This window comes from Cibotium barometz, chromosome 1, assembly GCF_041138505.1.
Source record: "Cibotium barometz isolate CiBa-2024 chromosome 1, ASM4113850v1, whole genome shotgun sequence".
NCBI lineage: Eukaryota > Viridiplantae > Streptophyta > Polypodiopsida > Cyatheales > Cibotiaceae > Cibotium > Cibotium barometz.
The window spans coordinates 37,609,595-37,681,683 of NC_141046.1; the positions used below are offsets into that span (position 1 = coordinate 37,609,595).

The following is a 72,089-nucleotide window of genomic DNA, read 5'->3' on the forward strand; positions in this document are numbered from 1 at the left end:
TAAGTGGGGTTATTTCTACTTTAGGGAGATCTTTTGCCTCATTTGGCATCAAAATTAAGGTAGTTTTCTAACTAAAAAATTACTTGACAATGTTGAAGTAGACCAAGTCTTTGATCTTCTTTGTCGAGATCATATTTTCCATTAGGCATGTAAGTCTACGTCAAAAAGTAGGCTCTAGGTTTATATGAATGAGGAGGTTACAAGGGACCCAATCTTCATATGTCCCTTCGAATTGCACAACAAAAGGTTTGATGTGCTAGTTCATGTAGCTCATATATGGGTCTAAGTCCCATGCATGCCATGAGATAGTGTTGAAGAAATTAACTTCATGTCTGAAGATGTAATAAAACTCTTTTCTTCCTTTCCACTCAGTTCACGCTAAACTGAGTGAATTTATCAAAAGGAGAGCTATCCATGGCTAAGAGTAGTCCGAAGGTAAATAGAAAGTGTGGAGTGATTAGAGAATTCTACAAAGTGTCAATAAGAACACGTGAAAATGAGCCAGGCTCACCTATTTATCAAGCAAAGAACATGTGTAAATAAGACTATAATTACAATGCTAGAGAAAATCAAGCTCACTAAAATAATTAAAAGAATCACTAAACTTTCTACTTGCTACTCAAAAAGTTGCATTCTCTAACTCACACGCACCCATCAAAAATAAATGATCTTGAACATTGAATAAACTCCAACAAGTATTCACTGAAACTAGCTCTACGGCCCCATCTAGCATGTTCACTTCGAGATCTATGGGTGTCCCAAGGGTTTACCTTCAAATCTAATGATATCCAAGTGCTATCTTTCTTCATCCACCAACGTCGGTACTAGAAGCGCATGTATAATGTAGAGTGCATTATCAAATATCGAAACCATGATACTTGATTAAACCACCCTACAAGAGTACACATCACCCTTGTGTATGCCATCCCAGCCTTCTTAAAAGATAGATTTCAAGAAGTGCTCCTTGACCTTTTTACAAGTGAACATGAAGGGGCTTCGATCTAGGTTCAGAAGTTGAAAAATATGAACAAAAACATGAATTGGCACAATCCAAGATAGACCAACAGACCTCAAAGCTTTTGAGAATTTAAGGGAGTTGTGGATATCAGACATCATCTTGGATTGCAAGAGTTCTATAGAGCGCTTATCATGGATAGACCATTCTAAAGAACCCAAAGAAGGACCACAAGCTAATTCTAGACTACCATATTCATTGACAATAGTAGGAATAGCATACCAAGTTTGATGGAAAAATATATGTTTACAAAAACCATAGGTAAAATTATCAAATAATATTAGATTCAACAATACTAATATCAACATGAAAAAACATTGAAGGCATACAATTACAATACTAATATCAACATGAAAAAACATTGAAGGCATACAATTATAAGGGAACATAGGATTCCTAATGTTGGGACCAAGTTTTAAGTCATGAGCAATGAAGACGTTGCACGGTAGCCACTAGACCATTCTCCCTTGTTTCTTTAAACCCAAGTAGATTTTCTTTCCTAGCTTGAGGCCACGTGTATACCCAAGATTCCTTCTTGAATGTTGAAGGCATACAATTATAAGGGAACATAGGATTCCTAATGTTGGAACCAAGTTTTTTAAGTCACGAGCAATGAAGACATGTTGCACGATAGCCACTAGACTGTTCTCCCTTATTTCTTTAAACCCAAGTAGATTTCCTTTCCAACGATCCTCTACTACACCACGATGGTGAACTTGATGTGGACCTATAGCCCGAGGATACATGTATACACAAGAGTCCTTCTTGAATGTTGATGCTTGCCAGTGACCATTATCATCTTTGACATTGTGAAGAAGAACTGAACTAATAGAGTCTCTAGGGATCACATTGGATCTACAAATGAACTAGATAGAAATAAATCAAACGAGATTCTAAGAAATTGAATCTTCTATCCATTTCAAAGAATACTAGAGATTGGAGATAAATATTTGGAGAATAATGAAGAAAATTGTTGAGAAAATATGAAAAATGGAAAAAGTTGGAGGATTTGTATGGGTAAAGAGGCTTCGAAATACTTTTTTGACCATATATTTGTGCAAGAGGGACTTTGGAGAGGAAGGGGACATTTTTTAGGTGGGTTAAAACTTTTACATTTTGGGGGGTCACCTTTTGCACGAGCCCAAATGTTGGGTCCCTCTACTCTCTTTTTTTTTGGGGGGGGGGGGGTGGAGGGTCCCAAATAGGAGGGGGGGGTAAAAGTGGAAGAGTAGGGAGACAAGCCTAAGGAGTGGGGGACCAGACCAAAAGTTCCTCCGATGAGGTTTGAGTAGACTTTTCAAAATGTGCACCACCTCTCTCCTATTGGTCCACCTCAAATCTTTTTTCATTTGAGATGCAATTAATAATTAATCAAATATTCCTTTTCATAGTCCATTTCACCCCTAATGGTGCATCAAATGAGGGAGTCTTACTATCATCTAGTTGTGGTAGTTCTAACATATTATCCTCAAATTCCATGTCCACCTTACAGCATGCATCTAGAGAAACCCGCCTGGATAAAAGAAAATAATCATGCATTTTAGGATCTCGTACTCCCTTTTCGAAACCGTCCTCCTAGATAAAAGCTAATAATCATGCATTTTAGGATCTCATACTCCCTTTTGGAAACACAATTAATCGTTCATCTGTCAAAACCCCCCCTAAAGTTTATCGAGAGTTTTAATGCTTGAGTCAAGAGACATAATCTCTTAGTGATTCGTGCTCTTTCTGCTTGATGTTGTAGAGCTGATGGATGCCACTTATCACCACTTCTTGAAAATCTTGGTACTAAAACATTCTTAAGACAAGTGAACGTAACTTTATCCTCAAGCTCTAAAAACATGTACCGTTGATGTGCTTTCCCTCCTAGTGTTAGAGAAAATGAATGGATCTTTGTAATATCCCCGATGGGTCCACAAGTAGACTGAAACATTTCCACATGTTGGATGGGATCTCCATCTCTATCAAAGCTTTGCATAAGCTTGGTTATATGATACAGCTTCATGGGATTATGTCTGGGGGCATGGGCGGTTCCCAATTCCCTTGCTACCCCCTACCTATTTCAAATGCCATTCTTAACAAAGCATGTGGGGTAGCTATGGCTAACTCCAGACTCGATTCCCACGTAGGTGTCACTAGGAACATGATTTTCCTTCCTCTTCTCCTTCCCGCACATTGACTCCTCATGGTCTACTATACCTTTGGCCTCGAGGAAAGAGGAGCTTCCATGTCCCTTGTGTCCTCATTGGGGATTCTCTCTTGACCTTGCATTAGCACTAACTGCATGTAGGTAAGGAAGTCAAGATAAGACATCATGTTATTAATGTCTTCTCTTATGTACATTTTTTCTTTGGCCTCCTTAGCCTTCTCAATGCTGTTTGTTTTCCATCCCTCCTTGGAGTTTTCATGAATAGGTTCTAATGGAGGCATTCCCTTGCCATCTTTAGCAACATCTTGGGCTTCTGTCCCAGTGTCTCCTCTAGCTTGCGTTTGTGATATCATTTCAAGGGATTGCACTCTCCCAAAGGTTATTTGTCGAGTACCCTTCACACATCAAATTCTTGTTTCTTGTGATTTAGGGATTGCACCTTTGTTATGTCTTCCCTTAGCTTTGCTTTTACATCCAACTCCTTTGGAGTGGGAAAGAAGGTTTGCCACTCCTAGAGGAACCTTCCATGTCTCTCTGAAATCTAGGAGTGTAAGTTATTTGCTCGCTTTGTCTCACAAAGGCTTCCCTCTTCATAATTTCTTGTAAGGGGGGTGTTGTTTATGTACCTGCCCTTCCTGTTGTTTCGAGGTTCTTTGACCTCTACTCATTGCCTTGACGTCTGCTAACCAATTGAGTGTGATTCCTCGCTACTAGTGTTGTTCGAATTCAGTCCTCCCTAGGCAATCACACTCTGATGTGTGCCAACTAAGAAATATGATCATCCAATTAGCTATGGTAGAAGGATCCTTGGTAGTTAGATGCACTATCTTCTAGAGTAACAAGTTCCTCCTCCAACTATTTTCCCTAATCTCAAGTGCATATAACGCACAAGCCAAATCCAATCTCTAGACCTAAATTTTACCCTTTGTTAGGCTTTGGTTGCCTAGAATTCAAGTTAATCATGGCAAAAATAACTATGGGTCTTTCACATGTAATTTTTTTCTTGACCTTCACTTGAGGTGATATTTTGCACCAACAGTCAAATTACCATGTATGAGTAAGAATTGAATGATCTAGTCTTAAAGATGTGACTATCTCTATTCTCTCATTATGTGACTAACTCGGCCTAGATTTGCACGTCCAATCATTAGAGAAGTTTACATTTCAAGTGTAAATTCACTCATAAGGCTTCCTCATGTTCAATAGCTATCCTCACCAATCTTAACCTCAATGTTATTTTGAATGTGATTATTTTCAAATTATATCACACATGACTAACTCTGGTTTTTCATGTGCAAAATCTTTGCAAATAAAGAGAAGAGACAAAGGATCATCTTTCTAACTTTAGTATGGCAATAATCCCTTTAATCACTCTTGTAATTTAGGAGTTTTTCACGAAGTGTGATTATCTCAACTGGCATGACAAAATCGTTTTTGGTGCTTGATTTAATTTTGGGATTCCAAATCTTGATTTTTCCTACTCAAAAGGTGCAGTTTAGTCCTTCTCAGCTAGGTTTAAACAATGATATATCACAACAAGATCTAAACTACAATATTTTTTATGGTTTTTATGAAATAACAAAAAAGCTAACACGCTCTTTTTTCACGTGGAGACACGGCTATGTTAATATCAACAAAAATCAAAAGAAAATTAATTGGTTTTCTTTTCTCCAAGTTACCCAAGTACTCAAAACTCTATCACACGACCAAAAACTACAAAAAACAACACATTTACCACCCTTTTCTTCTCACAAAAGAAACTTTAACCACTCTTTTCGTCACACTTCACCAAAAACTTTTAAAAAATGAATCTAAATATGCACGGAAGGAGTTGAGTGCTCAAAGAAGCGTTAAAACTCAAAAGTAATGAGACATACTTTTCTTATTCATCAATGCACGGGCAACTTCTGCAATATTCATGTTCTTTCTTTACCCCATTTTGCTGTGCGGGGTGTTCCTAATTGTAAACTGCCTCTTTATCCCATGCTCTCTCAATATAGTCTCTAAATTAATCGAAAAAATATTATCCCCCACCATCTGACCTTAGGTGTTGTATGTGCATGCCTTTCTGAATGATCAATGCACGAAGAACTCCAAGGTCTCGAGGCAGTCACGGTTCACACACGATTAGGCTGGAGTGAGATGGGCAACGCCAAGTGGAGCTTTCCTCGGCCCATTGGTCTGGGGAGACGAAGGCGCATTTTTGGGCCAGCTACTTGTGATTGTGACTTAACTCTACCACCAACTAACCGCTCCACCCTCACGCCTGAACACAGCCATAGCTTTAATGCACAAAGAGCGGGTACATCCAAGAATGAATATGGCTATACAAGAGAGACTAGCGATGATTTCTGGTGCACATTCATAGACAGAAAGGTGGATGTCTTGCCCTCCGGACCAACCAGCCCGACAGGGTGCTTGCCCCATGCGCATGTGCATAGGATCGTTCACTGTTCAGCCACCACCCTCCATGCTAGTATGCACTCTCAACCCTGCTGTCACCGCTATCTGATGCGCTCCTATCAGATACTTTAGGCAAAGGTTTGCTGCAGCCACCAATCACTGCTAGCCCAATGCTCGGATGCCCACATATACATAACAAAAAATCGCATGTAACATCACCAAAAGTTCCATCCGAAACTTTCATGCCTGACAACACTTATGCTCGCACTGCTGAGGGTGTTTCTTTTTTCTTGTTAAGATGTGGCATAGCTTTTCTTTGGGCTTCTGGCCAAGATAGAATACACTGGCGGCCCACCACCTGGGCCAAAAGATAACCGGCGGACTCAGCATCCAACCCATGGCCCTACCCTGACCAATTCAGGTCCAGCTAATGAGTGGCTGCCCCATGCACAAAAGAACGTGCAAGAGACCAGCACCTACAGTGCGCTATCGGCTCCGTGCACCTGCAGGTAGAGATGTGCTTCAGCTCCTCCCAGTGCCTGCAGCACTTAACAACAATCTCAGCCGAGTGCTCAAGGCAGCAACAAGCAGAGGGCTGTAGTCATCAACCCCCTGCCCGGCCTTAGCCTACACATCTGCCTTAAGCCGAGTGCTCAAAGCAGCAACAAGCAGAGGGCTGTAGTCATCAACCCCCCTGCCCGGCCTTAGCCTACACATCCGCCACACACGGCAAAAGAGCACAGCAAGCTTGACAATGACAGATTCCACACTACCAGCATGAATATAACGTCACTTCCAAAGAGAGAGAAACACATGCTGTGAGCATGAAATATATGAGGCACGAACAGGCTCTTGTTCACCAAGAGCAACAGTCTACAGTCCCTTACTCCCAAGTAGCTCCCACAAGACAAACTCAGGCACACGAACCAACCAGTGGAATTGACAAATGGCATTAATGACCCCCAAAATGGACAAGTTGACAACTCATTGGCATCTTTACATTAAATGCTCATCAGCCACTAATGATTCCTTCAAGAAGCAACAAATGATCGATCCAGCACATACTATCAGCTAGATCATATTAGACAAGTACAGCAAACCTAGTGATAATAATTACAGAAGAGTCTGCACTAGCGGGAATGGGAACTGCATCAAAGAGCTAAATGAGACTTACTGAGCCTCTGTGGGGATTAGGGGAAGGGATGTCCACTTGGACGACGGGCTAGGGCGTGAGTTGCAACAACGTCATGGAGGCTGGCAGGATAGGTGCGCCTTCTGCAATATCAAGATTTGGTGCAGGCATTCGCACTTTGATTGCAATGGAGAGGGTGGGTGATACAGAGGAAGAGCTTAGCTCCATAACTAAATCACTTATTACCTTTAGAGCCCCAGAGCCCACTGTCCAAGGTTAAGACCTCGTTTGGGTTTTGATCTCAAGGGACGACTCCCCGTCTGAGATGTCAACTTATGAGCTGATAACTAAGTCACTTATTACCTTTAGAGCCCCCCCATATAAGGCCACCCATAGGTATAAGTCTCCTTTATATTGTCAGTCACATTAAAACCTGTAAGGCCATAACAATGAACCAAATTTTTGAAACCTTAATTGTGAAAACAGTTGGCACCAAAAATAGTGATAGAGAAAGCAATTTAATAATCTTTTGTGCAGGTCCATTTTCAATATCTTGAGAACAAAGTAAAGTAAGCCATAGCATTACATACAAACATACAGAGCATTAAGCTCGTCGTCTTTTGATACAATTTATTTATTTTTTTAACAAACTGAGGCAAAAGGAGTGGAATTTCCAGATTTTCCTCTAAAAGCTGTACAAGCGCTTTACTTGTCAAAAATAATGAGAACCGATCGGAGCTCAAAAACAGCATGGCTGCATGGAAACCCGATTATGTACGGAAGGTGCCTATACCTTGAAGGTGGGCTACATAAAAAGCAGATGGAATTTTCAAAATTTTCCTTAAATAATTCGTCTACATACAGGACATGAACCATGTCTTACAAGCCACTTATCTACACACGACATATGAAACACATGCTGGCACACTGGTAAGCTTCTAGCAGTTTCTCCTTGCAGCAGTTCCTGCACATAGAAAGTAAAAACTATCAGCTGCACTTTGCATCGGTTTGGTGTGAAAGCCCTGTATTGAAAATTTTTATCAATACCATACAAATGGGAAGCATAGCAAATTTTCAATACTTCTGAGTGCTTGGACAAATTGTTAATTTTGAAATGTGTGTGCCGGTTACTATGGGTGCATTTGCATAAGTACGTGTGCATGCCTGTCGAACAGAGTGGGGGTGTGGGGATCTGTGTCTCTGCACATATACAGGGGTGTGGGTGTGTATGCACGCATGCCACACATGTGGGGGTGCACACGTATGCATGTGCATGGGTGTGCATGCCCATGCAAGCACATGCATGCATGATGTGTGTAGTTTCTGGAAACTTTTTGAGTTCCAAATCAATTAAAAAATGTATAAGGCCAGCTAACCTGTAAACAGATGGTACAGCAAATAATGTCTCCAAAAGAGTCCACCTTGTTATCTTTTGTGACTATGTAACGTGGTAGCTTCTCAAGACATGCCTCAGAAGCACCTTTAACCACATCTTCCCCAGTTCCAAAAATCTCATACAAGTCTTCGTAGCTCATCTCAGCAATATTAACCTGCCAGAAAGGTAACAGAAGGTTTTAGTAAACAAAGTAAGACGGCTTAAGATTTCAGCACGCCTTCATTAATACAGGTGCCCATATTAAGCCCCACAGTCAAAGGGCACACAAGCATGTGTATAGAAGCATTCACTCGCATAATGAAAAGGCGGCATGGCAAGAAGCATCTTGTAGCATGGTGGTAAAGTGGTGTGTGGTCACCTTACAAGTCACAGGTTCAAATCTCGTTTGCCTCACCTGCTTGTGAGAAATCGTTAGTAGCTTGTGAACATGTGTTCACAAGGGGACAAATTTTGCCTTGTCAATGTTTGAATACATAGAACCTCCCAACCTGGTCCATGTAAAAACCAGTGGTGGAGCATAGAGACTCTGGTAACAACTGACAGCACCTTGAGATTTGCTAGTGCTGAAGACAATGTGGAGAGATGGTGATTGTCACGAGGCAACATCAAGACCTAAGATATGAAAGCTCACATACCAAATGTTCAAGATTAGAACAAGAACGCCAGACTGAGGTGGTAAATTGCATGTTATCATTCAAGCCTAGAACAAGGCCACATTTGTGACAAGCCCAAAGGGACCCAGCAACAAGCTCTGGAAAAGGCCCAAGCAGCCACACACTGGGATCACAAGGAGTCTCTGTTAATTGTGCATTAAGGACAATCTGCAATGACTGCAAGCCAAACTTCTCTGTTAATTTGTGTCATGCTCCTCTACCCATGCCTGAAGCCTCTCATGCTCCTCCTCCACGTTCTCCGCCCCGATGATGGCATCCTGAGTGGCCTGCTCGGCTATGTAAAGGGAATGCCTAAGTTGTCGGTTGGTGTCAGTGTAGGTGGCCATTATCCCTGATGGGAAAGAGCAATAATTTTGCAGAACTGAAACAAGGCCCCATCTCAATCAACTGTAGACAATGATCCCACAGACTTGTTGCTTTTGTCTTCAAGCTCTTTTCCTCTTGCCTAGTACAAATGGAGCTTGTACAAACCATCCACTAGAAAACATTTACGTAGCGTTTCTGCACAACTCAGGACACTCTAAACTCTAATACTAACTTGCAAAAGAAAAGGGGGAGAGAGTGCTCATGACACCGATTAGGGAACCCACTAAAGGCCCCAACCGGAAGGTGTATTTTCTTGTATAGCTGTAGATTCAAAGTTGAAGTACAATGGTCAATTACTGGTCTGCACTAGACTTGTGTTTTCCTCTATGGGCTGAAACACGGACAGCTCTTGCTAACTCCCCAGTTGTTGCCCTGCCTGACTGCCAGTGGCCGCTCTGCAAGAAGGTTGCTACATTTTAGTGCTGCACCAGCTGCCTGGTGAACTGGGGAACACATGAGAAAAATGCACTAGTGTAGAAGATCCAGCTGGAGCTCCCCCCCATACACGCCTGCTCCTGCCTTCAGCTTGCTTCTGCACGCCCCCCCTTTTTCTGTGCGCAGCTCTTCCTCCTTCGACACGCTGCCCTCCGCCTCCCATGTGGCGCTTCCCGCCTGAGGCCTCCGTCTTCTCATTTAGCGCCGCCCTGCCCTCCATTCCCTTTGTGGCGCCTCCTGCATGTGCTCTCCCCCTCCGCCATCCCTTCACACAGCCCTGCTTCCTGGCCGCCTCCTCGCCTTCCGTAGCACCGCCTCCTCCCATCTACCGGCAAATGAAGCATTGGTCTGGGAGGCTGAAGTACTCAACTCTTTGCCGAATAGGATCTCCCCGGAGGCAAGGAAGAGATATGGCATGAGGAACTGATCTAGAGAGGCTATGCAGATACGAAGGGATGGAATCCCGGCCATCTAAGCTAGAACCGAAGAGATTTACTCCTGCACATCTGTCCCATCCAGAGATATTCTAACAACTTTCGGGCAATCTCATCCTGCTCATCCTGTAAGGTGCTATACTCACAGACTGGGCGTCAAGAATCAAATCAATCTTATGATCTACCGACCTACTGGGTGGCAAACCTTAATGCGATTCAACAACAAAGACATCGGCAAAATCCAACTTAGTGTCCGCTAAAGCCTGTGTCTCCCAAGCATCTAACTTAACTATATTCAAACTACAATTAACATTAGATGAAAGGGAATAAAGAACACACTGATACACCTAATAATCTGAGTTTCCAACAATATTATGAAGTTCTGCTAAATTTACAAAAGTAGAGGGTGGGACCGCAAAATCACTCGAGACAAATTGGAAGACCCTCCATAACAAAGGACAAAGCATGACTCTTCCAATCGACATAAACATCATAGCTATAAAACCATTCCTTTCCTAGAATAGCATCTATCCTATCTAGATCCGTAATCAAGAAATCTAGGGCCTCTGTATAATCTTGGATGGAGATTGGCATATAAGAAACCCGCTAGTCCCAAATCTGTCTATGCCCCACCATGTAAGTCCAACGGAGCGTGCAGTGACAGATGCAACCATGTGTACGAGAGATAAAGATAGAGAAAGAGATGGGAATAGGCAGTACACCATGCTGAGCGGGGAAAAGGCCCCACCCCCTCTTCAGGAATTTATTTCAAGAACAATCCACGGGCTTTTCCAAGCCAGGACCAATACAACAAATGAATACAATATCAAACAAGGTGCCGATGTCGAGGTCAAGTCAATGTCAAGGCACAAGATAATTGATGCCGATCTCACCACGAGGATGACCCACAAGAGACTTACCCCGGGCTAGTATCAAAATCCCTTGTTTGATGTTCCCAAATATCCACAAAAGCTCTTTGTACTCAATCCGCATCAGTTATTTCTCGTATGTGGGTGCGGTCTTCTCGTATATCTCTTCAACTCTCATAGGCCATGGCATGGCCCTCTTGGTTCAAGACTGCTCCAATGCAATCTCTTGAAGCATCACACTCTACCATGAATGGCTTTGACAAATCTGGAATAATAAATACCGGTCCTTTGCTAGCATAAAAACTTTAGTGCTTCAAAGGATTCTTTTTCAGCTTTGGCCCACCGAAATCCCACGGCTTTCTTTGTCAAATCATGTAGTGGACTTGCTACCACCGCAAACCACTTGATGAACTTCCTATAATAAGAGCATAAGCCAAGGAAACTTTGAACTGCATGCACACTAGTCAACTTTAGCCATTCCACAATAGCCTTGACCTTTTCTAGGTCCATCCTAACTCCTTCCTTGGACACTATATGGCCCAAGTAGTGAATCTCTGACAAAAAGAACTCTCTCTTCTTGCCATTTGTAGGCATATGCTCACTTATAGTAGTGCTATGTGTGAACATGGCTTAACTAACCAAGGGCACTTTTTCCCATGTGGTTTTTCCCCTTGGACATCAAGTGTGAAAGGACACTCTAACATATAATATTTTGTACTTCTATATTATATGGATGTGGCACACATGCAAGGGTTGACTTGCATTTTGTGGATACCACACTTTTAGCTCTCTCTCTCTCTCTCTCTCTCTCTCTCTCTCATTTCTGTGTGTGAGTTTCTCTACCCTGCACCTAACCCTAATGTGCAAGTTTGTGTGTGTGAGTGTGTGAGTCCAACACCCAACAATTGGTATCAGAGCTGGGAGCTAGGAGCTGCTGGCCCTGAAATTCTACTGCTGGAAGAAAACCCGGCGAAATTCCGACCATTTCTGAGCTCTGGGGCGTTCACTGGTTTTCGCCGCCCAGCTCCACCGCTTTCGCTCCTCTGCTCGCCGCTGCCGCCCAACCGCGCCAGTGCTTCTACTGCGCAGGGAGCCGCCAGCGCCCAGCCCAGCCCAGCCCAGCCCAGCCGGCGGTAGTGCGCAAGCGGCCACCTCCGCCCTTGACTCGGCGGCGCTACTGCTCCCGTCGCCACCGCCGCCCCTCCCAATCAGCGCCTCTGCTGGTCCGCCACCGCCCAGAGCCGGCATCCGCCTGCCTCGTCGGTTGCGTGCGCTCTCTTGGACACCTGCAGCTCCAGCAACCTCTGCACGCCTCCACCTGGCTGCCACGTACATGCACCCGCCTGCAGCTCCAAGTGGTACCTGAGCCCCGTATGCAACTCTGTGCTCCTCCTCGACAACATCTGCACGCCTGGCTGCAGGCCCCTCAACTGTGTGCTCACCGCCTAACATCATTTACACTCTGCAACTACGAGGTATTACTAGTACACATTTTTTGTCAAACCCAAATACAAAATTTGCAGCCATTTCAGTGCAGGTCATATGCAAATTTTGCAGACACTTCTGTGCAAGTCAGATTCAAAGGAAAATTACAGGTGCAATTTGGGGGATTTCTCAATTTGAGGTAAAATTGAAAATTGCAATTTGGGGGTTTTCAAAATTGAGGTCAAAATCAGCAAATTGAACCTCTTTCATTTGCAAAAATTTGGGGCTTTTGTGAAAATTGGCCAATTAGATGCACAAAAGTGATTGGAGTGCATAAAAATTGGGGATTTTCAGATTGGAGCATGTAATTGGGCATTACAGCTGCGATTTGTCGCGTATGTATACACATTGTGTGTAATTGGACAATTTGGTGCAGGTTTACACTTGCTTTGGTTTGCAGGCATACATTTGCACAGGACATTTGGTTGCCTGCCTAAAGGCAAGCATGTAATTGGAACAAAGTGGGTGTACAAAGTCAAAAGAAAGTCTGATGGTACTATTGACAGGTACAAAGCAAGACTTGTAGCTAAAGGCTACTCCCAGAAAAAGGGAATAGATTATGAAGAGACTTTTGCTCCTACTTCGAGAATGACCACAATAAGATCAGTGATTGCATTGGCTGCACATAAAGGATGGAAAGTGCATCAATTGGACATCAAAACTGCATTCTTAAATGGGGATTTACAAGAGGAGGTATATGTAAATCAGCCCATTGGTTTTTTAGTTCCTGGTGAGGAACATAAAGTATACAGGTTACACAAAGCATTGTATGGGTTAAAGCAAGCTCCAAGAGCTTGGTATGATAAGATACATGCTCATCTAACCAGCCAAGGTTATCATACCAAGCTCCAAGAGCTTGGTATGATAAGATACATGCTCATCTAACCAGCCAAGGTTATGAGAATAGTCCGGCAGAAAGCACATTGTATGTGAAGAAAACCGATGCCGATATTCTCATAGTCATCTTGTATGTAGATGACATGCTCATTACAGGTACTAGCAAAGCACAAATTTCAGATTTCAAAGCTGATTTGAAAGCTGAATTTGATATGTCAGATTTGGGACCTTTACACTACTATCTCGGCATTCAGTTTATGCATACAGATGATGGCATTGTTATGCAGCAAACTAGGTACATAAAAAGTTTGCTAAAAAGGTTTCACATGGATGAATGTAAGCCCATTTCTACTCCGATAGAACCAGGTGTACGGCTTACTATGCATGATATTGGAGAGCCTTTTGAGGCCGGCATTTACAACCAGGTAGTAGGATGCCTCATTTACTTGTGTAACACGAGGCCAGACATATCTTTTGGGGTGTCTTTGTTGAGCAAATTCATGCACAGCCCAGGCACAAAGCATTGGCAAGCAGTCAAACGCATTTTTCGTTATCTTAAGGGTACCCTGGATCTTGGTTTGTTCTATCCCAGGGGAGGCAGCTTGCAACTTTATGCATACAGTGATTCAGATTGGGCTGGTGATTATGATACCAGGCAATCCACCAGTGGGAATTGTTTTTTTCTTGGCAGTTCATGCATATCTTGGTTGAGTAAAAAGCAACCCACTGTTGCTACATCTACTTGTGAGGCTGAGTACAAGGCAGTCTTTACAGCTACAGTAGATTGTGTATGGTTGAGGAGACTATTGGCTGATCTTCGTGAGTGTCAGAAGACACCCACCACCATTCTCACTGATAGCCAAAGTGTTATGGCCGTGGCACGAAATCCAGTATTTCATGCACGTACTAAGCACATTGAGATTCATTATCACTATGTCAGAGAGAGGCTACATGCAGGGGAGATCAGTTTATCTTACTGCCCTACACAGGATAATGTTGCAGATCTATTCACAAAGGCTTTACCTCGAGAAAAGTTTGAAGCTTTCCGCAAAGCTTTGGGCTTACTCTCATACAGAGAGTGATCTGCTACCTTGTACAGGTTCACACTTCCACTACAGGGGGGATTTGTAGGCATATGCTCACTTATAGTAGTGCTATGTGTGAACAGGGCTTAACCAAGGGCACTTTTTCCCATGTGGTTTTTCCCCTTGGACATCAAGTGTGAAAGGACACTAACATATAATATTTTGTACTTCTATATTATATGGATGTGGCACACATGCAAGGGTTGACTTGCATTTTGTGGATACCACACTTTTAGCTCTCTCTCTCTCTCTCTCATTTCTGTGTGTGAGCTTCTCTACCCTGCACCTAACCCGAATGTGCAGGTTTGTGTGTGTGTGTGTGTGAGTCCAACACCCAACAACTCACATACAACTTGTGCTTCCGCAATTCCTGAAATACCATATCCAAGTGCTTTCGATGCTCTTCTTCATTCTTTGAATGAAAATAGCTATAAATTTTCTCTGTGCTTGAAATATTCTTTCCATCATTCGGTTGAAGGTAGCCGAGGCATTGGTAAGACCAAAAGGCATCACCAAAAGTGATCTTGTTAAGAGCCCTGTAATCAATACACATACGCCAAGAACCATCCTTTTTCTGAACCAATAAGAACAGGGAGCAAAAAGGTGATGAGCTAGGTCGAATCAAACCCTTTTCCAAAAGCTCGGTTACTTGCTTTATAATCTCCTCTTGTTGAGCATGACTCACTCGATAGGGAGGTCTGCTAAGAGGTGAGCTTCCTGGCATGATGTCAATCTTATGATCTTCGGTCTTTTTCGAGATAGCTCTCCTGGAAGAGTATCTACAAAACAATTCTCATACTTCTTTAGGAAATCTTTCCTTTCATGATCAAGAGTTGAGAGTGACTCATCACCCTTTGATTCCTTTGGATCTCTTCCATATATCAAGTACGAGGAAATAAATTGCTTTATTGCTTTAGGAACTTGTACATGACTAATGAGTGGAATGGAATTCCCCTCAACTCCTACATCAAAAGTTACGTTCTTGCCTTTAAAAGGAAACCTAATTTTATTTCCAGAATCCAGCCCAACCGATGGCCGAGTCTATCTTCTTATGCCAAGGCATACCCAAAATTACATCACAATGTCCAACTTTGCCAACAATAAAGTTCTGATCCACAGTCTCCAATTTGTAAGTGGAGCTTTCCCAAAATAGAAGTCACCTTGACTGACATTCCTTCAAAAGCGACACCTGTTGGAATAGAAGTTTCGAACCTATCCGGAGGGAGGTTCATAGCTTCTACCACTCGTGGATGAATGTAGTGGTGGGTAGCACCACTATCAAAGTGGGTAAGTACTGGTTGGTTTGCCACTTTGCTCCAAGCTTTGAAGAGTTTCCTCTTCTCTGGTGGTGTATGTCACCCGCCTGTATTTGTGAGAAATCCCCAATCCAAAACCCTAATCAGCTTACAGGGAATTTTGTATCAAGAATTTTGAAGTTAATAAAACTTGGACATGTTGTCTGACCTAGCATGGCAGACTTCATGATTGGACATGTGTTCTTTTCCAAGGAACCATGATTGGACATGCTTCTATTCCGAAATAGGAGAGCATAATATTGCATGCATGAATGGACATGCTTCCATCCCGAAGTGCGGAAGTATGATTGGACATGCTTCATAAGCATGATGGACTATGCACTCTTACCATTATGGGAGAGCGTATAGATGGATACAAGTGTATGGAACGGATGGTACTCACCTTAGGTACATGCACAATAAGCTGAAGATCTTACATTGGATGCTGATTTTGAGAATGCTTGAACATTTAGGCATTCATCTTAAAGCATCGAACTTCTACATAATATTGGTTGCTGATCTAGCGACTTGCATTTTGCAGGAGGTTAAGTATGTTTCTTACTTAAACTACTTTCAATTTTGATAGTTTTACAAGATATGTACCTTTTAAGTTGGAGGTCAATTTTTTTTTTTAATTAAGAAAAAATTATTTTCTTTTTTTGAGGTAATGTGGAGGCCATCTCAGCAACTGTCGCTTCAATTGCACATGCAAATTCGTTTTAGAACTCGAGTTATAAGCATCTCTTTCTATTTTCCAAAGAGGGAAAGAGAACTAACTCTTTCTATTTGTTAACAAAGGAAAGTTTCCCATGCAACCTAACATGTGTAGTGTTTTTCTATTTTGAACTAAGAAAGAACTTGTGCATTTTTGAGAGCAGGAAGACAAGAAGACTAGCTTGAAGACTAGCTTCTTCTCTACCAAGTGTAGAGAACCATTTTTCAAGAAAAAGGCTATCATGTGAAGACGGAGGTACTACTCAAGAAGAGGCTTTGAAGAGTTGAAGAGCTTGCTGATTTTCTTCATCAAAGGACTTCTCTTGTGAGCATCCTTGCCACAAGAGAAGATAACCGGTTGTGTGATCCATTGGTAGGCCATTGGGGTGGCACACAGACGGGTGAGTTTCTCCAACACTTGTGTGCGTGTGGTAGGCCACCACATACAAACTAGGAGATTCCAAAGGCTTTGTTTTCTATCTTGTTTGATGGCGGTACCATGCTGATTCAAATCAGCCCATACACTTGTAAAATTCTAGAGGAATAATTCATATTCCTGTTAAGGGACCCGGCCGTTCCGGGTCTATGCTGTGTCGTCTCTCTCTCTCTCATTTATTCTTCCATCTATTTGGCTCAAGTATTGTTGGCTGAAAATTCACGAGTTTTACTTCAATTTTCAGCCATGGTTAAAAGTGGATTAATGTGATTTAGCAGTAATAAGCTTGTTACGCAACCTCAACGAGTTTCAGTGGTATTAGAGCAGTGTTATCTTCCCTACCTTGTTGGTGATTGAAGACAATCCTTGGGAACAAGCCTTTTGCTGCTAAAGAAGAAGATGTCAACCCACAGAGAAAGATCAAGATCGCTGGCTCATCCTAGTGAGTCAATGGAAGTCTCTTCTTCAAGAAGAAGAGGTGGTGGTGCTGACAAGGAAACAAGGCAAAGTGGTGATTCTCCATGAACTTCAAGATCCTTTGGCCAAAATGAAGAAATACTGCGTAACTCTCATGCCTATGGTGAGGAGGCGCTCCATCGCCGAATCAAAGAAATGGAGGACCTGCTGACCGATCCAGATGTGCAAACGGTGGTGTCAAAGAAGGTCATCAACCATTCCAAGGTATCTCATTTTGAACATTATGTGAAGAAATCAGATTTAGGTGATCCTATGTTGTTTGTAAAGGAATACCTCTATGAGAAGAGAATCATTGGTCCCGATCCATCTGGGCAAACTATTTTCTTGGAGCCCTACATCATAGCTTCCTCTAATATATCACCAACAGAGTCACCCATGATGGTGAAAAAGGCAGCTATTCAAGATACCAAGGAGAACCGCATGTGTGTGGATTACCGAGCCCTAAACAAGGTCACTGTGAAGAATAGATACCCTATTCCAAGAATCGATGATATCTTGGATACACTCAGCGGAGCTTCAATCTTCAACCACATTGATCTGAAAAGTGGGTATCATCAAGTTCGGATTGCACCGGAGGACATCTCAAAGACTGCATTCCGCACCACCTTTGGTCTCTATGAGTTCTTGGTCATGCCTTTTGGTCTGACTAATGCTCCGGCGACCTTCAACCGAACGATAAATTTTGTGGAAGTTTCTTTAATGACATTATTGTCTTTTCACAAAATGAAGAGGAACACAAGAAGCATTTAGCTATAGTATTTCAAGAACTCAGAACACATAAGTTGTATATAAATCCAAAGAAGAGTGAGTTCTTTTTGCAAGAAATCAAGTTCTTAGGACACATTCTCCGAGCAGGTGTGCGAATGATGGATCCAGCCAAAGTCAAGGCCATTGTGGAGTGGCCAACTCCAAAGGATGTCCATGAAGTGAGAAGCTTTCTTGGACTTTGCTCCTACTACCGGCAGTATGTGCACTACTTTGCACACATTGCTACACCATTGCATGACTTGTGCAAAAAGAGGACTATTTTCAAGTGGACTCAAAGAGAGGAGGGTGCCTTCAAAAGATTGAAAGAAGAGGCCAACAAAAATATTGTTTTGCATCTGCCAGATTTAAATGAAGATTTTGTAATACATTGCAATGCTTCCGATGTAGGCATTGGTGTTGTCTTAATGCTGGAAGGAATACCGGTTGCCTATGAAAGCCGGAAGTTGCATGAAGCTGAAAAGAACTACACCTATCAAAGGGAATTGCTTGCGGTGGTTCATGCTTTGACCATCTGGAAGCATTATCTCTTGGGTACTACTTTTGTGGTCAAGACTGATCACCAAAGTCGAAAGTACTTTCTTACCCAGAAGAAGCTGTCACCTATGCAGATGAGATGGGCAAATTTCTTGTCCATGTTTCACTTCACAGTGGAGAGCATGAAGGGTAAAAACTTGGTTGTTGATGCTTTATCCAAGAGACTTGAAGTTGGTGCCATCACTATTGGCTACCACACTGACTTCACAGTAATGCGTGATTTATCATTTATATGCTATAGATGCAGATTTTTCTCAGATATGGCACTGCTTACAAGAAGGAAACATTAGGATGCCTTTCTTCCTAAGGGAAGGTTTCTTAATGATGAAGGATCAGCTATGCATAGTGAAAGATTTAAGGAAAAGAGTTATGGAGGAATGCCATGCCCCTCCATTTGCTGGTCATAGGGAAATTCTCCCTACCACACAGATGATAGAAAGATATTTCTATTGGCCTTCTATGAGGAAGGACATTGAGGCATTTGTTCGTGAATGTATCACATGCATGTATCACATGCCAAAAGGTGAAGTTTGATCGAGGTAAGTCGCAAGGCCTACTACAATCCTTGCCTATTCCAAGCAAACCATGGGAAAGCATTGCCATGGACTTCATTACAGGATTGCCAAAAACTCCCAAAGGTTATGATGCCATATGGGCAATTGTGGATAGGTTTAATAAAATGGCTCACTTCATTCCAGTAAATAAAGCAATTGGAGCCGAATAGATGGCCATTACTTATTTGGCTCAAATCTTCAAATATCATGGGCTTCCAAAGTCCATAGTGGGAGACAGAGATCCGAGGACTACCAGTTTATTCTGGAGAGCCCTCTGTGAGAATGTGGGAACTAACCTTGATTTTTCTTCTTCTTATCACCCCCAAACAGATGGAAACTCGCTGAGGTTGCGTAACAAGCTTATCACTACTAAATCACATTAATCCACTTTTAACCATGGCTGAAAATTTAAGTAAAACTTGTGAACTTTCAGCCAACATACTTGAGCCAAATATATGGAAGAATAAATGAGAGAGAGAGAGAGAGAGAGAGAGAGAGAGATGACACAGCATAGATCCGGAATGGCCGGGCCCCTTCACAGGAATATGAATTATTCCTCCAGAATTTTACAGTGTACGGGCTGATTTGAATCAGCATGGTACCGCCATCAAACAAGATAGAAAACAAAGCCTTTGCAATCTCCTAGTTTGTATGTGGTGACCTACCACACACACACACGTGTTGGAGAAACTCACCCGTCTGTGTGCCACCCCAATGGCCTACCAATGGGTCACACAACCGGTTATCTTCTCTTGTGGCAAGGATGCTCACAAGAATGAAGTCCTTTGATAAGGAAAATCAACAAGCTCTTCTTCAACTCTTCAAAGCCTCTTCTTGAGTAGCACCTCCGTCTACACATGTTAGGTTGCATGGGAAACTTTTACACATGTTTTAGTTTGCATGGGAAACTTTTACGCATGTTTAGTTTTGCATGGGAAACTTTCCTTTGTCAACAAATAAAAAGAGTTAGTTCTCTTTTCCTCTTTGGAAAATAGAAAGAGATGCTTATAACTCAAGTTCTAAAACGAATTTGCATGTGCAATTAAAGAGACAGTTGCTAAGATGGCCTGGGTGAGTCGTCACGTCATCTCCAAAAAAAAATTAAAAATTAAAAATTTTGATGTGACGTGGCTGAAAGTTCACAAGTATTGTTGGGTGAAAGTTCACAAGTTTTACTTCAATTTTCAGCCATGGTTAAAAGTGGATTAATGTGATTTAGCAGTGATAAGCTTGTTACACAACCTCAGCGAGTTTTAGTGGTATCAGAGTGGTCGAAAACCCCCCAGGCAATTTTTTTTTTGTATTTTATTTTATTTTTTTAATTAGGTGACGTGGCGACTCGCCCAGGCCATCTCCGCAACTGTCTCTTCAGTTGCACATGCAAATTCGTTTTAGAACTTGAGTTATAAGCAGTGTTGCATAGAAACGCGTTTCGTACAAGATTGAAACGTACGAAACGTTTTGTCCTGTACGAAATGCGTTTTTATTCATCATGCATATTTTAAAAACCTACAACCCGTCGCATCGAATCGTTTCATACGGTGTACCCTTTCTGTTCGCTTTTCCCAGTGGCGGCCGCTTGTACGTTTTCGTTGTTTTGTGTGCCAGCTTACCATCGCCCGTGTCAGCGACTCAACCCGCCTGCTCCTTGGTGTCCTTAGACCTTGTGGAGGTCTTCTGAAACCGATCCCGTCAACTGGGAAAGACTCCGTTGGACACCCACACGCTTAATAGCACAACTTTAAAACCACAAATTTGAAATGGACAACTTAAAACAACTTGAAATTTAAATGAAATGAAATGGAAAGATGGACACCAGCACTGGGGCCGGAACGGGCCGACCCCCCCCCCCTCAATATATGATATATTTATTGGGAGCATTTAATGAATACAATGCTCCATGGGTTCCAAGAACCAGATGATGTCCATGTACATATGAAAACAATACCAAACAAATAGGCTCGAAGTCAAATTTCGATGTAGAGCTCGAAGCAGTACGACCACTAGTGTGGTCCAATCTCTACGGTCCTGTGCTTTCACTGGACTCCGCGGAGAGCGCCTCACTGGTGTTCCGAGACCACGCACAAACAGGCGCTCTCGTACTAACGCCTGGCTCTCCCAATCTCAGCACCTTTGGACCAAGGTTCTCCAATAGAGCTTGGACAACCCGGCACCGAACGGGTGTTGGCCGAGCGGGATGAATCCCTTATCAGATTTAAACATAAAATACTTCACTTAAATCTTAAATTCACTTACTTGTAGATGGTTGATAGAAAACCAATACTCGTGGTATGATGAAGCCACCCTTGTTGAAGAAACAGTTGCCTCGTGGTGAACCACCAAAACAAGTATCACCGCAAAAGACACAGCCGCCTGCTATGAGAGAAAAAGCATCCACTTGCAAGGGAGGAGATGCCTGGCTGCAGTGTGGAGGAGCTCAAGCAAAGTCGCCTGAGGGTAGTGTTCTACTGGTTGGAACACAAGCGCACAGCCATAGCCGCTTGTAGGGGCATGCGTAGCTTGGAGAGGTGCAGCCGGTAGTGGATGGGCAACCTGCAGGTACTGTCGCCTGGGGAAGTAGCCGCCTGTAGGAAGGGAAAAACAGCAGCAGCACGCTGCAGTTATGAGCAGCCGTACAGCTCTTTATGGCAGCCGCCTCTGGCCGGTACAGCAGCTCAACCTATCGGAGGTGACAGCCGGTAGAGGATGGGTAGTCTGCAGGTAACTTCAGCGTAGAGGTGAGGACAGCGCAGCCTGCTGGAATTCAGCCGCCTGTGGGAGCAGCTGCAGCACTTCAGAGTCGCCTGGAAGGGTTAGGCGCAGCAGTACATCAGCCGCCTGGTAGGGGAGGGAGAAGCAGTCGCTTGTATGGGTGGTGAAGCAGCCGCCTGGTGATGCAGACGATAGAACAGCCAGCGAAGGTGATCGCCGGGTGATGAACAAACGCAAGATAGAAGCGATGGGTGTCCACGCTTGAAGGAGGGAGCTTTTTTTTAATAAAATTAAAGTGGAGTTTACTCCACGCTTGCATGTGGGTGGGGAGTTTGGGTAGGTGACCATGCCCACCCCCACACTCACTTAAGTGGGGCTCCCCACCTTGGCCCCTAAGTGGGTGCCCAAAGGGGGTGCCCACATTGAAGTGAATGTGAACACCTAACCTTATAAAATAAAAGGTTAGAATATGAAACATTAAAACAATATGTGCGACATACTTACCACCTGTTCACATGCACCAAAACTCGTCAGAATACAGAGCAGACTTCACGACTCACTGGCAGGCGTCCCCGCTCAGTAAGTAACACGTCAAGCAGGCAAACACACAAATACATGTCATGCGAAAACAGTTTCAAACATGCAAAATATGTGTGCATGTGCAAATAGTAACATGGACATATCTCCCGTTCATGGAACAAGTACAAAATATCTGTCGGCACAAAACTAGCACGACATAAAAACATAAAAACCTGGTCTTCCTATGAGGTAAGACACAGTTCCAAGCACGAGTCTCCCTATGGTGTGACAGTCCCATAGGCAAAACACGGCACGAATACTGGTTCTTCCATGGCGTGACAATCCCATGGGTCGAACACAGTCCAGGTCATACACGGGTGGCACTGGTCTGGCTCCCGTCCATACGACACCATCCTGCTAACACACGGGTGGCACCAGTCTGGCTCCCGTCCATGTCAGCAAAATACTGGTCTCTTCACACGAGACACCGGCCTGGCCTCAAGTGAACGAGACGCAAAAACTGGAGATGGACCAAATGGTGGGCCAATTGGTGACATCCCCCCGGGCTTCTAAAGAGTTGACCTCAACTGAAAAGCCTCAAGATATGCCTGCAACAATTGTGGGTAATCAACAAAATAGTCCTCATTTACCCACTTGGCATCAATAGGCAAATAATTCTTAAACTTCACAAGGTATCTCCTGGAAAGCTTTCCAGCAGGAAGCTTTCGCTCCTTGTGAAAAACGATCTGTTCTGGCTGGAGGATCTCCTCAAGCTCTTCAATCTCTGGCGGATCTTCTGTGACAAGCTCATCAGGATCTGGCCCCACATATTTTCGAAATAGACTCACATGAAAAGCATTGTGAATCTTCCAATGACTAGGTAAAGCAAGCCTGTAGGACACTTCATTGATTTTGTGAATCACCTTGAAGGGTCCATAATAGCGAGGAGAAAGCTTAGGATATGATCCTTCTTGTCCTGGCCTCTTCCGAAGCCTAGCCTTCTCAAATTTCAGCAATATCCAATCACCTTCTTTGACTTCCATGTTCCTTCTATGCTTGTCAGCAGCCATTTTATGCTTATCCTGAGATCTTGCAATGGCTGTCCGCACCTGACCAAAGGCAACATCCAAGTCACGAAAATATTCATCAGCTGCAAAAATCTCATCCTTAGTACGAAGGATGGGTGGCAAGACTACTCTGCCATAAATAATCTCAAACGGAGCCTTTGCTGTGGAAGCATGGATCGTATTGTTGTAGGCAAACTCAACAAGTGGAAGATACTTCTCCCATGCAGTCTTTTGATTTGCCACATAACATTTCAATAAATCCAACACGGCTGCACTTTGGCCATCCGTTTGGGGATGATAAGCTGATGAAAACTCAAGCTTAGTACCCATATTATCAAATAAAGCCCTCCAAAAGAGGCTGGTAGTCCTGGGATCTCTATCCCCAACAATGGATTTAGGCATACCATGATGCTTGAAAATATTTGCAAGAAAAAGCTTTACCATATGATCAGCTTTGATGGTTTTCTTGACGGGCAAGAAGTGAGCTTGCTTGCTAAACCTGTCCACAATAGTCCAAATAGCATCATTCCCATGCTGGGATCTAGGCAAATCCATAATAAAATCTCCCAAGGTTGCGAGGGAATAGGCAATGGCTGAAGCAAACCTGGAGGCTTTTGCCTGTCAAATTTCACCTTTTGGCAAGTAATACATGCACGCACATAAGCCTCAATGTCTTTACGCATGCTCGGCCAAAAGAAATACCTCTGAATCATGCGAGTAGTAGGCATAATACCTCTATGACCAGCATAAGGTGGAGCGTGACATTCGTCCATAACCTTTGGACGCAAATCCTTTACCACACATAGGCAATTATCCTTCATGAGATAACCCTCGTTGATAACATAAGAGGCATGTGAATGACCAGCCATCAAATCAGTCCATATATGGCAAAAATCAGCATCCCAATGATACAAATCTCTCATAGCAGATAGGTCTCCATGAGAGGCCACTGAGACTGCAGCAACATAAGGCCTCCTAGATAGTGCATCGGCCACCACATTTTTCTTTCCTGGAGTATACACAATCTGAAAATGAAACATGGAAAGAAAGTTTGCCATTCTCATCTGCTTCTCTGAAAGCTTGGTTTGAGATAGAAAGTATCTCAAGCTTTGATGATCTGTCTTGACTACAAATTCAGCCCCAAGAAGGTAATGTTTCCAAATCTTTAAGGCGTGAATTACAGCCAAGAGCTCTTTCTCATAGATATCCATATGAAGCTCAACATCATGCAAACGACGGCTCTCGTATGCAACTGCATGCCCTTCCTGATTTAGGACAGCTCCTATGCAATCACCACAAGCATCACATTCAACCACGAATGACTTGTGTAAGTCAGGAACAATCAATACTGGACCACATATGATCGCATGCTTGAGCTGCAAGAAAGCATCCTGTTCCTTTGAAGTCCATTTGAAAGGAGTTTTCTTCTTCGTGAGATCATGTAGAGGAGTGGCAATCATAGCAAAATGCCTTATGAAACGCCTGTAATACGAACATAATCCCAGAAAACTACGTACTTGATGTACGTTTTGCAATTCGGGCCAATTCCGAATGGTCTCTATCTTTGCAGGATCCATTGTAACTCCATATTTGGATACAATATGACCCAGATAATGAATTTCTGAAAGGAAAAACTCACTTTTCTTGGCATTGACGAAAAGTTTATGCTTCCGCAACTCTTCGAACACTGTGACCAAATGAGTTCTGTGTTCCTGCTCATTATTGGAGAAAACCAAGATATCATCAAAGAAGACTCCTGTAAACTTGCGATGGGGTCCGAATATCCTATCCATCATACGATTAAAAGTAGCAGGAGCATTGGTGAGACCAAAAGGCATTACCAAGAATTCATATAATCCAAAGGCTGTCCTGAATGCAGTCTTATGGACATCTTGTGGCACCACGCGTATCTGGTGATATCCACTCTTCAAATCAAGTCTGCTAAAACAAGCTGAGCCATCAAGCTTATCCAAGATATCATCAATACGTGGAATTGGGAATCTGTTTTTGATGGTAAGCTTGTTCAAAGCTCTATAGTCTACACACATACGGAATGATCCGTCCTTCTTTTGAACAAGAAGCACAGGAGAGCAGTAAGGTGAAGAACTGGGCTGAACCAAACCTTTCCCTAAAAGCTCGTTTACCTGCTTCATGATTTCTTCTTGTTGTGCAGCACTCACTCAGTATGCGGGTTTGTTAGGTGGAGAACTACCTGGCACAAGATCTATGCGGTGATCTTCGGGCCTTTGGGGAGGTAATTCACCTGGCAACGAGTCAGCAAAACAGTCGTTGAATGCATTAAGAAAATTCAGCCTATCATTAGACATAGCATCCACATTTTGATGATTTGGCACAAGACTATCACGCACAAAAACCAAGTACGCTGAAAGACTCTTTTTCATTGCTTTATTAATTTGGATGTGTGATACAAATGGGATGGAATCCCCTTCTTTGCCAGCATCAATAAAATGCATGCGGCCTTTATGCATAAAAGAAATCATATTGGACTTGTAATCTTTGCGGGGCTCAAGCCTATGGTGCCACGGCTTGCCCAACAATACATCACATCCATTCAGTGGAACAACTAGAAAATGCTCATTATCAAGGTAGCCCTGGATATGGATGCGCAACTTCCCTATCAAAGGGGTAACCTGCACCTCTTTGCCAATAAATGCAGCTTCAGCTTCAATCTGAGGTCCCATGTTTTCAACCTCAATACCCAATGCAGCTACCATTTGCATAGAGATGAAATTGTCAGTTGCACAGTCATCAAACATGAAGAGTGCGGGCTGATCCTTGATTTGCCCCCAAGCCTTGCAAACCATTCGCTCTTTTGCATCATGACCTGTATTTCCTTGCACATCCGGAACTGCATGTACATTAGCTTTGGTGTGCTTGTCCTCGTGCTTTGATTTGCGATCTGGGCATTGTCGGAACATGTGGTCTTTGCTACCACAAGAAAAGCATTTTCCATCCTTGGCATATTGCTCTCTTTGCTCCGAGGTTAAGCCGAATTTGTTCTTCCTTGGGCCTTGTTCTTTAGATGTGTTATTTTCAGCTTTACCACCCTTGTAAGGCTCCTGGAAGTTATTTTTAGGTGGCTGTCCACCCTTTTGCTGATTTGGGACAACCTTGTCTTTTCCCTTGGAAGCTCCTTGATCCTGCTTAATCTTCAGCACCAATTGCTCCGTGGCAAGAGCAGAAGCTGTGAGCTGTTGCAACGTATGTTTCGGGTGTAATTCAATACCCAATCGATATGCTGGTTGTAGTCCAGAACGAAACTTCCTCTTTCTTTCATCTTCAGTGATTTGCATGAAGGGAGTCACTTCCAACAACACTTTCCAGAATTTGTTAACATACTGTTGCACACTTTCATTGTCTCTTTGTTCTAGCCTGTCCCACTTTTGAGTGAGAGTTTGCTCTGCATTGGGTGGCAAGAACTGAGCATAAAATCTATCATTGAATTCCTTCCAAGTGGAGATGGGATCCTTGGTGATCTTTTCAGTGATCCACCAAAGAGCAGCAGTCCCTTTCAAAAACATGCTAGCATGGCGCACCTTTGACTTTTCTGTGAAGTCCTCGTCGCTAAAAGCAATGTCGAACTGTGCCACAAATGCTAACACCTTAGAAGCATCATGTTCACCATGAAAGACATCAAATTTGACAGATTTGTCACCTGCTTTGAATTCCTTGAGCTTCCTGGCATGAGGCTCATGGTCTTCTCTTTTTCTTTTCCCCTTACCCAACGGGGTAGCCCTATCTGCATGGGCTCCATGGGCCGTCATAGAAGTTTCATGGGGCACGGTGGCATGTGCTCCACGAACTCGAAACTCAGATGCATGTGACTTACCTGCATATGGCATGGTCTCTCCATGAGACAACTCAGAAGGCAAAATTTTTCTAGAAGTAGACGTGTCACCATGAGATACATGTCTTGCATGCATGTGACTTTCATGCCCTCCATGAGCACTGGCATACATATATCTATCAGGTTTTGTGCCTTGTGGAGAGGATGCATGTCGAGAGGTGACAGTCACCTCTTCCTTTTGCATAAAAGATGGGATGCGGGATCTCCATGCTTCAAACGAGCTGGATTTCTGAATTTCAGCTCTCCGTCATCCCCCTCTTTGATATCACCTTTGCGAAGGAGATAGGCAAGTGCCAACTCCCTTGGTTTCTTGCCCACTTCACGAGCCATTGATTCAAAAGTTACATCTACCATAGCATCAGCCTTCCTGGCTTCAATAGCACTTTGCAGATGGGGATCTTCATGCAAAAACTTTAACTCTTGCTCTTGAGCCTGCAAAAATTTTCTCATATGTTCCATTTCAGCCCTCATAGCATCAGGCTCTTGTTCAAGCATAACTGTCTTTCCTGGAGACAGTTGACCCTTTGATTCACTATCAATAACCCTTTCAAGGGACTTGTGCCTACCACGCAGGGCATCAGACCCACGAGAGGCACTAGATGGACCCCTCGAATTTGGCACTTCCAAAGGGTTGCCTTGGCTGTCCATTGTGTTTTAAGTTTGCTAAAAGCGGGATGTCCAGTACACAGGTTCGTTTCCCCACTAGGAAGAGGGAAACAACCGTGCTCTGATACCAATGAAACCGATCCCGTCAAGTGGGAAAGACTCCATTGGACACCCACACGCTTAATAGCACAACTTAAAAACCACAAATTTGAAATGGACAACTTAAAACAACTTGAAATTTAAATGAAATGAAATGGAAAGATGGACACCAGCACTGGGGCCGGAACGGGCCGACCCCCCCTCAATATATGATATATTTATTGGGAGTATTTAATGAATACAATGCTCCATGGGTTCCAAGAACCAGATGATGTCCATGTACATATGAAAACAATACCAAACAAATAGGCTCGAAGTCGAATTTCGATGCAGAGCTCGAAGCAGTACGACCACTAGTGTGGTCTAATCTCTACGGTCCTCTGCTTTCACTGGACTCCGCGGAGAGCGCCTCACTGGTGTTCCGAGACCACGCACAAACAGGCGCTCTCGTACTAACGCCTGGCTCTCCCGATCTCAGCACCTTTGGACCAAGGTTCTCCAATAGAGCTTGGACAACCCGGCACCGAACGGGTGTTGGCCGAGCGGGATGAATCCCTTATCAGATTTAAACATAAAATACTTTACTTAAATCTGAAATTCACTCACTTGTAGATGGTTGATAGAAAACCAATACTCGTGGTATGATGAAGCCACCCTTGTTGAAGAAACAGTTGCCTCGTGGTGAACCACCAAAACAAGTATCACCGCAAAAGACACAGCCGCCTGCTGTGCGAGAAAAAGCATCCACTTGCAAGGGAGGAGATGCCTGGCTGCAGTGTGGAGGAGCTCAAGCAAAGTCGCCTGAGGGTAGTGTTCTACTGGCTGGAACACAAGCGCACAGCCATAGCTGCTTGTAGGGGAATGCGTAGCTTGGAGAGGTGCAGCTGGTAGTGGATGGGCAACCTGCAGGTACTGTCGCCTGGGGAAGTAGCCGCCTGTAGGAAGGGAAAAACAGCAGCAGCACGCTGCAGTTATGAGCAGCCGTACAGCTATTTATGGCAGCCGCCTCTGGCCTGTACAGCAGCTCAACCTATCGGAGGTGACAGCCAGTAGAGGATGGGTAGTCTGCAGGTAACTTCAGCGCAGAGGTGAGGACAGCGCAGCCTGCTGGAATTCAGCCGCCTGTGGGAGCAGCTGCAGCACTTCAGAGTCGCCTGGAAGGGTTAGGCGCAGCAGTACATCAGCCGCCTGGTAGGGGAGGGAGAAGCAGTCGCTTGTATGGGTGGTGAAGCAGCCGCCTGGTGATGCAGACAATAGAACAGCCAGCGAAGGTGATCGCCGGGTGATGAACAAACGCAAGATAGAAGCGATGGATGTCCACGCTTGAAGGAGGGAGCTTTTTTTTAATAAAACTAAAGTGGAGTTTACTCCACGCATGCATGTGGGTGGGGAGTTTGGGTAGGTGACCATGCCCACCCCCACACTCACTTAAGTGGGGCTCCCCACCTTGGCCCCTAAGTGGGTGCCCAAAGGGGGTGCCCACATTTAAGTGAATGTGAACACCTAACCTTATAAAATAAAAGGTTAGAATATGAAACATTAAAACAATATGTGCGACATACTTACCACCTGTTCACATGCACCAAAACTCGTCAGAATACAGAGCAGACTTCACGACTCACTGGCAGGCGTCCCCGCTCAGTCAGTAACACGTCAAGCAGGCAAACACACAAATACATGTCATGCGAAAACAGTTTCAAACATGCAAAATATGTGTGCATGTGCAAATAGTAACATGGACATATCTCCCGTTCATGAAACAAGTACAAAATATCTGTCGGCACAAAACTGGCACAACATAAAAACATAAAAACCTGGTCTTCCTATGGAGTGACAGTCCCATAGGTAAGACACAGTTCCAGGCACGAGTCTCCCTATGGTGTGACAGTCCCATAGGCAAAACACGACACGAATACTGGTTCTTCCATGGCGTGACAATCCCATGGGTCGAACACAGTCCAGGTCATACACGGGTGGCACTGGTCTGGCTCCCGTCCATACGACACCATCCTGCTAACACACGGGTGGCACCAGTCTGGCTCCCGTCCATGTCAGCAAAATACTGGTCTCTTCACACGAGACACCGGCCTGGCCTCAAGTGAACGAGACGCAAAAACTGGAGATGGACCAAATGGTCGGCCAATTGGTGACATCTTCTAAAGGGGTAATGTCGTGTTTTGCTTTATGTTGGTTTTCTTTGCACAACTCACAAAGCAGCACACTTTTTTCTCTTCCATCAATATTTATGGCATATCTTCCACCCTTGCTCTATTGAGGCCTAAGGCTATCTACCTTCTCTTCCCCTTGCTCTATTGTTGGCCAAGATGACAGTTAAAATCATGAATCATATAATGAGATTACTTTATGTTATGTGTCGCACTTGCAGGGCCAACAATCTGCATTTATCCCCGCCTTGTAAGATGCTTTAAACAGCTGATTCTCTTTGGAACAATGTCACCTTCGAGTCTAGATATAGTGGCTCGGGCTCCGGAAAGTGGAAATGCAACTTTTGTGCTGATAAGCACCATGGCAGTGTCACCAAGTTGAAGGCACATTTGTCACAAACAAAGGGTTTTGGCATCGGGCCATGTAAGCATGTGCCACAAGAAATCTATGATAGCCTAAAGGCTTGGAAGGCCATGCAACTAGGTATCCCCCTTGAGGATATCCCCAATCTGGGAGAGCCTGAAGCACGTCAAAGTGTCTCCAAGAGGACTCGCAGTATTAGAGAGGAAGATACTAGTGGTGAGGTTGCAAGTGGTTCTAGCTCGGCACCTCGAGCCAAAAGAACTTGTCTTCCAGTGTTCAAGAAAGGACATGTGCAGGCAAGGATGCAGAAGGCTGCCATGAAAGAGGCAACGAGGGAGTTGATGAAGTTGTTTATTCAATGTGGATTATCCTTCCACATCGTCAGGACTCCTCGATGGAAGAAGGCTATGAGAGCTCTCTCCCGCATTGGGTGTGAGTGGGATGGCCCCTCCTACGAAACATTACGCACTACTGAGCTTCACAAGGAGCAACTGGCTGTGGAGATGGAGATGGAGTCTCTCAAGGCCACTTGGGCAAAGTATGGTTGTACTTTGCTTTGTGATGGATGGACAGATGTGCGGAAGAGAAATGTGTACAACATTCTTGTGTCCTCCTGCAAAGGCACAATGTTCATTCGTGCCATAGATGCATCGGTGCCAGGGACAATGGTTACAGCGGAGTTCATTATGTCCCACATGCGCCAGGCAATCAATTAAATTGGGCCTGATAACATTGTGCAGGTGATCACGAACAATGGGTCCAATTGTGTATCCATGGGCAGGATGTTAGAGGAGGAGTTCCCCAAGATTGTGTGGACACCTTGTGCAGCACACAGCCTTGACTTAATGATTGAGGATGTGGGGAAGCTTGATTGGGTGAGCCATGTATTTTCAGCTACATCTACCATGGTAAACTTTGTCACAAAGAGGCCAAAGGTTTTGAGCATGTACACGGCCAATAGTAATCTTGAGCTTCTAAAGCCTTCCAAAACTCGATTTGCATATATGTTTATTGTGGTGGAGAGATTAGTGAGAGTGCGACATGGCTTATTACGCACTGTTGTGTGTCGTGAATGGACAATATGGGAGGACAAGGATGAGCCCAAGTCTATAGCATTCTCTCGTATGATCATGAGAGATACTTGGTGGCAGGATGCAGAGGGACTGGTGAAGGCACTTCAGCCCTGTATAGTGTCCTTCGGCTCACAGACATGGAGGGGAGTACCATTGAGCTGCTTTATGAGTTCATGGATAGAATTGGTGAAGCTCTCAATGATTGCACTTACCTTGCCGTGTGACAGGTGCTCCTATAAGTTATTTTATAAATCTTGATCTCTTATGTATGTCACATGTAGAGTTCAAGATATTAAGGAGATCTGGAATCGACGTTGGGATTGGTTTGATAGGCCAATCCATGCTATTGCTCACATTTTGCATCCCCTTTGGAGGAATGAGGAGCTAGAGTCACGATGGACCGAGTACATTACCAAGTTGGTGGGAATGGGAGGTGATATACAGCTTATGAGAAAGCTCGAGGATAAGCTTCTCATTTACCGCAACGGTAGCCATATGTTTGGGCAAGCTATTGCATTGCTCAAGGAGACACAAGTGGAGTCAGTGTCTTGACGGGAGAAATACGGTATTGGGACACCCAACTTGGTAAGGCTCTTGATTCTTGAATCTTGTATCTTTGTCTCCTATTCTTTCAAAATCTACATTCAAATGCTACTCTCTTTTTGACTCTAACTTAACATTCTTTTTTGTACAATGTAGAGACGGATTGCATTGAGAGTTCTCTCCCAGGATTGCAGTCCAGGGCCTTGTGAGAGGAACTGGAGTACATGGGCTCTTTTTCACACAAAAAAGAGAAATAGACTCTCCGCAGCACAATTGTCTTTTGTCATTGCAATCTCCGATTGCTAGAGCAAAAGGGTCATCCCATTGAGCCTCGCCAAGTGAATCTAGATAAGATTGATATCATGAAGTGCAAGGAAATTCCCGACATTCCTCAGGAGAAGAGGCATCTATTCTATGCTCTATGAGATCATGGCTCAAGCTCGCACTACACGATCTTCTCGAGAGGCTAGTCCTCTAGAGGATGAGGCATTTGAGGACTCGGCTACTGGCAGTGACCCTGAGAGAGAGTCTGCAGAGACTAAAGATGCAGATGAGGATGCGCATGAGGATGTAGATAGTAGCTAGCAGCTGCCAGCATCATTTTATTTGGACATGTTATTCAGTTTGAACTTTGGACATGTTATTTATTTTGATCTTGGATTTTGAGTCATGACTCATCACCCCGAGGTGATCCTTTTGATTTCTATTTAGTCATCACCCACGTGATTTGTGATATCATCATATCTTACATGTATTTTGTTTTTATTGAAATGAATTCAATGTGGTCTCTTATAAGTTATGTCAACAGTTTTTTCTTTTGTATATTTCAAGTTAAAAATATACATGCTTTTTCTATTTTATATGAAACCTTTTTGTACCCATTTCTTACCTTTTATGAAACGTTTCAAAACATATGAAACCCGTTTCATACCTACCGTTTCAGAAACGCCTGGCAACACTGGTTATAAGCATCTCTTTCTATTTTCCAAAGAAGAAAAGAGAACTAACGTTGACAAAGGAAAGTTTTCCATGCAAAACTAAAACATGTGTAAAAGTTTCCCATGCAACCTAACATGTGTAATCTTTTTCTATTTTGAACTAAGAAAGTTTTTTAGAAAGGAATTCACCTGTAAAAGGAGGTGATTCCCTTCATTTTGGCAAAGGAGAGTTCATGTAAACTTGTGCATTTTGGAGAGAAGGAAGGCAAGAAGACTAGCTTCTCCTCTACCAAGTGTAGAGAACCATTTTTCAAGAGAAAAGGCTATCATGTGAAGACGGAGGTGCTACTCAAGAAGAGACTTTGAAGAGTTGAAGAAGAGCTTGTTGATTTTCTTCATTAAAGGACTTCACTCTTGTGAGCATCCTTGCCACAAGAGAAGATAACTGGTTCTGTGACCCATTGGTAGGCCATTGGGGTGACACAGACGGGTGAGTTTCTCCAACACTTGTGTGTGTGTGGTAGGCCACCACATACAAACTAGGAGATTCCAAAGGCTTTGTTTTCTATCTTGTTTGATGGCAGTACCATGCTGATTCAAATCAGCCCATACACTTGTAAAATTCTAGAGGAATAATTCATATTCCTGTCGGCCAACCCGTTCTGGGTCTATGTTGTGTCGTCTCTCTCTCTCTCATTTATTCTTCCATCTATTTGGCTCAAGTATTGTTGGCTGAAAGTTCACAAGTTTTACTTCAATTTTCAACCATGGTTAAAAGTGGATTAATGTGATTTAGCAGTAATAAGCTTGTTACGCAACCTCAGCGAGTTTCAATCTGGTGGTGTATCATCTTGATGTCGAAGTTCTTTAGGTAGTGCATTACTTTGGGGCGGTTTGTCTTCTTGTTTTGGTTTATCAGGACATTTTGCATCCATATGTCCTTTCTTTCCACTAAGGAAACATTTACCTTCTTTGACATACTCCTTGAGTTGCTTGTGGGGTAGCTTCTTTTGGTACAATGGGGGTTTATCCTCATTCTTGTTCTTCTTTTCTTGTGGCTCATTCCTTGCTTGCAATCTCCCTTTGAACTACTTTTGGGATGAGTCTCGATTCTCATTCTTTGATTTTCCCACCATCCAAGGCATATATAGAGCGTCGGCTTGCAAGACTTTGTCTTGGGCTTCTTCCAAGGTTTTAGGTCCCATCATATAGACTGCTTGCAAAAGCTTTGGTTGCAATCCATTGACAAACTTTCGCATTTCCATCAATAGTGGGATAGGAGTATATGAGGTAAACTTCAATGAGATGGCTGAAAAGTTATTAAGATATGTTGCCACACTTTCTCCCGCCTTTTGCTTTACTTCATCCCATTCCTTATGTACATTTGCCTCGAAGGTTGCGGCAAGGAGGAACTTCTTGTTGAACATAGTTTTGAAATGTAACATGCAGCAGAAATATTTGTAATTGAGGATCCTGTCACAAATGCTCAGTATCCTCAGTTTCGCGAGTTTAGCAATCCACTTTAAGACTTCAAACTTTAAGAGATTTGAGAGAGAGAGAGATGGAAACTGTACACCGTATGGTGTCTCGAATTACCCACTGAAGGGTCCCCTATCTCGTTACCGGAATAGTATTTGCTTTATTACTTCGAAGAAATTGACGGTGTGACTGACGATAAGCCAAACAAAAGATCTCTGAAGACCAAGAGTCGGGCTGAACTGTACATGACTATAGAAGCACCAATGATGTCCAATCTCGAGCCTATGCACTCTTCCCAATGGAATGAGGAAGAGTTGTAATTCTGAGGCTGAGATAGGGGCTGTTTGGAACTGTTCTTGGCTATGTATGAATGCTGTAAATGAATATGAATGCTGAGATTTACCTTCTCCAAGTGGTTGTAGCAAAACGATGAAGAGATGAATGCTGAAAACTGTATGTATGCAGAAACGCAAGGTTTACTGATGGTGGCTGAATGCTGGAAACTGCTGCGTTTGCTGATGGAGGGCTGGATGCACAAGCGTTGATGCTCCTCTAGCCGTAGGATGAAACGCTTCTCCAAAACCCAAGTGGCTGAGATGAATCTAGGAGCTGAAGACTCAAACGCTGATGCGCTTGAGGGCTGATTGCTAAATTATGAGATGAATGAATGAATGAGCAAAGCACTCCTATTTATGCTACCCTAATGCTAGTCAGTTGGCACTAGATGCTGGCCGACTGCATAATAAATGCTACACGACTGATAATGATGTATAAATGCTGAAAATTATGGAAAAAATACCAGATAAATCCTAGTAAATATTCTAATAAATATTGGATGATATCTGAGGGGTTCTGCAATGGTCTAGATGCAATGAATGAATGGTACGCAATATGCAGAGTGCTTTCTAATGCAAACCCTAAGGTTTCTACTGACTTTACATGCATGAATGCATCTCTTCAAGTGGGTTAAGGGACTTGGACTGACTGACTGACTGTCTAAGGCTAAGAATAACCTACGTAGCTCGTGCCTAACTTATCCTGGACTGAGGATTACAATGGGGTCACAGTGTATGACAAATATCATCCTAAAAGAAACTAATACTGTACAATGTTGCATTAATGATGATGAGCCAGCTTGTCACCATGCACTACAGTGCAGAGTGCATGTGACATTCCCTCTTGCTTAGCTTGGCGGCAAGTTCATGGCTTCCAAGTAGTCCGCCAACAACTGGGGGTACTCTTGAAAGAATTCCTCGTCTAGCCATATGGCTTCGTAGGTACCTCGATCTCGGAACTTCGCATAGAACTGGCGTATCCGTCGACCGGAACCATGCTTCCAACGATGAAGAAGGATCTGCTCGGGCTCGATGACTTCGGCTTCGTCTACCACGTATGGCTGTTGTTCATCTGAAACATCAAAAACTTCTGGTCCAACATATGGTTTTAGCCAAGACACATGGAAAACATCATGTATCGTCCAACTGTTAGGCAATTTCAACTTCATGGAGACATCACTTAACTTTTTAACTATTGAGAAAGGTCTAAAACTACGGAATGAAAGCTTGGGACAACGTTTGCCCACTTGTTTCAATCTTTGTTTCATGATGCGCAGATAGACCCAATCCCCTTTCTTGAAGTAGATATCTCATCTAAACTTACTTGCCTATCTGTGGACTGAATAATGGCCAAGCTCAAAATTGAGGGCCAAACTAGGTTGAGTACCAAACTCTACGGAATCGACATACGATCATCTTCTATGCTATTTAAGTCTTTTCCAGAGATGTTGAGAATGGTAGTCTCCTGAATGGTCTGGATGCTGGTCTTTCTACTAAGAACATCTGCTACTAGGTTATGCTGACCAGGGATGTACTTGATCATTCCTCCAACCTAGTGAAAGAGCTGACCCTATCTAGTGTGTTGATCACTCCGCTGGGCACTTGGCATCGTCGGGAGCCACTTAAGTGCTTGGTGGTCTGTGGTGACTGTCACCAATTTGGTCCTCTCACAAGTCTTGAACAGTGTTTCACACACTGTCTCAAACCAAGGTGTGAACGGGGATTTTCCACAAAAGAAAGCTAGAGCATTTTACTGGCATGGTTTGGCCTGAAAGATGGCCATACAGCATGAGCAGCATGGGATTTTATTCATCAAAGTGACTCATAACATTTATAAATCGGTGTGTTCACATATCATCAATGATGGGCTGGACATATTATTATTTTTTGGCTTGGACAGGTGGACAAAAGGAGGCACCTAGTTGAAACTTGGGCATCAAGCCAAGAAAAGCATAAAGTTGATATTTTTGGACCAAAACTTGGAGTACAAGCCAAGGAAAGCATAAAATGGATATTTTTGGGCCAAAACTTGAAGTACAAGCCAAGGAAAGCATAAAGTGGATATTTTGGGCTGGTTCAACCACTTTTAGCCAAAAAGTGGAAAAGCACTTCAAAAATAGAGCTAGTCGACTCTATTAAAGCAAGTTTGGGCTGTTTTATCATCATGCACATCCCTCCTGGAGTTTCTCTCTTCTCTCTACTCGACGACTTGCTCCAAAGATGCTACAAGGCTGGTCGACTTCCTCCATAGATGCTGATAGGGCTGGCCGACTGCAGACTCTCTCTCTCTCTTCACTGTTGCACTGGCCGTACAGCACACAGCCCTGTCTTCCCTCTTGCACAGGCCGTACAGAGGCTGTACAGCACCTCCTCTACTCTCTACGCTGACTATACGGATGGTACAGCAGCTATACAGTGGTCTTGCAGCCGTACAGAAGGCAGTACAGGTTTCCACAACTAAGGGGTATTTTTGGCTGTTTTTATGGACTGTTTTCAGGGCTGATTTGAGAGCTCTTTGGGGGCTGATTTGGCACGGAGTTCAGGGCAGCTTTTGGCTCCGTAACGGGCTGATTTATGGATGGTTTATAAGCTGATTTTTGAGGACTGTTTTGGGACAGTTTTGGTGTTTGTATCTTGGCACTGGATAGAAATCTGGGCAAGATCTATGCTAATGCTTTGTGGAAAATCCGGTGCTGTATGCACCTGCACCTTGGTATCTTGTAAAAGCTTCTGTGTGAATAAATAAGTTCCTAGGGGGGGGCCAGCCGTTCCGGCTCAGTGCATTGTTATTGTATTATTTAAGGTTCTTCCGCTGTGTTGTGATGCTCTGTCCTTCATATTTGAAGTGTTGGTCTATTCAATTGTTCCGGGTCCCCTATCGGTTTTAGTGAATGTGAAAATGCGTCCATAAGGAACAGGTTTGAAATGTTTGAGTACTGACTGCTGTTCTAGCTTGCCCTTGAAAGTCTTGCAAAGACAAGAGGGAAACTTGCTAGGAGGTTCTGCTAACTGTGGGATACTGGGTGGGAGATCATCCTTAAAAATGTCTTAATGAGAAAGGAGATCGGCCAACTGAGGGACTGAAGAAGATGAGACAGCAGTTATCGATGAGACAGAAGCTGTCTGAGTATAAACCAATGCTCCTTCCGCTCCCTTGCAGATAGCTCGTCGGGCCTGGAGATGAGAAATCAGGAGGAATAATGACAGGCTCCGGCAAACCTTTAGAGATAATAAAGGTGTCCTGCCCCCAATTGGGAATAGGTTCATATTGGCGAAACCACTGGATTCCTAAGATCATGTCACACCCCAAAAGAGGCGAGACAATGAAATCTCGTCGGAATGAGGCCTTTTGGACTTCAAAGGCAAATTCCTGTGCCTTCTGAGAAATGTGGGTGTGGAGACCAAGTGTGAACCCGTCTACCTCCAAATGATAGGGCACTAAGATACAGCTCATGTTGGTAGCCAACTGGGGAGAGATGGCGTTCTCATAACTGCCCATGTCAAAAAGGATTATGAACTGGCAGCCCTTGGCAGAGCCATAAGCTCGGATGAGGCTTTTCTATGCAGTATCACTCTCACCCTCCTGCTTAGCATTAAATACCACAGATGGCATAGGATGCATAGAAGGTCAAAGTTGAACTGCATTGGTGGTAGTAGGCGGTGCTGGAGGAGCTCGAGATGTGGTGGCAACTGTGGCAGAAGGGGCTTTGGCAGCTTGTTCTGCTTGCCATTTGTGGCAATCCTTCTCCATCTCCAAGCTTGCTAAGGTGTTTCTCAAGCTTCCAAGAGTGTTTCCGGATGCTAATCACTCTCCTACACACTCCCAATGACTAAAATTCAGTAAAACAGCTCTCTTTATTGCTATAATTTCTGGTCTTTTTGCTGAAAACCCTAATTTCAGCCCTCCTTTCTCAAGTTGAACCATAGGGGAAGCTTTCCAAAGGTTCCCTTCATCCTCTTGAAGACTTTTGTCGCAAAGAAATGCGACAAATCGAAGATCTCTTCACTACAAGGACTTCCATCACGAAGACTTCCGTTGTCATCGACTCTACTTGCAATTGATAAGCTTTAATGCTTAAATATGGAAGCAAGTAGCAGGAGGGAGAAACCGGATTACAAGATCACATACCCAACTCCATCTCCAAGCTTGCTAAGGTGTTTCTCAAGCTTCCAAGAGTGTTTCCGGATGCTAATCACTCTCCTACACACTCCCAATGACTAAAATTCAGTAAAACAGCTCTCTTTATTGCTGTAATTTCTGGTCTTTTTGCTGAAAACCCTAATTTCAGCCCTCCTTTCTCAAGTTGAACCATAGGGGAAGCTTTCCAAAGGTTCCCTTCATCCTCTTGAAGACTTTTGTCGCAAAGAAATGCGACAAATCGAAGATCTCTTCACTACAAGGACTTCCATCGCGAAGACTTCCGTTGTCATCGACTCTACTTGCAATTGGTAAGCTTTAATGCTTAAATATGGAAGCAAGTGGCAGGAGGGAGAAACCGGATTACAAGATCACATACCCTGTGTAGTGTTCTCTTATCCTACGTGCTCTCTTGCAGATTGTTGCTACCATGTGTTGGTGGAACAATAGAGAGCAGATGGTAGGGAACTTGGGCACTTGCATTGGTATGGAAATCTGGTCAGAAATGCCCATGACACTATGTACTTGATTCTCCCAAGATCAATATACTTTATTTGAGGAAGGGGTCGGCCGTTCCGGCTCATTGTGTGTCTCTTGTCAATTCAGCAATTTAGTTCTTGTATTTGAGCAAGTGTCCATCAAATCTTAGTGTATTCAAGTGTATTGATTAGCATTGTGTTCAACCAAGTTACATTGGTATCAGAGCATACGGTTCTCTTCACTTCTATCATGAGAGACGATCACCGTGAACACTAGCTATCTCTACACTTAGAACATTATCGACAACCATACAATGAACGTTGGAGATGCTAATACAAGAGGCAGGGACAATGAAATGCATGTCTCCAATGCTTTACAGGATGAGCAAACTCATGTGGTGCACAATAGGGAACATGAATATGTGAGACGACCGTCCCGTGGCAAAGAGAAGATGCAAGAAGAAGAGTCCATAGTCTTGAAGGCTGAACTTACTCGTATGCAGGCAGGCTCTTCTCCATGCACAACAAGAAGAATTGAATCTCTACCGCCGGCGTCCATGTGCCTTGCTCGAGACTACAATTCCCTAAGCCTCCGTAAATACGTGTCAAACAACATGTTACGCAAAAGTCTACAAACTTGGCGACAACATCAAACTCGTCCTCAACCTAGAGGAACTCATCGTGATGAAACTGCACCTCAAAATCGGCCCAAGAAGTGGGTCTCTCCACCACGTAAGAGCCTTCCCCTTCAAGAGCCCCCTCACCGTCTAAATCTTCCGGGCGTCTGGGAGGGTGAAACTCGAAATGCACATTCCATCAGTTGAGCCAAGAGTCTACAACCTTCTATGTCCTCTCCTTCTTCTCGCCTACAAAAGCGTCCAACATGAGAGAAGACACGACTACTACCGTACCTGGAGTAGAGACTGATCAAAGGACTGCCCTCTCTAGGAGTATCGCCTGGTCCCACAACTGCTGCATATCACCACAACTGCTGCATATCAGCCTGTAAGTTGGCCCAGAGTTTGTCCATTTGCTCCTCAAAGTAAGATTTTTCCACACCATCAACCTCCTCCTGCTCAACCTCAATAGGCGAGAAAAGAGTTACCACACGCGAGAAATGGAAACCGTATTGTGAAGCCTCACAATAGACCGTCTCCAAGGTTTCAACACATCCGGAGAAGGTAACATGAGTAAAAGTCTCCCTAAACCACGTTTTTATAAGTGAAAAAAACACCCATGTGCTTTCCCCACTATAAATAATGGGGGTGCCTTTAATAACATAGAGTAGAAGGTACTAGGCTCATCCCTTGTGCACGTTTTTCCAAAAAAAGATAGGCATTTCAATGTTTTACCACACCCAGATGCCTCGTCTTTTATAACACCCTAAAAATATGTGATTAGCAAGTTCACCCAAATCAACGCTATCTTTCTACAGCCCGACTGTACGGCTCTATACACGGCACCTGTATGGCTGCACGGCACCCTTTCTGCCCCCTTTCTATCACTGCCAACCTACTGTAGGATGGGCTGCCTGCAGACCTGCTGAAGTGCATCTTCTGTTGCTGCTGTGGACAGCTTACGCCAGCACAGGGCTGTATGGCCAGCAGTGTGTTGAGATATCGAGCTCATCTAGTGAGGCGGTGTACACTAATGAGCCACCTGGCCCCACACTTACACCACTGGCATGGTTGGTGAGATCATGGGTGATATGCGGCCAGTGGGATGACAGGCTGTGTGAGCCATTCTAGAGACTGGCATAGTTATAGCGCCAACTCATTTAGTTGGGTTCACACTATAGAGAACCCTATTATGTACTTGGTTGAGTACCTCTTCATATTGTGGGTACTCTTATCTTTGTATATGGTGTGTTGAATGTTATGTGAAGGAGAAGAAGATTTTCAACCTCTCACCTTGTGTGTTCTCTTTTAGGGTTTTGTGAGTGTGTGTGCGCTTGCAAGAGCTCAAGCTCTCTTCTCCCCTGTATCTTTTCACAGTGCACAGCACTGCTGCTGTACACCCTGTACTGTCTAGGACACTAGTGTTGTACCATAGGCTTACAACCAACCACCATCTTATGCTCACATAGAGGAACACGTGCAACACAACATGCATTCTACAGCACTGCATGCACACTACAGCATGGTTCTTACCAAAGGGACAAGGGATGTAGGGTTTTCCTGCGATTTAGGGTTTCAAGGCTTTTGGGTCAGCATACCTCTAAAATCACTCATGCGCATACCTCTCTCTCTCTCTCTCTCTCTCTCTCTCTCTCTCTCTCAGAATCCACAAGTTCCTTCATGCAACCCTAACAAGACCGATTCACAAATCAAACGAAAGCATAGTGACTGAGAGATATTTGGACAAGTTGACCAATAACAGCACATGATGGGCACGCAAACCTTGTGAACTCTCCTGCTTCCCTGATTAGGCAAGTTATGATACCAATTGTAAAGCCCCCACAAGACCACCTGATACACAAGCTAAACACACAAGATTAGAACATATAGAAGGGTGCAAGCAAACTCACCTCCCAACCGTAGATTCCATCAGGAATCTCCCTCAAGCCAGGTGCTAAGGTTCCACTCCCCACAAGCCAAACCACTCAGCCTTGGCATCCCATACCACGAGAGCCTATCCTAAGGGACCTTCCACAAGACCGCCATGTCCATGGCAAGAATCTGGTCCAAGCAAAGACCATCAGCCAACACTATGACTAAATAAATCACAATAACCCATAAGTCACTTATATAATGACTATTGCTACTATAAATAACAATCCAACTATATAATGACTATTGCTACTATAAATAACAATCCAGCTATAAATAGCCAGTAACCATGGACTATTAATAATAATAAACCTGTGGCCTTCTCCTAATCCCAGGGCTCCCCAATCCTGACCAGATTAGGACCTAATCCCAAGGATTAGTGTTAGATACATACAATATCCTATCAGAGGGAGTCATAAGAAACCATATAAACCATAATAAGCTGGCTCATTCATGCTTTCCTAAAAAACACTCAAGAAAACATATCACTTTCTCTTTACAAAGATACAAGAGTAAGGTATCCAAAGCTGAATTTCTCCCATGGCTAGTCCTCTGTCTCACGAGCATAGCTTGCACAAGTTGTTGCGAGAAAGATTCTCCCCAAATCATTCGTCAATCTCCCAAAAACTGGTAGATACCTAGCTAGTGGATTGAGGCCTTTGCGTTAACCACACTCCCAAAAACTGGTAGATACCTAGCTAGTGGATTGAGGCCTTTGCGTTAACCACACTAATAGCCTTGTAAATTCCCTGGTCAAAACCGTTTTCCTTAGTTTTAAAGGAAAGCTTGTAAGAGGATACAATGTGTGGTGTATACAAGAGAACACTCACCAGAAATAGAATCTTTCGAACTTTAAAAACTCAAATTGCACAAGAAGGAAAGCTTGTAAGAGGACACAGCATGTGGTGTATGCAAAAGAACAGTAGGATCTTTCAAACTTTAAAAACTCTAATTGCAAAATAACAAAGATAGAGACGATTACTATATAAATCAAGTGATACACTAGATGGCAAATCCCCACAATCATATATCTGTGTGCTCTTGTGAAGCAAGCTTAAATGACTGATCCTGAACTACTAAGACGGAGGTTGTATGCTAGTGGAAGCTAGGGAGTAAACTCAATGACTAATGAGTTGTGTAGAGAAGGGGTTGGCCGTGTATGTATATAGGCATGTATACGCTGGGCGACCACACGACATGACCACGTAGGCCCACAGTCATAGTCAGTGCCACTATCCATAGTGCAAACTCGGCCCATAAAGATGAACTATAAACTATCGTGCAGGTTCTCCACCTCCCACAACCATGGGACTCATCTTGAACTCCCTTTGGGCCCCACAACGCCAGGCCAGGGTATCCAAGAGTAAAGTCTACCTACTACATGTATCATTATGCGATGACGGTCCAATGTAGCATGTAACCTATTTGGCAGTGTGCCAAATCTAATCCAAGACGTCTCTCTAAACCATCTAGCCTCCTAGGAAACCATCCCGTGTGAATATGCGGACGTTGAACGCCTAGGCTGCTCAACCATGGCTACTCCTCATAATAGGGAGTCCCCTTTGCAACACGCTCGAGTGAGTTTCCTTTAAAAAGTCATCAAAACCTTAAAATCAAAATTAATTATAGTTAAATCCACAATAGATAACCATGCCACCCTGTGCAAACTTGTTAAGACACTAAATCAAGCTCTACAATCACATGCAAGCCTTGACTAAGACTACATGTTGTAAATTAAAAAGAGAAATAGTGTATCAGCATGCTCACCTGCCAACTATTTGCAGTAAACATGGCAGCAGTACTGCCTTGTACAAACCTCCCATTCAAAAAATCTTCTATAAACTCTGCCTACAAGTCAAAAAGAAAACAAGAATTACTGGTGAGACTCTCAAACACTACAGGTTCAAGATCAGGGTAAAGCTTACCACTGAGGATGATTGACCAGAACCAGACCGCTCTGAGTGCCAATAGGCACGTGAGGCTTCCAAAACTTCAACAGAAAGGACTGCGCCAGCAACAGCTCCCAGGCCAGCTCCTCGGAGAAAACCGCTATCTGTTGCTCGGCCAGCTAAAGCCCCAGTAACTGCACCCGTAAATGCTCCCACTGTATCCAGGAAGTCACACCCAAAAACTAAATTAAGTGGGCCATAAAAACTTTGGAACCCTCTGTATTCAGAAAGTCATACCAAAAAACTAAATTAAGTGGACCATGGAAACTTTGGAACCCTACGTTTTGGGCCATTGAGTCAAGTCCTGCATCCTATTTCCTCCCACTTTTGGGAACCGGATCAGATGTCCAGGTTGCAATTAGTATCGGGAGAGCTCGGGGCTACTGCAAATTAAAAAGGTTCCAAGGAAATATCTATGGGATGAAGATTCATACACTCTATTTCTGATCCTTGTCGCATCCCAATGTCATTCGGGCAGCTTGTGACCTAATGTCATTGGGGTGGCTTGTGAGGGCCTAAGATCCATTCGGAGATTCTTCGAATAGATATGTATATAATTATCTTATCTTCTTCAATTCTCCCTACCCAGTGTTATGCAAACTATTCACAATGGAGGTGAAATGTCTTTTCTCAACTTGTGTTCTGCAAACTATTCACAATGCAAATGCAATGTGTTCTCTGAACTTGTGAGAATTCTGTAGAACACAAAGGCTCAATATCTATAATTTGTTGAGCAAACCACTCTTGATAAATGTTTCACAAATAAATACACATGCAATACAAGAATTGACCAAATGAAGATACATACCTACAGCAAACATGCCTGTGAGGGCGCCAGATAAAGCTCCTGCAAGCAACCGGGGGACACTGCAGATGGAGAGGGAGAAGGACACGTGCCCATCACCACCCCGGGTTCTAAGGGTTCTTGCGGTGATTGTGGGTCTGAAGGGGTGGAAGAAGGGCAGGTGTCTGAGCACCGACCGGTCCGTACTGCACATTGCGCAGGAGAGCTGAGACCCATCATTGTGGTATGTGCAGGCGCCACATATCCATCCAAGGCCGTCCATAAGGGCGTTCTATTTGTTGCAGAAAAGCAAAAGGCAGAGGAGAAAGGAAAGCAGAAAATAGCAGGTTTGTGGGGAGGGCGTGGGGAGGAGGGGAAGGGAACACAAGGGCAAAAGAGACGGGGTTTTGAACTTCGAAGCATGAATTTTTGTTGATGAATGGTCGAATTTAGAAAAGGGAGGGGTTTCCGCTGAAGGTGCGTAGTTGGACCAGGTAAAGGCGGTGGCCAGGTGGTGCGAGGGGAAAGGGGCCAGAAGCCACCATCGCCGTGTATACCCTCATCATAATATCATCACCCACAACAGTCATCCTTCTCTCGCTCGCTCGCTCGCTCACACAGATCTAATAATCAGACAAATATACTCTTGCAGGGCTCAACTACATCGCCCGCCAACCTAACCTTGAATTGCATCGCCGTCAATCACCAGCATAACCTTGAATTGCATCGCCGTCAATCACCAGCAAACCAAGCCATCAAGCTCTGCGTGATCACATCGTCCAGCGGCCCAAAAGCCTCGACCAATTCAAAAGCACGTATTGAAATTTTGAAATCAGATCACTCAGGCTGCTCGAAACCTTGACATCAGCTCAGCTCAGATCACTTAGGCTGCTCAAAACCTTGACATCAGCTCAGTAGATAGATTACCCGAAATCCAATCGCCCTCGCTCAACGACTACATTGAATTATGACATTCCAAATCCTCTTAAAACCTATATTCATTTGGCATGGCGTAGGCCCACTTATTCATTTGGCAAACTGGGCCTTATGCCTATCTCCCTCTTTACTTTCGCTAGTTGGGAACCGTGCTTTCACGTCTTGTGAAGCTTCCAAAATCAAATGCTACCCAAACCTTCTTCGTCCTCCCAACCTCCAAATTCTTGCCACGTGACAGCTTTGTGAAACTCTCCCTTAAGATAATATAATATAGAGATAGAGATATATAGAGATAAGAGAATATAGAGAAGAGATAGAGATATAGAGAAGAGAAGAGATGGAGCCCCCAAATTTAAGCCTTAGGTGGTTCACAAAAGGGGAACAATTCTGAAAAGTGTAGGTGGGATGCACTACAGAAGCTATGATGGAAGCTTGTATCATGCTTGGTTATCAGATCTTTTGGGAGCATTCTACTTTCTTGTTGGAGGAAGAGAGATGGGATTTATTGTGCAAGCTCTTAAATGAAGTTAAAAGTGAAGTGTAGGGGACTTTAGGAGAAACTTGTTATAAAGTGTATTTGGCCCTTTTTCAGTTTATAATATAATACTTATTATTGATCCCAAAAAAAAGGGGGAACAATTCTACATGAACAAGGACATCGTTATGATGTATGAGCGCGTATGCCCTGTCAAAGATGTCCGGCCTCCAAAACCTATCTAGCCTTAACCCGTCAACCAAGCGGAGGACAACACCTTGAGTGAATTCATAAAAAGACAAAGGCAAAATTAATGGAAACAAATTAGAGGCCCTCTCATGGGTTATGAACCCAAGTGCCTCCATTAAGAGGTAGGCCCACTAACCACTTAGTTGCTAAGGGATATATGTGTATTACATGTCATGCCCTATGTGCGAATCAAAGGGGCAGCGAACAACTCTGATGCCCTGCCCTTACTTGTAGGAGCCTTTCGCTTTACTTTCAACCCTTTAAGGCATGAAAAACTTCACGCTTTTTTGTTTTGCAAGATTGTTACACACACACCGTAGGCAGCTCCCCACATATTTTTACAAGTCCTCGCGCGAGTGTAGTGAGATAGAAGTATAGAAATATGGTGAACGTTCTACCCTCAAATGATATACCCTCTAAATTTGAGGGTTATTGTCATGAGTCTCAAATTTGAAGCTTGCTCTCATGAGTCTTCTATCAGAAAAGAGAGACACTTGTGGGCCGCATCTAGCAAGTCATCCCTAGGTTGGTTGGCAAAGAGTTTTCATTGTCTTCATCAGAGTTTTCTTGATTGTGCCATGTGCATATATCTTTTGTAAAGTCACCTTCAAATTTTAATGACTCATGACTTTGTTGGTTAAAACTTAACAAGAGAAAATTATTATTATGCCTATGCCTATCTCTCTCTTTACTTTCGCTAGTTGGGAACCATGCTTTGCACGTCTTTTGAAGCTTCCAAAATCAAATGCTACCCAAACCTTCTTCATCCTCCCGAACCTCTAAATTCTTGCCACCTGACAGCTTTGTGAAACTCTTCCTTAAGATAATATAATATAGAGATAGAGATATATAGAGATAAGAGAATATAGAGAAGAGATAGAGATATAGAGAAGAGAAGAGATGGAGCCCCCAAATTTAAGCCTTAGGTGGGGTTCACAAAAGGGGAACAATTCTCAAAAGTGTAGGTGGGATGCACTACTGAAGCTATGATGGAAGCTTGTATCATGCTTCGTTATCAGATCTTTTGGGAGCATTCTACTTTCTTGTTAGAGGAAGAGAGATGGGATTTATTGTGCAAGCTCTTAAATGAAGTTAAAAGTGAAGTGTAGGGGACTTTAGGAGAAACTTGTTATAAAGTGTATTTGGCCCTTTTTCAGTTTATAATATAATACTTATTATTGATCCCAAATAAAAGGGGGAACAATTCTACATGAACAAGGACATCATTATGATGTATGAACGCGTATGCCCTGTCAAATAATGGAAACAAATCAGAGGCCCTCTCATGGGTTATGAACCCCAAGTGCCTCCATTAAGAGGTAGGCCCACTAACCACTTAGTTGCTAAGGGATATATGTGTATTACATGTCATGCCCTGTGTGCGAATCAAAGGGGCAGCGAACAACTTTGATGCCCTGCCCTTACTCGTAGGAGCCTTTCGCTTTACTTTCAACCCTTTAAGGCATGAAAAACTTCACGCTTTTTTGTTTTGCAAGATTGTTACGCACACACCCTAGGCAGCTCCCCACATATTTTTACAACTCCTCGCGAGAGTGTAGTGAGATAGAAGTATAGAAATATGGTAAACGTTCTACCCTCAAATGATATACCCTCTAAATTTGAGGGTTATTGTCATGAGTCTCAAATTTGAAGCTTGCTCTCATGAGTCTTCTATCAGAAAAGAGACACACTTGTGGGCCGCATCTAGCAAGTCATCCCTAGGTTGGTTGGCAAAGAGTTTTCATTGTCTTCATCAGAGTTTTCTTGATTGTGCCATGTGCATAAATCTTTTGTAAAGTCACCTTCAAATTTTAATGACTTATGACTTTGTTGGTTAAAACTTAACAATAGAAAATTATTATTATACTTAAGAAAATGACTCAAAAAAAAGAGAAAGAAAATGTATTCAATATGATGCAAAATATCGTGCCTTCCTTTTTCTACCTAGCTGGATGGGAAAGAAAGGTGTGCCCTTGTGGAAAGGTGTGCCCTTGTGGAATGATATCTAAAGGTGTGATAGAAAGGTTTCTAGGTGAAAACTAGTAATTTTTTTCCCAAAAAAAAACCTACAAACTAATGTATAATAATGGATCTTCAAGGTTCTCATTGTTCTCATTCCATGCTTGACGAGTGTATTATGGTCAAAGTGAAACAAGTGGACTACGCTAGACAACTGTACACAGTCGAAGCATAACAAGTGGTTTATGAAATTGATGTGCCATGCTAGTTGAAGTGTAACAACAAGTGGTAACTCACATCATGCTAGATGATATGTATAATGATACTCTCATCATAGTGAAACAAGTGGTAAGTGTATGTTATATTCATGTCTATCAATGTTTCATATTGGGATTAATTATAGAGAAGCCAATTAATTGGAACAACTAATGTGTTTACGTTTGTGAGAGTAGATACAATCCTCTATACAAGAGAACATCCCTTGAGAGTGTGCCCCATTCCCCTATTATATAGGAGGGCCCTCCAGTGACTCTTGACTCTCCATTTCCCATGTGTGACCCTTGGATGCGTGACCCTAACCTTAACCCTTAAGGTTAGTCCTAACCCATAATCCACTAGAGCTTGTTCCCATGCTCCCATGCTCACAAGCCTAATGTGGGTTAGCCTCCTAGTATATGCACATATAATGTGCACATAACATACTTCCCCTCTCTCAAAACATTGCACTCTTACAATGAAAAGAAGGAAATTTGCGCTGAACATTCTCAACTGACTCCCAAGTCGAATCCTCTATTTTCGTATCTTCCCACTTAATTTTAACCTCAGGGATTAGTCAACTACAAAGTTTCCTTTCCCTAAATTCAAGTACCTTTTTAGGTTCGTGTGGAACATAGGATAAATCTTTGACTTCAACGAGTTCTTGAGGAGTAACCGTGTTATCCTCACCTCCCAGTTTCTCTTTCAATCTACTGACATGAAAGACTGGATGAACTCTAACATGTGGAGGTAGTTTTAGTTCATACGCAACTGTGCCAATCCGACGTATAACTCGAAATGGACCATAATATCTAGGATATAATTTTAAGCATTTTCCCGTTGATAAAGTCTAAGAGTCTTTAGGACCTTATAAATAAACCAAAAGATCGAGGTGAGCGTTCTCTATCAGCATAAAACCATGCCCTATCCTGAGCACTCATAATAGAATCCCGAGCTTCAGTTAGCATTTCCTGCATATATCACGCAAGAAATCCCTCGATGCATCAAGCTCAATTTCCTTAAAACCGACATCAATAGGTGCCCTGGGTTGATACCCATACATAAGCATGAACGGACTAAAACCTGTAGCCGTATGTTTAGAATTGTTATTATAGGCAAATTCCATCATTGGAAGATACTTTTCCCAATTTGATGGTTTTCAGAGACATATGCACGAAGCATATCCTCTACAATTTGATTCACAGGCTCTGTTTGCCCATCAGACTGCGGATGATCAAAGGAACTATTACTCAAAGTTATTTCTGATTTCTTGAAAACTTCCTGCCAAATATTAGCCGCCGTGAACTTAGAGTCCCGATTGCTCACAATATCAAAAGGTAGACCATATAGTCTAAATAGTTGCTTGACAAATTAGTAACCTGATTCCGAAGCTTTAACTATGGGGAAGTATGTTATGTGCACATTATAAGTGCATATACTAGGAGGCTAACCCACATAGGCTTGTGCATATGTTATGTGCATATACTAGGAGGCTAATCCACATAGGCTTGTGAGCATGGGAGCATGGAAAGAAGCTCTAGTGGAGCATGGGTTAGGACTATCCTTAAGGGTTGAGTTTAGGGTCAGGCATCCAAGGGTCACACATGAGAAATGGAGAGTCAAGAGTCACTGGGTGGAGAGCCCTCCTATATAATAGGGGCATGGGGCACACTCAAGGGATGTTACCTTAAGGCTAGGTGATGATATGATATTCTCTTGTATAGAGGATTGTATCTACTCTCATGCAATTTCAAACTACAGCAGCTACATGCTGCTGGATTGGAGTCATACCTTTTGATGGTATGGGACATCAAGGTTAAGGTATGAGGTACTTCATTGTAATTCATATGTGCATCCCTTGGGCTCGGGGGTGGTTGGGTGGATGAGTTTATACCTAGTTTATGCACGTTTATGCATGACAATTATTTAGAGAGATCTTAGGGCTTTAACACTGAGCCACACTCAGTCACTGAACCTCTGAGTTTGTTTGTATTATTCCATGTCCATAATAACCTCTGAGCTATGCCTGATCAGCCTCTGAGCCATGTTCAAACGTCTAAGCTTACCTCACAGGTTATGCTGTCACTCTATTGACAAGCATAATGTTATTGTTGCAGTATTTTATGTTATTCAATTTATTTTACACAATTGAGAACACTTACTCTTCAAATGGGAGGACTGTTACATGTATATATTTTATTATATTTTTGATCCACAATAATCGTAGAAAAATATGTTTGATTAATTGTGTGCAAAAATATGCTCAATAAATGGAATGTATGAATTTGCACAAGGTTATTTTATGTGTGAATGTGCATAAGGTTATTTTATGTGTGAATGTGCACAAGGTTATTTTATGTGCGAGTGTGCATAAGGCTATTTTATGAGTTATTTTTGTTGGCCATGTGCCAAAATATTGTACAAATTATATTGCGTGTGAACTAAAGCTTCACTATTATTTTTGGTACACACTAGATGTGTGTGAACATCCTCAAGAAGGATTGGTCATTTTTGTAAAAAGTAAAGAGCCCTATTTTTGGCAAAAGCTTCACATTGGCTTAAGGGCTATTTTGGTAATATATGATTAAAATACTCATGTCGTGCAAGGAGCCAGCACGCATGAGGGGGAGATTTAACCCAATCCTTTGTTGATGGTGATGTCGTCCAAATTCTGTTTTCAAGTCTATGGTTTTATCTCATGTTTATTTTCATATCCATGCTTACTAAGTTTGAATCTTTTATTTGTATAGAGTTGATTAGTAATTCTTGATTTATATGAGCACTTGTGGTACTTTGATTCTCTTGTATGGCAAAGATCCTGACAGTGGTATCAGAGCTTGAAGAGCTAGCAACTGCTCCTCCACAGTTGGGGGTTGCGGATTCATTGTAACAAAGCTAATGAAGTCGAGAGAGAGAAATTAATAATTAATAATAGAAATAATTCAACAAAGATGATAAATGATGATAATACTTATCGTTGAACCCAAAATTTGCAAAGAGTCGAGTCGATTCGAGATTCAAGCGCACTGATGATACTCGTATTCTCCAGGACAATTCCGTCGAGAGATATCAAAAACCACACACACTTGCTCGGTCGTCGTGGCCTTTGATTTGTTTGAAATTGCAAAATGAATTTTCAGGAGCTTTGACAATTAAAATTTTTTGTTCAAGGCGTTGCGGAGAGCCTTGGCAAGAAAAATTTAATTTCAGCAAATCTGAAATTTTCTGCAAGCCTTCAGAAATTAGACCAAGGCCTCCATGTGCATGTGCTCCCTTGGTTTGGCTTGGAAAGAAAGGTTTGAAATTGGAGAGATTTGAAATTGGAGAGATTTGAAAGCTTTGAGATTTGAAAGGTTGAAAAGACCTTATATGGTTAAGCTCTAAACATGATTAAGCTTTTTAGACTTAATCCCTCACACAAATCGGCGCAATGCGCAGCGTGGGAGAGAGGAAAAGCAGCCAGCCGATTATACAAATCTCTGATGCTCTAGCTCTTCCAAAACTGAGAAGAGGAGGTGAGGTTTTGCCTGATGCTAATTAGGCAAAACTGTATGGTTGGATCGGAGTAAGATGAACTGTTGTAGAAAACCGCCTTCTTCACGACGTAGGCATGGTTTTTAGGCTTCCTGTGTGACTGAGTGGTTTTTGCACGTATTCATTGCTTTGCCAAACCATACAAGCTTTAATCCTTTGATTTTCTTCTTTCCACCTTATACAAAGCTTTTTCCCTTCATGTAATGCTTTTGCCCAGTTTCTCCATCAAGTCTTGAGATTTATGCCTTCTCTTTGAGTGTGGGTGGCACGTGCGAGGGTCACCGAACGAGGTGTCATGCAGGTTTTGTCATGTGCATGGGCATTTGCATCGCCTCGATATTTATGAGTTATACTTCATTATTTTTGGTTGGTCGCGTGCCATTTATTTATACTTGAATATTTATGTACACCGATGTGCCCGGGTGTATTGCGTGTGAAATAGAGCTTCACTATTATTTTTGGCACACACTAGATGTGTGTGAACATCCTCAAGAAGGATTGGTCATTTTTGTAAAAAGTAAAGAGCCCTATTTTTGGCAAAAGCTCCACGTTAGCTCAAGGGCTATTTTGGTAATACATGATTAAAATACTCATGTCATGCAAGAGCCAGCACGCATGAGGGGGAGATTTAACCCAATCCTTTGTTGATGATGGTGATGTCGTCCGAATTCTGTTTTCAAGTCTATGGTTTTATCTCATGTTTATTTTCATATCCATGCTTAATAAGTTTGAATCTTTTGATTACTAATTCTTGATTTATACGAGCACTTGTGGTACTTTGATTTATACGAGCACTTGTGGTACTTTGATTATCTTGTGTGGCAAAGATCTTGACAGTAGTTGATAGATTTAGCAAACATACTCATTTCATTGCATGTAAAAAGAAACTGACTGCTCATCAAGCTACTCATTTATTTTCAAAGTATATATTTTTGCATCATGGTTTGCCTAAAGTCATTGTGTCAGATAGAGATTCTAAATTTTGTAGCGATTTTTGGAGAACATTGTTTGATAATTTAGGCACAAAATTAGATTTCTCTACTGCTTTTCATCCTAAATCCAATGGCCAGACTGAAGTGACCAATAGCACTATCCTAGACCTTCTTAGAACCTATGTTTCATCACAGCTAGGCAATGGGATAAATATTTATATATTCTCCAATTTGCCTACAATAATACTCCTCACTCTGCCACTAAAAAGGCACCGTTTGAGATAGTGTATGGAAAGACCCTTCCCACTCCGATGACTCGTCTTTCCTGCACTACAGAAGCTGCTGATGAATTTACTAGAGATTTTAGCTCTATTCATGACCAAGTTAAAGAGGCTATTAGGAAGGCTCAAGAAAAGTATGTAAAGTAGGCCAATAAGAAAAGGAAACCCATGATTTTTGAAAAATGAGACCATGTACTTTTGAGGATAGAAAAGAGGAGGGTTAAGAGTGTAGAAAAGAATCATGTTGTCAAACTAGCACCTAGATTCTACGGTCCTTTCAAGATAGTAGACAAAATCAATGACCTGACTTATAGACTAGATCTTCCATCCCATTGGAGGATTCATAACTCCTTTCATATTAGTCTATTGAGACCCTTTAAAGGACCAATCCCTACTCATCCTGTTTATGAAGAACCTCCAGAGCTAGTTGATGATGAAGAGAAATTAGTACCTGATGCAATTATTAACCATGAGCAGACTACTACAAGAACTGGCAATGTTTATAACAAATATCTTTTGACCTTCAAGAACCATCCAAGAGAAGATGCTCGTTGGATGCGCGAGCGGTTTTTCCATACATGTCCTGACTTAATCCACTCCTATCAACATCGCCTTGACATTTATGAGTTATACTTCATTATTTTTGGTTGGTCGCGTGCCATTTATTTATACTTGAATATTTATGTACACTGATGTGCACGGGTGTATTGCGTGTGAACTAGAGCTTCACTATTATTTTTGGTACACACTAGATGTGTGTGAACATCCTCTAGAAGGATTGGTCATTTTTGTAAAAAGTAAAGAGCCCTATTTTTAGCAAAAGCTTCATGTTGGCTCAAGGGCTATTTTGGTAATACATGATTGAAATACTCATGTCGTGCAAGGAGCCAGCACGTATAAGGGGGAGATTTAACCCAATCCTTTGTTGATGGTGATGTCATCCAAATTTTGTTTTTAAGTCTATGGTTTTATCTTATGTTTATTTTCATATCCATGCTTAGTAAGTTTGAATATTTTATTTGTATGAAGTTGATTACTAATTCTTGATTTATATGAGCACTTGTGGTACTTTGATTCTTTTGTGTGGCAAATATCCTGACAGGTTAACTCAATTTGATGATTGTTTTGTTGGTGAATGCTTCTTTGAGGAAGATAAAATAAAGTGTGCTACTAATCATTTGAGTAATCGAGCTTCATTGTGGTGGAACGCACTTCGTATGGGTCCTACCAAGCCTCTCACATGGGATCAATTCCAATGTAAATTCAAGTATACTTTTCTTCCTCCACAATTCCACCTTAATACTTGTCAAGCATGGAATCTTCTCTACATGATAGATCGTGATACTATTTCTTGGTGCACGTAGAGATGTTGGCAATCACTTCTTATGCTTCGTATGCTCGAGGATGTTCTTGAGGAGTCACTCCAACAAAAGTATGAAGATGGTCTTGAGACAACTATTCAAGTGGATGTGAACATGTTCAATCCAACTTCTCTTGATGATGCAATCTCTCTTGCTCATGATTCCGAGTGCAAGAAAGGTTTACATCGTCAATTACCTCGCAGTGGTCAGTATGCTTCTCGACCCAATCGACAATCTTCTTTTGTGTGGGGAATAAAGGTTTCAGATCTTCTTTTTGACGTAAAGAATAATTTTAATGCTACCACCCCAAGCAATGTACCCCAAACCCAATTCTAGTCACAATAGTAATGCACCCACTCCTCGCCCTACCCAACCTCATCAACTAAAATTTCTGTATCAGCCTCTAGGAGAGGTGGGTCATTATAAACAGGGGTAGAAGGTGGTGTACCTTTAAAGGGTCTAAGTAGACTAATGTGAAAGGAATTGTGAATATTCTAATGATCAGGAAGGGACAAACGATAAGCATTGTCATTGATCTTAGAAATAATTCTAAAAGGCCTATAAAATCGTGGAGATAATTTCATGGCTGGATGTTTCTCAACAGACTTTAATGTGCGCTTTTCTATGCGAAGCCAAACTAAATCATTTTCTTCAAAAGTATTTGGTCTTCGATGCTTGTTAGCCTCTTTAGTGTAATCTTGTTGAGCCTTAAGAATAGACTCACGAGCTTCAGCCAAAATACGGTTATGAGTCACAACAAAATCATCGGCGGTTAGAACATAAGAAAGTCTAGTAATTGGAGTTGGAAGTTTCTTACAATAGACAATCTCAAAAGGAGCTTTGCCAATGGTTATATGAGGTGTGTTATTATATGCAAATTGTAAAAGATGCAAATACTGATCCCAATTTGCAAGAGATGAGATAGTGTAAGACCTTGAAAGATCTAAAATAGTGTTGTTAGTGGCCTCAGTTTGTCCATTACTTTCTGGATGATATGTAGAACTAAAATTAATCTTAGTGCCTAAGTTTGAAAACAATCCCATCCAAAAATGATTACAAAAACGAGAATCACGATTTGAAATAATGACTGTAGGTAAGCCATGATTTGTGTAGACAGTTTTGATTGAACACTTGTGCAGCATGTGAAGCATTTAATGTTTGCTTGAAATAATCCCATCCAAAAATGATTACAAAAACGAGAATCACGATTTGAAATAATGACTGTAGGTAAGCCATGATTTGTGTAGACAGTTTTGATTGAACACTTGTGCAGCATGTGAAGCATTTACGACATGACATGAAATAAGCTTGCTTACTAAACCTATCCACAATTGTCCATGTCATATCATTTCGAGAAGATCTGGAAGGTAAACCAATTATAAATTCCATAGAAATTTCTTCCCATGGTGCCATGGGAATAGGTAAAGACATGAGTAGCCCATATTGTTTTCCTTGGTGTCTTTTAACTCGTTGACATGTCACACATTCCAATACAAAAGAAGCAACATCATGTTTTAATTGTGGCCCGTAAAAATATTCTTCTATGGTGTGAAGAGTAGTGAGAATGCCACGATGACCAACATATGGGAGACGATGCATTTCTTCAAGAATAAAAGATCTATAAGGAGTGTAATGCATAAACGCTTTTGAAAGAAAAGGAAAAATCATTATTGGATAATCATGAAGAGGCAACCAATTATTAGTTTCTAACTTGTGCCAAACATCAAAAAAATTAGGATCTGTAACATATGAGTCACTCATATTATGCAAAGAATAAATGTCAAGCATTGGAATGTTAGAAATAGAAGGTCGTCGACTAAGTGCATCAGCCGCTACATTCTCTTTACAAGGTTGATATTGGATACGTGCATACATGATTTTAGTTAATGAAATGCACACATATGAAAATAATCTCATTCCTTACCTCCTACCTTACCTCTTTCATGTCTTGAAGACCATACTATAGAGATTATTCCATGTAGCCAACCACCTCATAGAGCTCCTTATCGTACAAATCCTCTTCAACAAAAAGAAATAGAATGCCAAATTAGAGAATTATTAGACAAGAAATTTATTCGACCTAGTAGTTATTCTTTTGGTGCACCTGTTCTTCTTGTTGAAAAGAAAAATAAGACTTACCGAATGTGTATTGATTATAGGGCTCTAAATAAGGTCACAGTTAAGAATAGATATCCCATCCCTCATATTGATGATTTGCTAGACAAGCTTAAAGGTGCATCTGTATTTAGTAAAATTGATTTGAAATTTGGATATCATCAAGTTCGAATGACTCGTTCCGACATTTATAAAACTACTTTTCGTACACAAACTGGTCATTATGAATTTTTGGTTATGCCTTTTGGTCTAACCAATGCACCTGCTACTTTTGCACGCATGATGAATCGTATATTTCTTAACCATCAGAATTGCGTCATTATTTTCTTTGATGATTTTCTTGTCTTTAGTAAGAATCATGCAGAACATGAAGAGCATCTTGCATTAGTGTTTAATCTTCTTAAAGAAAATCAACTTTATGCTAATCCAGACAAAAGTCTCTTTTATTGAATTTCTTTCTTTGAATATTCACTTAACTGATTTCTAAATTAGTTACGAATTCCAATGAGGAATAAATTAATCATTTATCTGAATATTTCGATCTTGATAGATTTCTTGAATTTTCTTTTTACAATTCGTGTGAATATAAAATGATAGAAATTTCTCTCTTAGAGTATTTAATTATTCATTTTTTAAATACTCATAGAATTTAAGAGAATTTTAATTTTGATATAAAAATTCTTTATGCATCTATTCATGCATAAAAATAAACTTCAATGGGAATAACACTTTTATTTAAAAAAATCCTTTTATGCATCTATTTATGCATAAAATCAAATTTAATAGGAATAACACTTTTATAATAAAAAATTCCTTTATGCATCTTTCTATGCATAAAAATCAAATTTAATAAGAATAACACTTTTATAATAAAAAAATTCCTTTATGCATAGAAATCAAATTTAATAATTAATATCAGTGATATCCATGCATATTCATAGGTGAATATGTACATGGAGTAATTAGAATATTTCTTTAGATGCAAAAATGGTGGGAATTACTCTTTTGGAATAACATAAAAACAAACTTTCTTTTTCACAAAATTCTGAAAAATTTTCCCATAACCTCCTTTGTATGGCTGACCATTCCTCATTTTTATCTTTGTTTATTTAACTTAATTAACCCAATTTAGAATTATAGAACTCTAATCTACACAATTTTCTAAATTCAAGAGAGTAAACAATAAGAAGGGTTTAATTACTCGCTTAGTTAATCTTTCTAGGATTAAGAAAGGTTAGAATGTAAAGAAGAGAAGGGGGTGGCCTTTTCATCAAAGGCATAGCATTTGAACTTAATTCAAACATCTGCAAAACATAAAAATCAAGAAAACCATAGATTTTTCATTAAAAATTCGTAAACAAGTAAGAAAATTAGCTTACAGGGAGCTTGTAAGCTCTCCTTTGGCTTGAGGGATTGAGGTTTCTACTCTTGTTTGAAGCAAGAGTGGCCACTAATTCACTTTGGAGAGGATTAGGCCAAAAACAATTGAATTATTAAAAAATTCAATGTAGATGGCTTAGGATAGGAGTAGAGTAACAGTGCATAAAAATTATTAAGCTTTTACAAAGGGGGAGGCTTTTTATAGGAAAAAGTGAGCCTCTAACCAAGCAAACTGATTCTAGAATTTTTCAGATCAGTTTGGTCAATTTTTGACCATTTTTGGGTCAGCACAGCTTACTTTTTTGGGTCAGTTCAACTTACTTTTTGGATCTAGTTTTGAAATAGGAGAGAGGATATCTCATTTTATTGATTAAAAATTGGGGGTAATGATGAGAAAAAGGCTCCTACTTCATGAGGGGAGATCCCCACACTGAGGTGTCAAAATTCAGTTTTTTAATTCTTTTCTCTGGTCCTTAGTCCACTCTTCATCTTATGTGAGCATTTACTCATTTTTTTGGGGGGGGGTTTATTTTATCCTTCAATTTATCTCCTCCCTACACTTGGATTGATCCTATTGGCCCCCATAGGAACCTTAATTGGACCATAATCCAAAAATTTCTGAAAATCTGGACCCTTAAGCTAAGGTCCTTTATATCTATTTTCAATTAATTCCAATTGCACATTGGAAAGTCCTTTTTGAATTTCTGTTTCAGGGGAAACCATTTTAGACACTAGGAGGATTTTTATATGTAAAAATATCTCAATTTTGAATTACCTCCCTCTAGACATTTTCTCTCTCCAGGCCAAAACAGGGTAAAACAGGATCTTCCTTTTATTTCAGAGAGGGGAATAATTTTAAGATTGGAAGGGAAGGTTCTTACACCTGTACACCTTAAAAGCTGGAGGGAAGAATCTTACAACACTCATTTTGTTCCACATTCTTTCATGCTTTATCACAACTAGTTTTATATTTAGGGACAATGGGTTTGGTCACATGGGGCAGCTTCTTAATTTAAAGCTAAAAGGCCCTTCTTCTACTTTGTTTCTAGATACAATGGGCTCACTAGATTCTTGGAATTTTTTTGGGATCCACTTATGGTGGTATAATGGTGAAGGTGATGTTGTGAATAGAACATTGACATAGAGGTAGCTTAAGCTAAATAGTCAAAAGCTACAATGTGCTACTGATATAGTGACATTCATGAGGGAAAACATGTTACAAGGTTCTCACTCTAGCTACTCATCAAGGATTCAGGAGTAACTTAAGTGTTCTTGGAGATCAAGAAAGGAGATGTGGATAGAGGTAGTGTGGCAGTAAAATTTAATATCTTTAATTTTCAAGTTTTGGAATGTCGCAATAGAATGACAAAAAATGGAATGAATGATGCACAGTTGATTTTGGCAGCTACCTCAAAAATGGCTTTTTCTTTCTACTATTATGTATTTCCTAAGGTTTTATGTCATGTGCCAATGTGCACATTATAATACCAGAAGTATGCTCTATAAATAATTTGGTATGGTTTTCTAGTCTAGTGATGTGGAAACAAAAGTGGGCCTTATGCTTACATGTCTTGGTAACTTTATTAAAATAAGAAGGCAAACATATGACAAGCCTATGGATGGCATGTGGAGGAGTGTGTAAGGACTAAGGAGACTTTGAACATGTGTACATGATGGGGCCTTTATATGTGCTCAAAGTGGGGTTAGACCTTTCCCCCCAAGTCAAGGATTCTTTGAATAGCCAAAGGATAATTGATAGTGACATCCAGCCTTGTGTCACAAAGCAATCAAGATATATATTTTTGTAATCTATAACAAGGTGACAGAGGTTGATTCTCCATCTTTAAAAGGAGGCTTCCTCTCCCTTTCAAATCAATGAGTGGAGCCTTCACACTAGAGTATTATTTGGTCATTGCCACTCTCTTAATTTTGATAATCTATTATTATTATTCAAGAACTCTCTTTACACGCAACAGATTCATTTAGCATAAGATCCTCATGTCTTACCAAATCTTGGACCTCTTGATGATTTAAAGTAAGGGAAATAAGGAGTTATTATCTTGGTGGGCTTATAACTTCTTAAGGAAGCCCTTATCCTATTGCCATCCTCCTTTGGAGGTACTGATAGTTTTAGCAGTAGTGAGCCAGTAGTAGTGAGCATGTGGAAAGATTTTAGAAACCATGGGTGAACCTTCAGTAATCCAATGATCAATGTTAACCATTACCCTTTATTTTGAATCATCATTGACATGAAGGGAAAGAATCAAGGAGATGAAGGGCAAGAGGCATTGTTAAAATTGAAGCCTTGTGCAGAGAGAGGATTGTAATTTAGCAATTCAACCCCCTACTTTCAATCAGTAATTATTCTTTTCCCAAGTATTCTTTTGTTAAAGTGTTTATGTAGCCAAAAATCTCTTTTAATTCTCTTTCTATTCATGCCATCAAGTTTCCAATCCGAAGTCTCATAAATGACCAAAAATTCTCCCAAAGTTATTGACTTTTAGGTTTTTTCGGAGAGTTTTATAACCCATCAATAGTAAAATGCTCATAACTTTTTGCTCAGTCATCCATATGTTTCTAGAATGCGCAAACTCTAATGTCCTTCCATCCTAGCACATGACTCAATGCTTTATCCCCTAATTTTGTATCATCCTCTTTAAACTTTAGCTATTCACATCTCTTATAGACCTTTCCTATAGGGGTTTTGAATATTTTGCCTTAACCTCTTTGGCCTTCTTAGTAGATGCTTGCATTTCTAGTTTTGCCTTTATGAGCTCACCTTAAGCTTGTATTACATTTGCATGTTCTTTTTACATATGTTCTCACAGATGCCTTACCACATCGTGGTGGGGCTTTTAAGCATATGCTCTTTTTCTTCTTATGCCCATACAAGCTTATCATGCAAGACTTTGTGCAATGTTCTTTGACTTATTAAGCATGGAACTTATTGAGTATTTCCCTTTGTTTTTGTCTACTTAGAGGGTGAGGCTTGTGATTCTAACTCCAAGAGCCTTTTATCATAAACCTCTACTTTTCCCTTGGTAAGGGTTAGCTTCTCTAGGATCATACCAAGCCATCCCTCTTCAATTTTGAGGTCATTTTTTGTTGTTTTGTAGCTGCCCTTGCATAACTTGAATATGAGCTCTCTTACGCATCAATGCCCTCTTCTCTTAAAGCAAACTTGGCACTAAAAAGATACTCTGTTTATATATGTTTTTCTACAGTTTCGTCATCTTTATACACACATGTAATAAAATGCTTATAGCTTCTTGCTTAGTTGTTTAAAAGTTGTTATATAGGCATAAAGATCTATTCAAGATCTATGCACTTATGTAGTTCAATTTTATTATAGCCATATGTTTAAAAGAATATTTTACTCTATGTTTTTTTCACTTTTGATCATTATTTCTCCTAATCTCTTTGTCAAAGAGAAAACCTCGTGTCTCTTATCCATTTATGAGTCCTTACTACCTTGTTTTACTCTTTAATATTCCATCCCAACTACCCAATGTACATGGATGAGCCATACCAATACTCCCTATATGTTTCCGTTCACATTATTTTGAGTTGGAAGATTTCTTCCAACAAATGATCATCTTCTTATTTGGAGCAATGAGATTAGAAGATATCCTTTCTTCTCCCGAGCTTTTCATCTTTCCTTTCATGAACTATGACCTCCCATTTGATGTTTGTATCTTTATCTTGACGTGAGGAGAGAAAGAGAATTTAGGAGGCTACAAGGTTTCATCATGAAAGCGTACACTCTAAGAAATAACTAAAGTAAAATCCCCATCTCTGTGTCACATCATTTTGGTGGAGACGATGGGCAGGTTTTGTATAAAATCATTCTATCATAACCTCAAGGTCTGTGCATGATTAAATAAAGGAAGGTTATTCTTTTAGAAGAGCAATTTTCTCTTGTTTCTACTTATCTTTTGGTGTAATATATTAAACATTACAATATCATTCCGGTGTTCTATGGATCAAAAGGAGCAGACATCTTTGAGAAACGACAGGGACAAGTTTAAAGTCATTCTATCATAACCTCGAAATCCCGCGTGATTAAAGAAATAAAGGTTATTATTGGAAGAGCAATTTTATCTTATTTCTACGCATCTTTTAGTTCAAGATATTCAACATTCCAGTATCATTTTAGTGTTCCATGGATAAAAAGTAGAAGACCTGAGAAGTTATCTCCGAGAGTTCAATCGATAATGCTACTTGAAAAGTTGTGGATAATGTTATCTCTAAGAGCTTAGTCGAGCATGCCACTTGACAAGTTATGAAGGAGCGGACTAAAATACTTCCACATTTTTTGGAGGATGTGGCCTTAACTTGGCATGAGGCTTTGCCAGAGGAGACCCAAAATGATTGGAAAAAGTTGACTAAAGCAATGAAGAAGAGATTTGGATCAATGGAGTCGCCAACAAATGACTGGCTATTATAACTCCTTCGAAGATGTTGCCAGAATGCACGACTTCCAGGGTCCTTCCAAGCCAGCCAGGCGACGGCGGCCGGCGGCCAGCCAGCCAGGCCAGCGCGCGCTAGGTGGCGGCGGCGGCGGCGGCCAGCCAGCGGCGGCGGCGGCGGCCAAAGCAGCCCAGCCACAGCGCTGCAGGCGGCCAGAAAAATGATTTTTAAAAAAACGGGTTTTTTAAAAAAAAATATTTATTTTTTTAAATATACTTTCATTATTTATTTTTATGAATAATGAAAATAATGGGCGGCCAACCCTTAGGCACGCTCCGCGGGCAAAAGCGACAAGGCCTTAAAAAAAATAATTGTTCATTTTTAATTTATTAAAAATGAAGCGGGCGGCCAGCCCAGCAAGCGACCAGACTTGGCCCTAAGGACACTCCCCACCACGGGCGGGCGGCCCCGCCCGAAGCAGCGACAGCCGGCCCGGCCCGTTATTTATTTATTTATTTATTTTTTTGATTGAAAAAAAAAACACACAAAACAACGGCACACCCCACGAAACAAATCCACACGGCCGTCGTGTCGTATGGTCGTAGTGCCTGTTTTCCACGAAAGAGACCCACCGCACACGACCGTAGAGTCGCGTGCTAAGAGAGAGACAAATCCCATGGCCGTAGTGCCGAATCCTTCGAGACAAAGCCGTTTTATGGCCGTTGTGCCTAGTGAACACGTCTATGACCGTAGCCCGCGAGAATATGCGCAATGCCTGCATCCTCCAATGTTTGGTACCAGTTGTGGACGCATTGGTAGAGTCCAACCCAATCGTGTCGTAGTGTACGTATACCCTCATGTCTGATTCGTGCCGTAGTGCACATGCTTTGCATTCATGGTGTAGTAGACGAATATATGTGCCGTAGCACACTAACCCCCCACCAACACTTGGAGTTATATCTTTGGGAGAAGTGTGGCACAGTCGTGCCGTAGTGCACCGTGGCCATTTGTGGCATAACGCACTTGCTCGTGCGGTGCACGTACGTCTAAGGGTGCCGTAGCGTGCCCATGTCTGCTGAACCATTGACAGTCTTGCACACACAAGTCATGTCATGGCGTGCACATGTTGGTGTCGCGTCGTAAGTGCACTCATACCCACATTGTGCCGTAGTGCACTAGAATTTTTTTAAGGTGGCAACAGGGAAATCGATGGTAATGTTCTCGCGTAGTTCGAGAAGTATTCGTTGACAATACATAAATCCATGATATAAATTCTCTCTGTTAGTGGTTTAACCATGTGGTTTACCACAAAGTAATATGAGAGCAGATCAGACACATTGTTCTTGTTGAAAGTCCACAAGAAGAAGTTCGTGGCTCCAATGTGCTTAGACCCAATGAAAAATGTCTACTTGGATGTGGTCCATTGTGACGAACAAATGTAGTCCGTAGAGACACTTTTGCAAGCGCAGTCTTCCCGTGGTCATGACTTCTAAAATTGGTCAATGGCATTTAAGATAGCTGGGATTGAGGTCGCGTTTGTCGATTACCTGCTAGTAGCCTTGATCACATGACCCCATTAGCAACGTACTCTCTAGACATGACTAGTGTTAGACTCTGGGAGCGTAGCCTCGCCAGATTTCAATTTCCACTTTTGCGAGCGTCGTCTTGCTAGAGTTAAAGTTTTGTTCGGACAAATTTGTGTTTGTTTTGTAGTGACAAACAAATCTGAAGGGGTATAGTCTTGAGATGTAATGCTCAATGCCCTTATAGAATTGATCGACGAAGAGAACTGTTCTTAAACTTACTAGCATGGTTTTCTCTTCTTTTTATTGCCATGCGTCAACATCCCACTGCTCGAGAGTTTGTGGTGATCTTTCGAGGGGGGAAAGAGCCTTTTTATATGTCACATCAATTGGTTTGGTGGTAATTTGATGGTATGGGACATCCAATTCTCACGGAATCGATTGTAGTCTTGGTGGAATGGGACGCCAAGGCTTGTGCATGTAACTTGACTCTTTGGCAGGTCTGTATGTACACTTGTCCGTAGTGATAAAGTGTGCAAGATAAAATTTGAACTTTGACAATTACAAATATAGCCATGAGTTGGGATAAAACCCAGTTTACAGAGTTCGGAGAAGCTCTAGGTAGCAAGACCATGATGGTGTACTAGTGCTAACAAATTGATTTAGTTTCGGAGTGATCTAAATCTAGAGGTTAGCAGTAAGACTAATTTGGTTGGACAGTTTCATGCATGGGGGACGCCCTATAGCATTTTGCAAGCATAGTCTTGTCTATGTTCAACATAAGTGTGCGATAGTGAGCACATGTTAGTTGCTACCATATGAATTTGGGAAATATATTACTTTCCTACATAAGCAATTGTAATATTGCATGACAGGCTATTTTGCTTACAAAGTTCATGTGCGTGTAAACCCTATGAGTCGTATGACCCCTGGGAAATGAGTGGAGCATTTCTAGGATTTAATAAGGTTTTACATGGCAATAGTGATACTATCTCACTCCAGATGAGCCTGGTTGTTGTTAGTATCGGATCCGACATATGTAGTGTACATAAACTCGGGCTGAGTTAGGATAGAAGGCTAAGCCGGAGAGCTTAGTGGTAAATCCTACTGTATTTGGTGAGTTTTGACTTAACCGGAGTGTTAAGAAGTAAACTCAAAGTCTGGGGCTGAACTGGAATGTTCGGAGGCAGACATATCTTTTGTTAAATCGGAGAATTTAGCAACAAATGAGCTTGGGGAGAACCATGGTACCCAGGAAAAAAGCTATTCACACTAAAATGGTGCACAATAATTTTAGGGTGATAAAAATCCATCTCGCAGGAATGTTTTACAACTTTCCATAGATGATAGATGAAGACCATGTACTTTACGGAGTTAAAGTACATAGGTGGTGACTTCGGCGCCACATTTTTTGTAGGAAGTCACCAGTGGTGTGGTTAGGTCAGCCGAGACTCCACAAGACCTATGTACTAGTTTTTAAGTTGACCTCTATGATAAGGACGTCCAAAAATTCGTGTTGTAATACCAGAGATTGTACTGCAATGTGCAATGGAGGGGTCAATTTGTGTAGTCACTTCTTAGCAGCAAGTGACTTCAGCATCTTGTTATAGATGGTTGTATATGGTACTCCCACTCGGGGGAGGTACACCATTGGGTACGGAGTTACTCACAGACTAGTATGGAGCTACTAGTGTGATGATAGTGGGTACGTAGTTACTCACTACTAATACATAGCTGCTATTAAAATTAAGATCCTCGAGTGAAGGATACTCTAGATCAACATTTTAAATTACTGAACCACAATCCATGAGTATCGAGGTACTCATAAATATGTTGACGTTGCTCAAATCGAGGGACCGATTTGTTCGATGGTATGAATAAGCAAGGAGAGTGGAGTAACTTAAAAGTTACACATCACTAGTCCTAGTGAGTTGTCGAGGTCATCCTTAGTTTGATGATCCCCTCTACCTATCAGATAACATTCAATTTTGCAAGCCCTGGCATTTAATCCGTAGTGATTATGAGTTGGGTGTGAGATATGGTTATGAAGTTCTTACAAGAGTACTCGTTTATTTGCTTGTCATTGGTTATAGCTTAGTAGAGATTGCCACCTGTGATGGGTAGGTAGCTTTGCCGCTATAATGAGGAGGCAGCAAATAATGTTCTCATAGTTATACTTCATACCAACACCAAACAGGGATAGGATGAAATTCCTAAGTTCATCATCACGAAGTACTGTGATGTTTGCATTTATATTGAATGTATGATGTAATGAAACATTGGGCTTGTGTAATTACCATCAATTATCTAGCAACCTATGGCTTCGCAGCAGCAAGCTCAGTCATTATCTGTGGATTGATAATGTGGTTATTAGTAGTTTGAAATTTTTCTTGATAGATGGTACAACCCACCCAAATAATTCATAAGTGTGTAACCGCTTATGAAGGGTAATAATATGCAACAATGAAGCACTTTGTTACAAGTGTGAAACCACTGATCTGTTGCAAAGCAGTTTATTAAGTACCACCATATGTGCGTAGACACTAAGTTTCTTGGAAGGACTCAAGAATATAACATATGGTATTAAACAAGGTCTAGATTTGTTCTTGGACCTATGACACTAGCGCGTAGTCCGCTTGAGAGTAGAGTTTTTGAGGACAAAAACCTTTCTTGAGAGAAAGGAGGGATATCCTCAAATATCACATATCCTCGAATAGTTGTGTGAGTCCAGACAATCCTTGAAGGTCTGGTAATAGCAACAAAGAGTTGTAAGTGATTGGATGTAACTCCAGACACCCGTAGTGGTGCAAGATCTTTATCAAACATCTCCACATACTATCTGGTCTACCCGCAGATATAGTATGGCATGAGATAGGAAGTTTGATTGTTATATTTGAAAAGAAATTTTCAAAACTTACATTTACTCTGAGTTAGAGTGGAGTTTAACCATCCGTAGATTGATGGTAGTTAGAAACCCAACAAGATTCTAGAGCATATGCTTGTGCAAAGATGTTACTCTAAGAGAGAGGTATCTCTCAGCTTTGGAACTAATCCTTGTGATGCATGATTAGATTGGCTCTAGTTTATTTCTCCTATGGCCGTAGAACTTTCCAAGGAGAAGTTTTAACAAGTTGGTGAAGCAACATGGTAGCGTAGTCTACAAATATCTAGTAGCATAGTCTAACAACTTGCGCTACTAGAGTGCTCTCCAGTACATTAGCTTCTGTGCTAATGACATGATGCAAATCAAGGCATGAAATTTGCCTTGGGGTTTTGGTTGAAATACCATATCACGGCTTGTGTGAGCATGATCCTGTCTTTACAGAGGTCTGGCGTGCTGTACGCGTACGCACTTTGTCACAGCCGCGCCCACCTTCCTCGCCAGCACGTAATGCTAGTCCGGAGAGACTGGCCGTAGGTGCGGCGGGTAGCGAGGCGAGATTAGTCCGGAGAGGCTAGCCGAGCCTTCGGGGTATAATTTTGATAGTCCAAGTGCGGGTCATCCTGGGATTCAGAAGACCTATGCACTAGTAAAAAGACAGTTTTATTGGCCTAGTTTGTTTAAGGAAGTCCAAACTTATGTGCTGAAATGCAGTAAGTGCCAGGTCAATAAACATGAACGTCGTAAGGTTAAAGGACTACTCCGTTCTCTGGAGATTCCTCAAGGGAAATAGGAAAGCATTTCCATGGATTTCATTACCGGTTTACCCAAGACGAGTCGAGGGAATGACTCGGTGTGGGTGGTAGTGGACAGGTTAACTAAAATGGCAAAGTTTATTGCCACGAAGAAAACTGTAAAAATGCCAGAGTTGGCAAAACTCTTTATTGAACATCTCTACAAGCTATATGGCCTGCCCGCAGATATAGTGTCGGATAGAGATAAAAGTTCAACAGTCATTTTTGGAGGGAAATCTTCAAAAAGTTGGATACTACTCTGAGTATGAGTATGATAGATCATCCGGAGTCTGATGGTCAAACTGAAAAAGTTAACCAAATACTCGAGAATATGTTGCGTTCTTATGTAAGTAAGAAGCAATCAAATTGGGAAGAATATTTGCTCATATTGGAGTTTGCTTATAACAGCTCCAAGCATTCAGCGACTGGATTTACACCATTCATGTCAATGTATGGATTCCAGCCGAGATCTCCGATGGCTGTAGGCCTGGAAAGGAGAAGATTCAATCTGTCAAGGATTTCCTTGAAGATATGAATGATATGCTCAAAGCTGCACGCAAGAGCATTCGTAGCGCACAGAAACGCGCTAAACATTTGCCTATAAAGGACGCAGACAAGTGACCTTTGCAGCAGGTGACTTTGTATTCCTCAAGTTTCCTGCGCAGTCAGAAACCATGAAAACGGGAAAGTGTAATAAACTTTCTCCTAGATATTGCGGTCCTTTCAAGGTCCTTAAGAAGATTGGGGACGTAGCCTACAAACTTGAGTTACCGAAGAGTTCTCAAGTTCATCCTGTCTTCCTAATAGTAAACTGAAGAATCAGTTCGCGGGTTAGAGAACGTAGTTTCTCTAGATATTTTGGTAGAATTGATCACTCCACCAAAGATACCACATGAACCGGAAAGGATTCTTGGTTATCGAGACAGACAAACCCGACATAAAGTGTATCAGAAGGTACTTGTTAAATGGACAGATAGGGATGAGGAGGTAGCTACCTGGGAACGCCGTAGTGCAATTTCCAAAAGGTTTCCCCAATTTGTTTTCGAGGACGAAAACTCTTCTTAAGGGGGGGGTAATGTCACGTAGGCTGTAATGCCTGTGACCGACGGCAGACCGGATGGCCATGTCCGGGGTTCAGTGGGAGAGGACGCCCGTGCGGAGTCATGGGCGGCCAGGCTAGTGTGGACGGTAGGTCACACACTATATAGCCTGGGGGATGAGGGGCAATCCTCATTCTTCCTCTATGGCTGGGTGGTGAGCCAGAGGCCGTCCCCTCTTGTGGTAATGCCCGTAGCAGCGTTACGGGAATGTAACACTTTCAATCCCAAGTCTTGTGTGGAAAGACCTTGGGAACCATGGGTAAACCTTTGATTTTCCACTAAGTAATGTTAACCCTTACCCTTTTGCTTGAACCATTAATGAGATGAAGAGCAAGAGGCATTATTAAAATTGAAGCCTCGTGCAAAGAGAGAGAAGTGCAATTTTAGCAATTCAACCCCTTACTTTCAACCGGTAATTACTATTTTCTTGAGGATACTTTTCTTTTTTTGGGAAAAATATTTATAATATTAAGGCTAAAAGACAAGTTATATAGCATTGATTTTTTCTTACAAGAGTTCAACAAAAAGAACTTATACCCCAAGCCTAATCCAACTCATGCTTCTTATAATTAAGTAGTTTGCAAAGCAAATCCCATCTCTCATCCCCCCAAATAAATGAAGATTGACTCCAGGTTACATGCAAGCTATCATCATGGGTTCAATGGTAAATCCTTTTGGGAAGAATCCTTTCCAATACATGCTTACCTGTCCAAACCTTAACCATAGGTCTAGTTCCCAAGGGATTTTCAACAAAGGCCACAAATGTATATATAGAGTGCTTTTCCTTGAGGTACCATCTTTTGGTCTTGGGTCCAAACTTTCTGCTGCTCTACAGATCAGTTGATCCCATTTTGCAGGGATTGTATTGCCTGAAGTAAGTTAGCATCATTCAGTTTGTTAATATAAGATACATACCTGCATAAGTGAATACATTTATACATTAAATCAGTCACATTTAGACCAGTTCCCCCCCCCCCTCTTTGGAAAACCAAGCTATTCCTAAATATCCATATCTCCCATGAATAGCCATTCAGTTTGTTAATATAATATACATACCTGCATAAGCGAATACATTTATTCATTAAATCAGTCACATTTAGACCAGTTTCCCCCCCCTCTTTGGAAAACCAAGCTATTCCTAAATATCCATATCTCCCATGAACAGCCATATCTTATCTAATAATGCTAAACCACAAGTTAGTAACTTCTTTTGATTTTGCCCCCCTTCCCAAGACCCAATCCCACCATATTCCTAGGTTAAAGAAAGAGTTGCAGTGGCTCTAGGGAAAAATAAAATAACTTGTTTCTCCAGTTAAGTCCCATCCACATGCCCTTCTGGAGGACAGAAGAATACTCAACAACCTCTTTAAACATTCTAGCCCATATTTCCTCCTGAGATAAACATTTGGGAAGAAGGAGAGCAATCCTGGTAGATGCATGTGTAGGAAGATATAGAATCCTCAAGCCTCCATCCAATTTAGGCAGGCTTACTTTGTCCCATGCTAACTAGATAGCTACTCTTTTTCCATTGCTCTATTCCTCTAGAGAAAGTCTCTAATAGGTCTTAATATCTTGTTCCATTGGATTTTGCCAAAGTTAATAATTGGAGCTAGAAACATAATGTAAGAATTCAATACTATGTTGCCAAATACCAAGCCTGTCATGGAATGACACTCTCACTTCTTCCCACTTTTTAAGTTTTTGAAGAAATATTTCTATAGCCCACTCAGAAAGTTGTTTATTATTAGTGACCTCTACCCCAAAGGGAACTCCCAGATGTCTGATGATTTGACCCCTCCTGTGACCACCTCACATCCCCACCTTTCTAGATCAAAATTGTTATCTTCAGTTAAACTGATGAGTTTTTTTTTTGAATATTGCACTTGGATCTAGAAGCATTAGCAAACTCCTACACAATGGACAAGGCTTGTCTCATATTATCACTATTAGCCCTTAAAAATAGCAAGGAGTCATCAGCAAAGCACTGAATTATGAGTTGTTCCCCATTCTTTAGCTTTAAGCCAACAACCTTAGCTTTCCCATTAGCTTCTTCCAGAGCTACAATCAGAGGATGAGAGGCTATAGCAACAAACAGAAGAGGAGAAAGAGGGCATTCTTGCCTGACAAACCTTTTGATTTCAAACCCCCCTACCATCCTGCCATTTAAGAGAAGGCTAGAAAATCCCCCAAGAGATAGAGTGAAAATGTAAGAAGCTAACCTAGGTCCAAATCCCAATTTTTCCATGACTCTTGCCACAAAGGACCAGTGAATTCTATCATACGCTTTCTCCAAATCTAATTGAAGCATGATGCATTTTTTGGTTGGTTCTTATAGCTACATCTCTTCCCACCATGGAAGCCAGAATATTATCATAAATGGGTCTACCCTTTATGAACCCACGTTGTTTCTTAGATATCACATTCTGAAGGATTGGGGAAATCCTTAAAGCAATGACTTTAGCCAGAATTTTGTACACCACAGTTATAAGGGTAATAAATCTCTAATGATTGAGCCTGCTATACAAGTAGTTTGTTTAGGGATGAGTTTCACCTCTTCCTCCTTCAATTATTTATCCATGAATCTAGAGCTAAAGGCTCTCTACAAATGTCCCATATTATATCCTTGAGGGAGGGCCAAAATGAGATGAAGAACTCAATTGAGACACTATCCCATCCTGGTGATTTTTCCCTACCTAAGTTGATAATGGTAAGCCAACATTCATCGAGCTCAACATTTCTATCAAGCCAATTGGCTTCTCCAATATCAATGCTTTGTTGAACCAGTTTAAGCATGTTATTTTCTGCAATGAACCGTGATCTAGATCCATCCTCCTTTAGACTCAAACTAGCCTCTAAATAGTCCCCATTTCCTGGCCACTAACTCTATATCATAAATCTCTAAACCATTCTCATCCTTAATGTGTCCCACTATCTCCCTATTGTCTTTCTCTTGAGCTAACGTAAATACATGCCTGTCAAGTTTCTTTTTAGAGGAAAAGAAACTCCTTGACTCCCAATCTTAAAATTGCCAGTTTGTCATCTTCCTCTTTGAGGCTCAGTTGGCATTTTGTGTAAAGGTTGATCTCCTCTTCTGTGAGTTTCCCCAATTGATTTTTTCTTTGCAACACTTCCAGTTGGTCACTCCACTTTCTCCTCCTCTCTTTCCTTTCATAGGCTCT

At 41.8% G+C, this 72,089-nt stretch overlaps 1 protein-coding gene across 1 annotated transcript; it reads right to left on the reverse strand.

Moving 5' to 3' along the window:
- Window positions 1-7,216: 7,216 nt before the first annotated feature.
- On the reverse strand, window positions 7,217-45,687 carry LOC147641957 (NEP1-interacting protein-like 2). The gene is made up of 5 exons (XM_086801535.1): window positions 44,750-45,687; window positions 43,918-44,096; window positions 43,760-43,840; window positions 8,076-8,249; window positions 7,217-7,663 (listed from the first exon to the last, which is right to left on the reverse strand). Exons 1-5 carry the CDS (start codon window positions 45,006-45,008, stop codon window positions 7,541-7,543), a joined length of 816 nt encoding a protein of 271 aa, XP_086657661.1. The 5' UTR covers window positions 45,009-45,687; the 3' UTR covers window positions 7,217-7,540.
- Between the last annotated feature and the right edge of the window lie 26,402 nt (window positions 45,688-72,089).

Bases quoted from the DNA above. Each gene is read 5' to 3' on its own strand.
- LOC147641957 (XM_086801535.1), bottom strand. From the start codon at position 45,008: ATGGACGGCCTTGGATGGATATGTGGCGCCTGCACATACCACAATGAT. The intron at 43,841-43,917 runs GTAAGCTTTACC...TTTGACTTGTAG, and splicing joins CTGGTCAATCATCCTCAGTG to GCAGAGTTTATAGAAGATTT. The intron at 8,250-43,759 runs GTGAGCATGCTG...CCTTTCTGGCAG, and splicing joins TTACTGCAAATAGTTGGCAG to GTTAATATTGCTGAGATGAG.